The sequence below is a fragment of the Scomber japonicus genome, chromosome 13 (genome assembly GCF_027409825.1).
Source record: "Scomber japonicus isolate fScoJap1 chromosome 13, fScoJap1.pri, whole genome shotgun sequence".
NCBI classification, from domain to species: domain Eukaryota; kingdom Metazoa; phylum Chordata; class Actinopteri; order Scombriformes; family Scombridae; genus Scomber; species Scomber japonicus.
This window is the reverse complement of record NC_070590.1, coordinates 8984371-9055696: the sequence shown is the minus strand read 5'-3', so window position 1 is coordinate 9055696 and position 71326 is coordinate 8984371. Positions and strand designations below refer to the sequence as shown.

At 38.1% G+C, this 71326-nt stretch overlaps 5 protein-coding genes across 7 annotated transcripts; 4 read left to right on the top strand and 1 right to left on the bottom strand.

Annotated features, from left to right (window-relative positions):
• Positions 1-4112: 4112 nt before the first annotated feature.
• Positions 4113-7996, top strand: LOC128371804 (dual specificity protein kinase CLK4-like). The gene is made up of 10 exons (XM_053332179.1): positions 4113-4332; positions 5638-5704; positions 5936-6049; positions 6272-6438; positions 6723-6817; positions 6987-7116; positions 7214-7296; positions 7480-7559; positions 7642-7732; positions 7817-7996. The coding sequence occupies exons 1-10, from the start codon at positions 4113-4115 to the stop codon at positions 7970-7972; spliced, it is 1203 nt and encodes a 400-aa protein (XP_053188154.1). The 3' UTR covers positions 7973-7996.
• A 6559-nt stretch (positions 7997-14555) lies between these two features.
• On the bottom strand, positions 14556-17167 carry LOC128371610 (glucose-dependent insulinotropic receptor). The gene is made up of 2 exons (XM_053331966.1): positions 16609-17167; positions 14556-15247 (listed from the first exon to the last, which is right to left on the bottom strand). Exons 1-2 carry the CDS (start codon positions 17165-17167, stop codon positions 14556-14558), a joined length of 1251 nt encoding a protein of 416 aa, XP_053187941.1.
• Positions 17168-26139: 8972 nt separating this feature from the next.
• Positions 26140-39459, top strand: slc25a14 (solute carrier family 25 member 14). 2 transcript variants are annotated; one of them, XM_053331981.1, is made up of 9 exons: positions 26140-26247; positions 26863-26967; positions 28255-28393; positions 29984-30078; positions 36382-36467; positions 36705-36800; positions 37449-37573; positions 37839-38052; positions 38635-39459. In XM_053331981.1, exons 2-9 carry the CDS (start codon positions 26904-26906, stop codon positions 38674-38676), a joined length of 861 nt encoding a protein of 286 aa, XP_053187956.1. In that variant the 5' UTR covers positions 26140-26247; positions 26863-26903; the 3' UTR covers positions 38677-39459. The 2 variants fall into 2 exon arrangements, with proteins under 2 accessions (XP_053187956.1, XP_053187955.1); XM_053331980.1 differs by lacking the exon at positions 26140-26247 and having other exon boundaries at positions 26844-26967.
• Positions 39460-48029: 8570 nt separating this feature from the next.
• Positions 48030-51413, top strand: btg4 (B-cell translocation gene 4). Its single transcript, XM_053331590.1, has 4 exons — positions 48030-48202; positions 49066-49203; positions 50773-51088; positions 51192-51413. The coding sequence occupies exons 1-4, from the start codon at positions 48030-48032 to the stop codon at positions 51405-51407; spliced, it is 843 nt and encodes a 280-aa protein (XP_053187565.1). The 3' UTR covers positions 51408-51413.
• A 4896-nt stretch (positions 51414-56309) lies between these two features.
• Positions 56310-63501, top strand: LOC128371306 (heterogeneous nuclear ribonucleoprotein A/B-like). Of its 2 annotated transcripts, XR_008322804.1 has the most exons (10): positions 56310-56385; positions 57772-58007; positions 58378-58546; positions 59253-59411; positions 60103-60234; positions 60344-60446; positions 60771-60917; positions 62235-62315; positions 62436-62534; positions 62825-63501. XR_008322804.1 is itself a non-coding variant. In XM_053331589.1 (9 exons), the coding sequence occupies exons 2-8, from the start codon at positions 57796-57798 to the stop codon at positions 62303-62305; spliced, it is 993 nt and encodes a 330-aa protein (XP_053187564.1). In that variant the 5' UTR covers positions 56310-56385; positions 57772-57795; the 3' UTR covers positions 62306-62315; positions 62436-62802. The 2 variants fall into 2 exon arrangements, 1 of the variants encoding a protein (XP_053187564.1); XM_053331589.1 differs by lacking the exon at positions 62825-63501 and having other exon boundaries at positions 62436-62802.
• The last annotated feature ends 7825 nt before the right edge of the window (positions 63502-71326 follow it).

The window sequence follows — 71326 nt, the reverse complement described above, 5'->3', positions numbered from 1 at the left end:
TTAGTGCCATAGACAAAGTTGGAAAGTCAGAAAGTATTGAGAGATGGACTGAAATATTGTTGACCTTGATCTTTTCATGGGATTTGCTGACAGCAAGAAGAGCACATGGCAGCCTTCACCTTTAATATAAGATAAGGTAGATCACAATGTAAAGTATGCAGTTCAAGCCCTGTATTTTTAACCTATGAACTATGTAAGCCAAGTACAATAAACCACAAATTGTGAGTCATTTTGCTAAATTTTGTTTTATCCCTGCCATTTCCCAATAGCCTTGAACTTAGTGAACCAAGTAGCAGCTAACACAGCTTGACTCTGTAGCCAAAATAGACACACCTTATAGTGCCACTGACTGCTGCTAAACTGACTCCCATTTAACTTCTTTGTCAATCATTTATGGTCTCTATGTCTAAAGTCAAGCCCTCTAATAAGGGTGCTGGTGGTCATTTTTGAAATTATTGCTCCATTAATGTAATTTGATTTGATGTTTGCTATATGGTAGATGATTGGCAGCTGTAATTGACAGTTAACTCACCTGCTGCTCTCATCAGTCAAAATATTATTGCAATGTTTCGGCCATTCATTGTTACTTGCCCTGTTACCACAATTTATCTAAAGTAGCTAACTTTACCCCAAGTGTAAGTTGCAGCTTGGTATTCCAAGTAAACTAGCGTTAGCTTCCGACAGATTTAAGCTCCTACGCCAGATGTTGGTCTTGTCTAATTGGCAAAAAAGCTCACATAAAGGGAATATCCCTGTGCTGCTGCTAGGCTGTTCAATAAGCCTGAGTCACACAAGCCTTTGACAACATGCTTTAAGCATATTTCAACTAAAAATATAAGAAAAAAAGGTACATACTGTAACCTTAATGCAGTTATTCTCAGAGTATTTATTTACACTTGATGAAAGAGCTGCATGCTAACCATTAAATGACACCAATAAATCAATATCAAATCAACAAAGTCAAAATCAAGCAACATGTACCTTTCTAAAACCTCATACATTCACTTCTACACAATATGTTCTATTGATATTATCATTGTGATATCTCTAATCTAGTTTCTATTCTATTTTACGCTGACAAATCACGTGACTGCTCTATTAACCTAATTTCCCCACTGGGACCATTACAGTTTCATGTTATCTTCTCACCTCTCTGGAAGCTGCTTTGCTCGATGGGGGGTCGTAACTAAGCCTTCACCAAAAGGCCAGGGAAAGCCCTGGAGATAGGGGCGCCAATAGTTTGTAGGTTGGAGGGGTCTTACACTATGTATAGCTTTGAAAACAGAGAAGAGAGCATCGGAGTGGAGGAGACAGGGAAACCTTTGCCCCAAGGGCCATGGAGAGAGGCTTTGAATGCCAGGCAGAGCTCAGTGACGACTTAAGAGCTGTGAAGTCCGCTTCTTCTGTTTACAGGGAAACGTGACATTTCAGTGGAATTTATCTTGGCCTAGATTAAATATTGTAGCTTTATAAAATGTGTCTGGACAGAAGAGAATAGAAACGTAACAGATGGTGTTGAAGACTTTTTGACTCTCTTAGGAACCCAATCTTTAAGGTGCAGCAACAGATCTTGTAAGTTATGATGCTCCTACCTAATTGTTTTTCAACTACTTCATTTGTGCTAGTATGGAACAATGTGATATTAATTCAGAATACACTTACAAGTGTTAACAACAATAATATTCAGTCATCATTTGTCGTCTTTGTCCGGAGTGAACTATCTACTGAATGGATTCTCATAATCAATAAATAATTATTTGTTGATTTATTGACTTTTCTGCTAACACTAACAGCAGGTCAAAATGTACACATATAAAATGCTTTATAACTAGATGAACAACTTACAATTATTAACACTAGCATGATGTGTACAGTTTTTATACTGCTGCTCTGTCAACATGCCAAAGGTTAGCATTCAGTCATTAGCTACGAACATGCTACGGTTGCATACAGCAACAACAAATTAATAAATAATGATTCTTTTTTTCTTTTCTGGGCAGTTATTTGAAACGTACACATTTATCATCAGCAAACAAATATCCTTACAGTACAACTGACTGAAACATACAAACAACCTGCATATGTAAAATCACAAAAGATCTCCCACAGTATTATTTACATAAATACATACATGTATACAAATATGTAAATATATGCATGCATACACACAGCCTCAGTCACCTACAAAGAAATGTCAACAAAGATAAACAAACTTAGCCTTAACAACACCACATATTCAATTGAATTCTATTCGGTTCAATTTAATGCTATCTACATTAGTATTAGCATGTCAACATGCTTACTGTTACATGCTAAATTTAAACACGCTAATATTACCATAGCTCATCTGTACCTATCTTAATGTTAAAGTCTACAAAGATGGTTAAGTAGTCAAGTCCTCTAACACAGAACTGTAAAATATAAACCAATCAGATCTTTTCCTCTGGCATCAGAGGAAAGACTGAATTGTTTTGCTCTTCTACTCATAAAAACATCACATGAACCTCATCTGCGTGTTTCTCCTTCTTACCCAACCCGCAGTCACTAGATCTACCAGAGGCTCTACAGGGTCCAGTGTGGGAAACAGCACCATGGGCAGAACAGACGACAACTTTGGTTCCTGGATAGGTACTTCCACATAAATGTTGACCATATATGTCACGTTTGTCCTGTGAAGTCCAGCTCACATTGAAGTCAGTAGGTGGACACAAAGGTACAAGATGCTAGCCCTATTCTGGTCTCATCATCTGCGTGGGAGTCAGTCCTGGATGGTTCCCATAGAAAAGCTCAAGGAAGCGGCCACCCATGAGTCTTAGCAGAGGTTGGAAAGTAAACCCGCCGAACATTTGCTAAACCAACTAGTCTTCTTCATCCTTGAAATCTTTTGTCTTCTAAAACATAAAAATACTTCCCATAAGGTATAAATATCACCTTTGTTGCATATTATAGTTTTTTATTTTATTTTTCCAAGAGAACAAACTTTAAGAATGAGGAGTGAGTGGTTGGTTTTTCAAATGTACATCTAGTTAACCAAGCCACCTCTGTTAACCAGCAGCTCACAGTGGCTTTTCTATACTAAAGCATTCTTGTCTGTCTTCCAAGAAATGGGCAAAAAAAAGTCCTGAATGAGGTTAACAAGATGCATGAAGAGAGAAAGATTCCCCTCCAGAAGTAAAAAAAGTCATTTGAAAATAACCTCCTTTTTCTCTGCCTTAATTGTTCCCTATCTGCTAATTACTTCACTAATTCAAGAATGAAAGTTAAAAGGAGTTATGGAAACAGTGTGTATATTATTTTACTGCCAAAAAATTGGACCTAATTGATGCCCAATCAGTTCAGTTGAATAAAAGTGTTTAATTTTAACTCTTACTGAAGTGAATAAAGAAAATCTTCAGAAAAGTACAATATCTGACAATGTATTTGAAAATTCACACACATCATGTTTTTCTTTATTGTGCAAAACATTTTCTTGATGTTCTAAGTAGGATTATATCAGTGTGTTTTTCATAGTTTGTTGGGTGTGTATGGTTTCAGTAGTTTTTACTGTAACTGCAGCAAGACATCATTGCTTTGTTTCTCTATCTGCTGTTAGACGGTGATGATGATCTGCACAGAAAGACTGAAAGCTGCAACCAGTGCAACCACCACACCTTTCCAGAGATTGGTAACTCGGTAAGATAGCCTTCTTCCTGTAAATATTCTTCTCGCCTCCATTTCTCTGATTCTGTCTGGCTGTAAGATCAGACAGACAGTTTTAGTTTTCTACATCTTGGGTTGGACCTTTTAAATTTATATATTAAGGTGTGTATTTATTTTGAATGTCTCACAGTAGTCTAAAATTGCAAGTTGAAGGAAGAAGTAATTTAAAACCTACACAATAACCCTTCAATACATGTAGAATCTTTAACATGTCTTCGAAATGCCATGCTTTTTTTTAAATAGACATATTTATTATTCCATCGAATCTCAAACCACACACTGTTTTTTTCATTAGCTGCTAGACCCATGAGTCTCAAATTGTTGCTCTGTCTTTCTCTTGTATTTTCTTGTCCATATGTCGGATTGTCGACCTGTGCGTCTCTTTGGGCTACATACCACCAACGCGAACACGCATGACTCCTTCATCGCTTCATCTTCCATTTGTCATATATCTTCAGCTTTCAACCAATTCTGATGACAGCTCGCTCCAGCTTGAAAATGCTTGCAATGGTGACAGTGCTGTCAATGAGGATGATAATGGAGTACAGGAGAGTCACAGGGGAAAGAGCTGTGAGGATGATGATGAAGACGGCCACCTGGTCGATCACATTGGCCTTTTGATGAAAGAAAGATGTATGTGACTTCTATCTTTAGTGTCTTTGCTATCCTTGTCATAGCTTTGATGTTTCTTACATCTTGAAGGGCACTGTACTTTCACACTACCAGCAAATCTAGAAATTGTTTTCTTTTCAAAAATTTTAATTAAAAAAAAAAAGGTTTTTAGTTTTTTTGAAGTGAGCATTGGGAAAATATCAAAACATTAATTATTGTGCATTTGTAACATCTACAGCTTTTCTTCAGTGTACATAGTGGCAGGCCAGAGCAATAAAGGGATACCAAATGACCAGAGGAATAAATGCATTAAATAGAGAAGAAATCACAATAATGAAAAACAAAATGTAATCAATAAAAAATGTGTTATTATTATTAAACAGTTTTAAGGCACAGTAGATATACAATACAATATATTGACATAGTTTTATAAATGAGGCTAGATGCAACAAGGTTAATATTATATGAGTTGCTGAGGTGTTGAGGGTGTGGAAGGATAAACATTTATTTATACAGTTTCAGTCAAATTTCAGAGACTATTTTCTGTCACCAATGTCATTTCATTTCCTTTGTCGGTGCAGGAAAGATGGTTAGAGGTGAATTTGGGAGTGATGTTGCATGAATCACCACTTATCTCAAATGTATGTGAGATTTCTACAGTAAATAACTTCTCATGCAAACTGTCAGCTAGCTCCAGTTGATGTGAGGTTGCTGGTGGTGTGAACACATAGCTTGTTGTTACCCCAGATCCTATTACAGTGTGAGCCACAGCACCTCCAGATGTGGTCTGAATGTGAGGGTCTTCACAAATCTGTCCCCGTATTGCTATACCTTCACTATCAACCGTGCCGTGTCAGACCCACATCTTCCCTCTTACTAATACTGCCCAGCCTCAAAAAGACAAAAACTAAAACTGCATTTCATCAAAAGCTGCAGACTCTTTTTTTCATTTCTGTGACACAGTGGGGACCCAGGGAAGTTCAATTTTTCTGCATCATTTAGCAACGGACTGTCTGTCAACACCATTAAACCACCAACTGTTCAATGCATAATGGATCGTAATATAGAAAAAAATAAACCTACTGTGACTGCATTTCCAAGCAACATATGAAGACATCTTTGAAATGTGGCAGGCTTTGTCAGCTTGTTATCGGTCTTGAAATCAACACTTTGAAGGCTGTACTATATTTTCAAGTACTTCCTGTTTATTTTTTGGCCTATTTTTGCAAAAATCTCTTATTTTTTTACATTGAAAATTGTATTAGCCTCTTAAGACATTGCCATTTACATTACTGTCACTAATTAATTTATGTCTGTCCTTGCCAGATGAGGTGGTATCTATACTGGGAGTAGGAGCTTTTGGAAAGGTGGTGGAGTGTATTGATAGAGAAAAGTAAGCATGTGTGCCTTCTAAAAGTTGAATGGTTTTACTGCTTTAATTTAATCTTCTTCAAACCAGTTTCCATTCATCATCATAACACCCTGAGTTATTAGCCAACAGAAACAAAGCACCAACACTTTAATCATCATGTAAATTAAATGCACAAGAATTCATCTTTGAGGCATTAATCCAGGAATTTTGTCTTATGTCTTATCTGTGTGTAATTGTCTGTATGTTCAACAGAGATGAGCATGTGGCTGTGAAGATTGTAAGGAATATTGACTGTTTCCGTGAAGTAGCAAAGTCAGAGATCGCAGTGCTGGAGGAGATCAACAGTCTGGATGACGAGAACAATTTGTGAGTATAGCTGCATCAGAGCAGCAAGAGTAAATGCTGGAGGGCTAATTCATCCTCTAAAAGCATTAAATGTCACCTTTCATGCCTTTAATTAATCCATGTGCTGTAGGTAAGAAAAGCTAAGTCATACATAAACATTTTTCCTCATCTTAATTCTGCTGGGTCTTCTGTTATTTAGATGTCATGCCTCATGTTTATGGATCATTTATACTCTCTTGCCAGCGCCTGCGTCAGAATGCTAGACTGGTTTGACCACGAAGGTCACATCTGCATCGTGTTTGAGCTGCTGGGTCTCAGCACCTTTGAGTTCCTCCAACAGAACAACTTCCTGCCGTTCAGTGTGGAACAGATCCGACACATGGCCTTCCAGATCTTCAGAGCTGTCTGCTGTGAGTCAGGTGTCTGCTGCACCACCACGGGCAAAAAGATCTGAAATATTCCACATTTTACACCAGATATATTCAAATGAAAGCAAGAAGACAATTGTTTGAATTGAAGATATAGTCCTTAAGATTTAAGTGCTGTGATTTGGTGACACCAGTTACATCTTCAGAAGTACATAGGGGCAATTGGTGTATCTGTTTACATTGCAGCCAAACAAGACTGAGACTACATGGAGCAACTTGTCATTACACTTCTGGTGCACTGATTGCGTTTTTGTGTTTTTCTACAGTTCTGCATCGTAACAAGCTGACCCACACAGACCTGAAACCAGAAAACATCCTCTTTGTCTGCTCCGACTGCAACCTGGAATTCAATGACAAGATGGTAAAAACAGACTTGAGAAATATTACTTACAGAGTCATAATTATTGATTTTTGTTCTAGAGGTTTGTACTGACTCAAAATATCAACTAAAAAGTGAAAATGTTACACTATAATTTCAAGGTTTTGCAAATAGTAAAGGATGTTTAGTAATGTGTATATGTGTGTGTCAGAATTGTAAGGAGAAGAAGCTGAGGAGTCTGGATGTTAAGGTGGTGGATTTTGGCACTGCCACATTTGACCACGAACACCATGAATCTCTGGTGTCGACACGCCACTATCGAGCTCCAGAAATAATACTGGGTAAACAAGCAGTCATGCACACACACATATAACTATTAAATTGAACCAGTTGACTATGACATTAATACATGTTTGTATTTTTATATTGTGCGATCAGATCTGGGCTGGAACCAGTCATGTGATGTTTGGAGCCTGGCCTGCGTTCTCATGGAGTATTACCTCGGACAGACACTCTTTCCGGTACACACACATGCACACGCACATCCACAGTCCATGGTTCTTAATATTAATCGTCACAAGTCCAGAGATGAGAGATAACTATATTTGATCTTGGTTCTTATTTTTGTAGGTGTACAAGAGCAAAACAACTCATATAAACACATATGAACAGCCCTGCCGTCCTTGTCTGTCTGTTGTTTTTAGACTCACGACAGTAAAGAACATCTAGCCATGATGGAGAAAATCCTGGGGCCGATTCCCCCTCACCTGCTGAAACAAACCAGGTGAGAACAAGACCATAACTACTACTACTACTACAACTAACCATTGTTTAACTCAAATGTATGTACATTTTTGTGTGTGTAGAAAGCAGCACTACGTGCACAACGAGTGTCTGAATTGGGATGAACAGAGCTCCTCTGCTGAGTACATCAGGGAACACTGTAAACCTCTGAAGGTACTAAGCACTCAGATCAGCTAGCTGCAGTCCTGTGGTAGAAGTGCGGCCAGCAGGAAGTAACAGTAACTGTGTGTCTCTCAGCAGTACATGCAGAGGGAGAGTGAGGAAGAGAGGCAGCTGTTTGACCTGCTCAGCTGCATGTTGGAGTATGATGCCTGCAGACGTATCACCCTGGAGGAGGCGCTGTTTCACCCATTCTTCATCCCGCTGAGGAGACAGAACCAGCAGTTCTGCTAGCATACAGACACACATACACACACACACACACACACGCACACACAACACACACACACACACACACACGCACAAACAAACAAACAAACAAACAAACATCTACCTCAGCCTGTAGTTTCAGTGTTATCATGTATTAACTTTTTATAGTTCTGGGTGAATAATTTTCAGTTTGATTTACAGTGAAAACAGTTTTGGAGAGTATTCCTGTATATTTGAAACACATTTTTTTGCCATCTCGTCATGATCCAAGAATCCACATATCATTGTAAAAAGTTGAGTTTAAGTTAGAACAATTGTGTGTTTCCCTGCATTGATTGTTAATTGATTTGTTAATACATTGTTTGTGTTTTGGTGTGTCTCAATTCTGTTTTATTATAAGTCAATGAATATTTTACTTCTGCTTACACACCATCAGAGGTGAGTTGCAGAAAATTGTACATAATAAAGGTATTTTCACATAAATACAAATAAATATTTGAATGTCAGCTGAACGCCTAGAAAATGCAAAAAGGTTCTTCACAACCTAGTTTAGTAATTTTGTCCATAATCTCTATTGCTCATGATAACATTATATTGACCAAAGCCTTTATTTAGATCTGGCAACATAACAACATTGTTTTAACAGTCAAACACAGGCAAGCATGGCCAGTCAGATGATCAGCCACATTTGTCACATACAAGGTCACATTTTAAATTATGGGTACAGGGAGGGGGGCCCACATGCACTTTGCCAAGACAGGTTTGAAAGGGCAAAGGCAGGAAGATAAGTCAGACACATTTGACAATGGAAATCCTTCCTATGACTAGTAACCAGACTGCTGCCTACTGTAGAGCTAATGGTGTGATGAGAAGAAACAGTACAGGGAAAATCAGGATCAGGTCAAACTCTGAGAGAGTGAAGATGGAGTATCACAGGTCCCACAAAGAATATGAGATGTGCACTTTCTTAGTGGTTTTTAAGCTCTCATTAACTTCCCCTCGAAGGAGTTCCAATCACCACAGTCTTACCATCTGAAATTACAAGTGGACATGATGTATGGTGCTACATGCTATTCAATTTAGAGAGGGAGTGAAGGAGGCAAGAAGAAGACTGCGTAATATAAAGAGGTCACACAAGTGAGCAGCAAAGTAACAAAAAGTACAGCGCCTATAAAAGTGTCCATGTGTTTCTAGATGGACTTGAGATGGTTTTTCTTTTGTTTCTATAGCAACACTTGTATTGATATTCAAAACAAGATTCATATTTGCAGTATTGATATTTTAAGGACAGGTCCAGCCTCACTATCTGACTTCTTTTTAGTGATGTCAATTTGTTCTAGATCTCAGCATTTACTCTGGTGGATTATAATAGTATTATTATTGATAGAAATGGTGACTACAAAACTACAAAATTAAGTCCAAGGTTGTATGTTGTCCCAAACTAAACTAGTAAATTAGCCCTCTTACAATCTCAGCTGATTAGACTTTATGTAGACACTGCAGTCTGTCACACAACAGTAAATGTTAGCTATCTAACCCAACCTAGAAATCATCCACATCAACTGCTATAACTGCTTTGTTGATACACACAACTGACACGTAAAGTGAATGATACTTATCAAGATTTAAGCAGGCGAGGAAGTTTCCATGACTGAATAGATATCCAACTATAAAATATAATGTTTCCCAGATAGCAGACAAGCCTGCAGTTTATCTGAGGGGCTGCAATTACACATCAATTTAAAGCTACTAAATCACATGGACGTAATAAAGCAGTATAAAACAAAACAGCTCTGAGGCACGCAATATATGTATAATGTCATGGGTTCCTGTCTGTCTCATGACCTTTGCTGCATGTTATCTGTGATCTGTCCTGGCTGATTTATTTGGCATCACACATCATCACAAATCTAAAAAACAGGGCATTTTAGAGAAAAGTTGGGATTCAAATGCTGGGTGAAAAAATATAACTCTAAACATGGACACTGATATGTCTGTCATTTGGTCTCTGTGAGGTTGTGGTCTCATTAAGGGATTAGATACAGAACCATTCAGCTCCTCAAAGCTGAAAATCCTTCATATTTTAAGTAAGACACAGCGCTTTAGCTGAGCTGCTCTCAGACTGTATAACTTATTCTATTTTTTATTCATACATTTTAATGTTTACATTTCACATTGTATTAGTTATTCTTCTCGTATTTCTGTTGTTTTCTTTTTTACCCGGTTGCTCTCGGTGTTGAATGTTTTGTATTTTAGGACTGCCTTTTCCTCAAGTGTTTCCTTTATTAAAGGTTGAATATGTAGAATATTTATTAAAAGCTATATTTTTTTTTAAATAATACAGCCACGGGGCATTTTGAGGGGTACAGAATGAAAGTATTGCTTTTCCATTAAAAAAAATTTGTCTGAATTAATATTTTTTAAAAATTTTGACGGGTTCGACAATGACGTTCTGTGTACACTGTACCAGCCAATTAGCGGCCGGAATTGCGGGTTGCCAGGGTTATCTGTTGTTCCAGCGCAGCTACTGTAGGCTGGCACTGGGTGAAATGGAGTTGTAAACAAGCAGAGCCGTGTTGGACTTACTAAAACCAGCGTTTTTTGCTCTCAAGTACAACTTTTCATCACAAAACTTCGAAGGTAAGACAGAATATCTGTTAGTCGCTGTAAATAAGTGGTTGTTTACCTTTGTATTCTTTGGCTGCTGGTTCACTGAGTTTTTAGCGCAATAATAGTGGTATTGTTGAACTCGCCAGGGTCTTAGCTTTCATATGAGATGCTATTTGTTTGTGTACCATGAAGTATCAAAACGGTAGAAATGGAAATGTGGAGAGTGGGTTGACTTTCTGACGCTATTCGGATTTTGATATTTGATCATTAACCTCTTAACGCACGCTGTTCCGTTCACGGGACGGGACAGATGTTAGGAAGTAGCCACACGTTCTTCTGAATGTTTTAAACACCAACCCTTAAACATATATGTTCATGCCGTACATAGTTGGAAAGCTTAGATTGACCTGATTCATTCAAGACCACTCACGACTTATATGGTTGCTCACAGCCGTAATAGTATTAGCGATTAGCTCGGCTAGCCCCTGAGCTAAGTAAGAAAAGCTATAATGCCTACATACCTTCAAAGTCTTCCCTTTATCCACAACGTTCATCTTATGACTCAGGACTTTCTGTACAGCTCGCCAAGTATCCATTCTGCTGAAATATGAAATCCGTTTCCTTCTAACCGGAATACTTTCCTCAATATGTCAACATGTATTTAGTCCAACACGTAATGTAATAACACAAATAACAAACCATATACGGTCCGTTTACGTCATTTCCTGACCTGCGCGTCCATCTCAGAGTACACGTGACTAGATGTTTACGACCGTGAGCCTCTTCTGCTTCTGACGACACCACACACAAGCCAATCAGTGCTTAGGATTAGGCAGTACATGCAGAGACATTGCTGCTACTCCCACAATGTAATGTACCTCGGTGGTTTCAAGCAGAGACATTATAATAAGAGGAGACATATCACTCCCATTGAAATGCATAGGGAAACTACGTAACGCCAAGATGGCCGGTGTTTGCACATGTCCCGCCTCTTCTGGTGCCGTTGCTCCAATCATTTTGCTGGTCCTACGCGGTCACGTTTTTGCGACACTTGGAAGTCATTTTCAACAGCGACATTTTAAAACACATGATCAGCAGTTTATACTACTTTGTGTACATATATTTTGTAATGCTTTATCCAAAATTGTGGCATGATGTGGTAAAGTTGACTGTGAGCAAACTCCTGTCTCTGCTGTGAGCGTAAGATGACGTCTTGATGTCAGTGCCTGTCGTAAATGAAGACTGTCGTGAAGTATTGCGCATGCGCAGTCCAAGATGCCTGTAAGGAAAAAGGCTTTTAAAACGTTAATTTGATACCAAACCATCAAACCCTTTCAGTGATTATAGTTTGATTTTCATCGTGATTTCAAAACATATGTTTTTTATGTCCCTTAGACCTCGGAAAATGGAGATACAGCTCTCTCCCTATTCATTTAGATAGCCGGTTGGTCTTCCTATGGCCAAATAGCTGCCCGGAGGCGTGGCCAATTTTGCCGCCGAGTGAGTTGACTTGCCTTAGAAGGACTTTGTTTCAAGTCAGTTACAGCGAGGGTATGTTCGCTTCCTGTTTTCAAAATAAAAGCACCAACTCTATCGTTATGGTTTTCTTAATAATAAAAGGCAACGGGTGTTTTATTTTGTGAAAATGACCGGAAGTGCGTTACTCGCTACGGCTAACTTGAGCGGCTCCGAATTCGCAGGAACAAAACTTTAAGCAGATGTTATTTGGACAAATTAGCGTCACATTGTGGATCTAAAGGGCTACTTTCTCGCCTAAAAAGGTTAGACATGTGGATAAAGTGGTATATTTACAGAGTTAGAGCTAAAATAAAATCCGGCACCGGACCTGGCAACCCAACTGCTGGAATTACTTTTTGGTTGTTGCGACTACGATCTCGAGACATTAGATGGCGTTGTTCTGCTCATTCTACATATTCTACCTTTAATGCACACATCAAAACAAATTAGTGGCTGCCATCAATTCAACTATTTAACCTTGAAACCGCATTCTTGAGTTTCTACCATAGTTTTCTTGACACAATTACACCTGAGTGATCATGCACCAATTTACATCTTGTTGTGTGATTTCAAAAATTATATACATGTGACAAAACCCTTGAGTGGCTGTTGCAGTTATGAACTATGGCAGGGTCAAATGAAGAAGTAGTGTGCTACTGTTAGCATTGCAAGGTCGTTGTTTGAAGTCAGCATTTTCTTTAACTCCAACATCAACAAAATGTTGTATTTTATTGTTGGAGTTAATGGTTTCTTATTTCTTGTGAGTCAAAATGTGTTTCTTTACCATGATATTGTAACCATGATGTCATAGGTCCCCTAACTTAATTGATTTTTTCACGCTTTTTCCTTTGTTTGACAGTACACAGACAGGAAATGTAGGGTTATATGAAGTGCTGGGAGTTGAGTTGTGGATATTGCAGTATGGTTAGCCATTACGCCACCAGTGCACCCCCACCAGTGCACCCCCACCAGTGTGACTTAAGTAATCAGATGAAGGGTTCTTGTAAGTCATGCACAGCAGTACTAATGACACAGAGATTGTTGTTTGGCTACATATAAACAATTTCTTTCTTTTCTTTTTTTTTTTTTTGTCTCTCATGTTGTTCTTGTTTACATTACATCATGACAGCCGCTGATGTGGGTTTTTCCCTCAGGCTAAACACAGGGAGGGTCTTTTGTAAATCTCTGTGGAATGGTAGACAGTGTGTATAAAGTGCTCAAAAAGTCAGTGACAATCCCTCATGCACTTTCTGATTCCACACTGGGAGAGGCCTGAACCCTTGCGGGCTGTCGAAGTCTTGAACTTGGACCGTTGAACTCTTTGCCTCCTGCTGCTACTGACCTCTGACTTCTCTGGTCTCACAGGGATTTACAATGGAGCACTTGACTTTTCATGTTTTTCATCCTGTCAGACTTCTTTTTAGCAATATTTTCACATTCCAGTGATTTGGTGCAAAACATACTATCATTCTTAATAGTGATTACATGTTCACTGTGACAACAGGCTGATGTTTAGCTAATTTGCAATAAACACAAAGTACATCACGATCACTAAGTCATTATGTTGGGTATAAATTTGAGTATCAGGTTTCATTTCTCCACAGTCCATCTAATATGTGTTGAGACATTTTACTCAAAACCACAAATGTCATAATGGTGGCACTATAGGAAATGACAGTGAATCACCAAGTCAGCAGAATTCATTCTTATTTTAATATATCTAGTTGTTGAGATATTTCTGTCTAGAGGTGTGAGATGTGATGTGCTGCTAGCAATAAGACACAATAAACCACAAACTCATGACATTTTATCAATATGTCTAGTACCAAAATATTTTTTTTGATGCATTACTACTGATCAAACAATAAGCCAAAACATTTTGAATTTAAAACTTTATTAGCAGCTCAACCTGGATCAGGCTTAAAGAAATCAAATTAAATCAGGCTGAGGTCTATGCAGTAATGTAGAGGATAAAATGATTCTGCTGCACGTGTGATGAAGTGAGAAAAGAACATAATTATCTATCTAGGATTTATAGCCAGGGTACTGTTGTAATTTTATTGTTGATAGTAACACTAGTTACATTTTAACGGTAATATTTCTATTTTAGGTCCAGACCTTTATTCTTTAGGCCTCTCTGGAGCCTTAAATTAATGCCCTTTTCTCCAAAAATATCTTAAATACAAGTTCCAGGACAGTCAGGTTTACCATGGGCTGATGTAAATCACACTCTACTTTCAACTCCAGTATGTAAAAATAAATATGTAAAGAGGTTGTCAAATACATGAATCACTTTAAAGTCAAGTTAAAGCTAATTCACACAGGTCTAACTTAGAATCAGTTCTTATGAGGAACATGTTTCAGCTTGTCAGAAAGACACATGGTCAGTTTTTTGGTTATTACTCTGCAGCCACAGTACCAAAATATCTACAATATTACATTGATAATACACTTGGTCTATTCATGTATATGGTTTCTTTTATAAGTTGGTCGTGACAGACAGTGGCTGAGTGTGAGCCTCTTCATTACTGGTAATTGGTGGCAACAGTGAGGGATTAATGGCATCTCCACCCGAAACACCAGCTTGAGTCTGCAGATGTGGCTGCGGGTTACATACTTCTGTTACACCTAATGGTCTAGGAGCCAACAATCTTGCTGTAAAGCAGGAAAACATGGCTACTAACTGCAGCCGTACTTCTCTCTGCCAGAAGGCGTACACCAGAGGGTTTATCAGTGAGTTGGACAGTCCTAGCAGCCACAGATGATTCTCCAACACCTCAGTGAGTTTGCAGCTTTTACACAGAAGTTGCACAATGCACACCACAAAGAAAGGACACCAGAGGATCAAGAAGCAACCCACAAGCACGGCCACTGTCCTCAGGGCCTTGACATGGCTCCAGTAACGGCTCCTCAGCTGCTGATGCTGATGCTGATGCTGGTATTGTTCTTGGCTAGTGTTGCCAGCCGTCCTGGAGCCTGCTTGCCTAATTTGGCAGATCTGCTTCTGGTGGCTGCAGGCAATCTTTAGGATGTTCAGGTAGATGTAAACAAACACAGAGAGGACAGGGAAAAAGCACACGCTGAATAAGACGATGATCCCTCCAGGATGAATGACGGAGAAGAAGGCACATATGCCACGGTAGCCCACTGTCTGCAGCTGGCGCACCATGACTGAGGAACAGAGGACATTGGTTATTTCCCATATGACAATACTGCTACATACACTCAGACAAGAAGAGTCCTCAGTCCATTAAAAGGGACTTAAAATGCATTTCCAGGTTTGCAATTTTATTCTAGCGCTCTACTGTAATATATTTGCATGATTTATAATTTCAAATCCTTATTTGTCTTATATACTGGTCCTTTGTGCAGCACCTCAGTTCAGCCTCTGTCTGAGACAGGACGCTTTAGGTCCTGTCTCTTTAAGGCCCCTGTCCCAGTGAGCAAGCCTGTCCTTAGAAGAAAAGAAATTCAAATCAGCAAAAACCTATTGTTACACTACACCATCTAATGGCTGTAGTAATTATGGCCCAGGAAAGTGACTGTAAGTATAAGGTGCAAGAGTGTAAGGTGACCTGATAGGTTGGATGAAAGGCTGTAGATAGATTGGGAGCAGGAGAACACTGTTTGTTTCCTATTCCTATCCACAAGTATCTACAGTATAAGTCATGTTTCAAGTGATCTATTTTAAACCAAAACATGATATTTCCCTGAGCCTAAGCTTGATGATGATTGACCAGATGTTAACCACAGCGTTAAATTTACATACATTTAAAACATGATTATTTTGTAGGAGCTGCCAACTGTCAACTTCTGAAATACATCTATACACATTTAAGACAATCTGATCCAAAATATTCCAGTGAACGTGAACAACACATAGAACAACCTTTGCAAGAGACTCTACAGAACAGATAGCCATTTATGGGCTGCGGAAATAAGTCATTAAGAATAGGACGTAGGCTAGAGGGAAGTGGATCTGATCGCTGTAAAATAAATGGAACTAGGTCTTGGTCATGGTCACTTTCACCAATTCTTGCTTTCCATATGGGCCTTGAAGCTGAACCCGAACCCAACAGGTCCTATCTTCAACATCACAGTACAATTGGAACTACTTAATTTGGTTTCCAGCCTATTATCAGGACATGCTGAGACAATATAGCATTTTAAAACACAGTCTCATCTCTCATATCAATGGTACCACTGCACAGGGAATGGAGATGGGAAAAAAACACTGGGTTATCTGTCAAAAAGTGTTTTTGTTGTTGTTGTAGTAACGCAATGAGATTTCATGTGGCAAAGCCATGCAGACACATACCTATTCCTGGTAAACAACATTATAAAATGATAAAATAATTACCATCAGGAAAATCTTGAGTGATAAACCTTCAAACGCAAGGATGTATTACTCAAACTAGACTTCCTCTGCCTTTTCTCTTTAGTACTTTCAGCAACACAGCTGTTATAATTTTTTACAAAATCTTGTGCTTTTTCCCTCCAGCTTAATCACTGAAACACATGAACTGTCTTACCTGGCAAGAACCCCATAATGAGGGAGCAGATCCACAGAGCCACAAGGGATCCGAGTGCTGTCCCCTTTCCAGACAGCTGGGAGTACCGCAGGGGCATCTTAATGGCAGCATAGCGGTCAAGTGAGATTAGAAACATGGACAAGATGGATGCTGTGCAGGGTGATGTCACAAAGGACATTCGCATCAAACAGCGGATCTTTCCCTGAGCAGGAGATGTAGCATTAGGAGGATGATAATCAATGAGGTGAGAAATATTATTGCTGTTGCCATTGAAGTCCTCTGTGGCTAGGCCGGTGATGGCCACACCAACAAGGGTGTCGGCCAGTGCCAAGTTGAGGACAAATAACCAGCTCTGGTTGCATTTCTTGAGGAGTAGCTTAAGTAGAGCAGCTGCCACCAGCAGGTTGGTGGAGATGATGAGGCAGGAGGCGATGCTCAGGATCACACCCATCACCCGAGCTTTCACCTCACTTTGAGTTGTCGACACATTTGAGTTCAGGCTGTCCGGAGTCATGATAACAGGGGGCTCCGTGTTTGTATGTACAGTCAAATATGACATGTTGGTCACAAAAAATCCAAGTAAAATTCACAAAGCTTTTGTGTGGCTGGCGTGGGCAGACCTTTCTGCAATCACAATCTATGTTTTATCCATTACAGCCATTGTCCATCATAACAAAAAATATGACAATTGCAGTTAATCCCCACGAGGAAAAATAGAAACGTGCACAGATGAAACTTTAACAAAGGTAAACCTGTGAAAAATATAAAAATGAAAGTATTTATTGAAATGCTCCAATAGGTAAACATGTGACTGCCCAAAAGTAGTAAAAATGTCAAGTGTCATACTGTTCTGATTACCAAAAGATGAAGAATCTTATCAGCCAACATTGTCCATGCAGTCATTCTTTCTTATGTTAGTCCAGTTTCTCGTAATGGTTCCACGCCGACTGATGTCAAAGTTTCAGAACATTAATCTATTTCTAAAACATCTATTCAATCTTGCAGCTGCCATCAGTGTCCTTCAAAGTCACTCAGCAAATGCAGAAAGACAGAAAAACTCACAGCATTATCAGCATGTCTTACTTCTCCCCTCCCCTCTGTCATCCAGCTTCTCTTCTCTTATCCACACACACAGACATACACCCACACACGCACATGCAGACACGAAGCTACAAACACATTCATACACTTCCGCTGCTGCTGTTGTTGCCTCGCTTGGATTAGCACTCGTCCCATCTGTCTACCTGCTGGCTCTCATCCGAACATTAAGACCTTTTTTAATTTTTTATAAGAATTTTACTGTATTTCCAATTCTTAATTATGTGCTTAAAGATTCAGTCTTTGTTTGAGTTAGGGAAATATGGAATACCAAATTAATTTTCGTTTTTCATGTTAACATGTTCCAGTTGTACAGCAGAGGTGTAAATAATACAGTTTATGATGGCTGACTTCCATTTTAATTGCTTCAGTTTCAGGGTCCTGGGATTGTGAAAGCTGGCTCACTGTCACACTGTCATGGCTTACAAGGACACTTTACCTGAGCACAGACAACGTTAATGTTACTGTATGTACAGCAATACAACATGTTCCAACTTTTCCTGTATGTTAATCATTTAAAAAGCAGTTTTTAAACATTTCTGGTGTTTCCATTCAGTTGTTCGATTGAGCAAATTAAGTTTGTTTGATTGAGCAAATTTCAAAAATCATGGAAACCTGGAAACATGCAAATAATTTACATCCCCCCATAATTTATATTCATATTTGAAATGTAAAGTAAGAATACTAACTACATTTATATATTAGGGCATACATAGATATGCATGTTTTGGAAAGAAACAGCAAATTATCTTTTCATCTTTATTTAAATTGAAATCACAGACCATGAGGTGAATAAGCTTTATATAGTATTAAATAATAAAAACACTTTTCAGATTATGTAAAAAGACAAAACATATAAAATTAATGGATTGCACATTTGTAGACTTACCAATTGTTTGGTCGTTTTATTGATTCATTCATCAATTTAAAAAAATAAAATCTATTTTAGTTATTACTCCACACAAGGCAGGACAAAAACAGTATGTCATTCAATGTAAGAGCATCCAATCATCATGTGCATTCAAGCAAGCTGTGTGCTCTGCAGGTTGAGTCTTTGCTGTAGATGAGTGTCCAGCAGTGCATGAAGAGTGGATTATGGAGCATTGTTTAGAAATGTCCAGGCGCTCCCAGACTTTTATATGTTCAGAATCAACATGTTGTCCTTTTTCCTGAGGAGCCCTTGTAGACCTCTTGACCCCATTCTGCAAACTCTTTGATTCCCGTATGTACTGGACTGTTCTTCAGTTGTACAGTTTTTTAAATACAGTTTAAGAAAAACGGTTAATTCAGCTGCTTGTAAAACACAAGCAGCTAAAATTGTGTGTGTCTGTGTGTGTGGCTGTGTGTGTGTGTGTGTGTGCTGTACAGAGCTGAATGGGCTCTAAGTAAACTATAACCCTGCTGGCTGGAGTCCTATTCTGCCCCCAGAGTTCCCAGGAGAGACATCTGGCCTGATGGGGCCATTTTCCACTAGGATTCACACACACAAATAGATCTGGCTAATGATGCTTTCTCACTGCACACACTCAAAACATCATCTGGCATCTCACCAGCTTCTCAAACTATACCAAGTAGATGATTAGCCTTGATAGCATGTATGGCAATGACCTTTTAGCTTCTTGCATTGGAGAGAATATTGTGCAGTTTCTTTGTTAATCACATCTCAAGAAAACAGCGTCTTACACTTGCTTCCAAAAGTCATTGTATTTCCAGGTAAAACAGGATGTTGGGTCTGAAAGGAGCAAAATGCGTTAGACTGAAATATCTCAAAAACTACTGGATAGATTTCCATCAGATTTGGGACAGATATTTGTGGGGCCCAGAGGATGGAACCTAATAACTATGGGGATTCTCTGACCTTTTATGTAGCACCACCAGCAGTTGACACTTATTCAGTTAAGTAGCTTTCACACTGACTGGCACAAAATTCATTCATAGTTCCCATACGATAGATCTAATGACTTGGGTGATCTTCACAACTACTGAATAGATTTTCAGTTGTTAATTGTCAATCAACACCCACACTGCACACATCAAAGCTACTATAAGTCTTCAAATATTATTAATAGAGTGATAATTTCCAAAAAGACCACCAGCACACTAATTAGAGAGTCTGCATTTAGAAATTGAGACCAAAATAACTTGCTGAAAAAAATACTGACTTAGAATTTCAAGAGAGAAGTGGATGCTTTCTGAATGAGAGTCAATTGGAGCCAGGTTATTTATTTTTCTTTTCTTTTTTTCTCTTTTTTTTGGATCCAGCATCTAGTGGCTGTTGATGGCATTGCACTGTAAGGTAGGGTGCTTCCACAATGGCTTCAGCATCAAGCTGTGGTTAAGGCATTAATAAGACACTAAACTAAGATGGTGAACCTGGTAGACATTACCTGCAAACTATACCCCAATGTTAACATTACTAGCATGTTGCTTTGAACATTTAGCTCAAAGCATTATTGTTCCTAAGTAGGCCTGCAGCCTAGCAGAGCAGCTTATGGCTGTAATGTTAGACTGAATATGTACACTGCAAAACATAATGTGCCATTAAATCAGTATTTTAGTCTATAAGCCGCTAAGTCAAGAGTTAAATATGACTGGACTTTAGAAAAAAAATCCCTGAAAAAAAAGAGGTAAAAATCGAAATGTATTAGCTAAAATGTGTTTTTACACCTTCCTCCACACACAGACACACACAGACACACAGACACACACACACACACACACACACACACACACACACACACACACACACACACACACACACACACACACACTCAAACCTCAACACTACAGTCCCAGCCGGCCCAGAACAGTTTCATCACATTTGATATGAGTCCACAGCAACCTGAGAGGAAAGATCCTCTTTTTATTACCTCTGAATGCCCCCTCCCCTCCCGACAAACCAAAATAGCTCCAACAGACACACAATGAAGGAATGTTATTCACCACTGCTAGACCTTTCAGGACTTTTCAAAACAAAGTGTGGGTCAGCAGTAATTGTGCCCAGTGCCCAGCAGCACCCAGGGAGCCCAGATCCTGTTTACACCTCTGCCAACGCCATCCTCCAACCCCTGTGACGGCTTCTTGTAACTCCACCAGGGCCTAGAATCTGTTTTGAAAGAGCTGCTGGGGTTTTTTTTTAACAAAAGTGAGAAGGTTTCAAGACTGGAATCTGTCTCTGGAACCTCTGGAGATTAAAGCTGAGCAGGATTTTTAAGGTGATGATGATACGTGAGTGATGTTTTCAGGGTAATGTGTGGTGTTCAATAGTAGCTGCTGTTTCCCATTGTTGTAACATACCACTGTGGTCTGCAGCACAGTTTGACTTGTGTCAGAGGTCTTGGGGGTGTCCCCATTTAGTGACACATGATGCAACATTTCATATCTAATTTTGAAGCCTCTTTGCTCCAATGTATTTGTCACACAGATGACAACTGTAAAAACCTAAAATGTCCCATAAACTTGTAAGTCTGGTTATGAGATCACAGTTAGATTTAAGATAAATGGATAACTTCAACAGAATTTCAGACTGTTTTTCTTGTAGGTATTTTCAGGTACATACAGTACAGCTTTCTAGGTAGATAAGATTTGTTATAAATAGACTGCTTCTTATTCTTGTGTTTAAAACTTTTCTGAGGAAGACAAAAACATTTACAGGTAATCTTCCCTTATTCTAAATTTGGCCTTTGCTGTACCCAAATCATTTAAAAAGGCAAACAGAGTCAACAAAATGTTACAAACTCATCGTTTTTAAAGAAGAGATGTTCCAGTATCAACTAAATGTATTAGCACTTCAGAAACGTTGACTTTCAACCGAAATCATGAAGTAAAATGCCCAAATGCCAGGTGTGCCAGTTCAACAGTATTATCAGTGTCTTTGTGTCAGCCACAATCTACACTGAACAAAAAGCAATAAATGTTCTTAACTAGAGATTTGTGTTTGTACCACTGTACGTGTCCTGCTCATGTATGGTCTGTTGTAGAGATGTAAAACTTGTGATTGTGTTTCTTTCAGACTAAAGATGTCTTTAAAGAGACGGCTGGTGTCCATGTTGTTATGCTGTGTTTACTGCGTGGCTTCGATCTTCTGCCTTCACCCAAACCGCAACAACTGCTTTTCTGTCGGAGCTCGGTGAGTCCCTAGACACCTGTCATATTTTTCTTTATGAAAATGAAATGGGAGTTTTTGTACAATTAATATATAGCAATCAATCAATTGAACAACACAGAAGCATGGATGTTAGTGCACTGTTACTCCAAATTCAACATTTCTTGCCCTGTTTGACTGTGTTTGTACATGTTGCTGCTCTTGTTCAGTAATAACCCAATTATGTGATCAGTTAGTTAATAATGATTATGGTTTTATTAAGCATTATAGTTAAGAGTGGAGCAAAAAAGATCTTTTTAGTCTTAAATTTAAAGACATTAATGGGTATATGGGTATATTTTTGAATTAGGGTCCAAATGTTCTACTTGACTGGCAACCCAAGTTAAGTTAATATTGATTTTGCCCCTACAGTTTATGTGTGCAACAAATCAATAGCCTGTGTTCCTAATCAAAAGCAGTTTCAGAGAGACTAACAAAACAAAGTAATTGACCATTTTCACCCCACTCCTGAAACCTTATGAAAGTTGTCATCTACTCAGAATACTAAATAATGCTTTGAAATGCCATTGCCAACATGTGGTCTTTTACTTGAGGCCATAGACAACAATGCAATGATCATTTTAGGCACAGAAGTAATGATTTGTGCATGCTGGTTCAGGCTGATATGGTTGTTCTTCTGACTCTTTCAGTATTCTTCATTTTACATCTGTTTTTTTCTTTCTCTTAAGTCACCCTTTTCCTCATTCCCACTTTGCTCTCTACATTTCTCTCTCTATACACTTCTCACTGTTCATCCCCCTACTCCCATTTGTTCTCCCTTCCCGCAGGAATCTGGTGTCTGTCATTCAGCAGCTTTACCAGCGTGTCATTCGGCTGCTGCGCACCACTCTGTGACCCTGTGTTTGAACCAATAACCATGTACCTGCGCTGCCCCCGTGCCTGCTGTGACTGCTATATAGCATGCCATCCAGCAGTGCGTTACCAGCTAAAAGATGTCACTCCATTTTTGGATTGTGGAGTTTCCATCAGCTCAGTATTATCTGGATTGAGCTCCACCAACCCCCTGCTGTGTTCACTACTGCAATTCTCTGACTTTTTTTTTTTTTTACTGACTCATGTAGATCAACATTGTTAGTATTTGCTGTGCAAGATGTGAGTGAGGTGGAGTGGACATCAGCAGTCCAATGTTTTTCCTGCAAGCTTGACCTCTCATCTGTTTTTTTTGCTACAACAACAGAGGCATGATGCTTCCAGAAATATGCTTGTAACCAGGAGGTTGCTGGTTAACATTCCTGAACTGGCTAGGAGAAGAATAAATCCTCACCTCTCCAGTAACAACTACCACAGAGTTATTGTTGAGGAGCTGCTTTGTGGCTGGTAGACACTGTGGTGTGAGTGCTGTTTGGAGCAGAGTGGAGCTTTAAAACATGCATTTTAAAGGTCTTCCCAGGTCCAAAATTTGTGGAAACACCCAACCAAACATGTTTAATTAAGCAAGCAAAAGAGCAGACTCCATTTGTAAGGGACCTGAGGACAGTCAGAACAGGTCTGATAATGACCTGAGTATAACAAGACCTGATCAGACAGAGCCAAAAAGAGATAGAACAGCAGCAGCATGACACCAATTAAGAAATAGCCAAAGAGCAACAATGCATGGCATTTTTACTGACACTATCAGACATATTGACACAAGATCTGACCTGTTAAATTCAAAAAGACCGCTAACCATACTCAATTAGATTGACGGCCCACATTGGTTAATAGAAGCCAAGAGCACCCATGAAGACCTCGACTCTACTTAAGTTTACAAACACCATGACAACATTTGGCTTGCACTTTGCAAATACCTGGCACAGTTGTACATGACTCAACATGCATCTTTATTTCTTTGTGATGGTGACAGAGCAACAAACATGTACATTTACCATGACAGGGAAGGAGGAAACATGAGTACTGGGCAAGAAAGCTTCACTTGTGTGTGTAAAATTACAGCTCACAGTTGCATTGTATTATGGATTTCTGGTGTCATATTTCTGAAGGCAACAGTTTGTAAATTCAAATTTGCAAAGCTTAATGCATTCTTGATTGTGTGTCTATGTATGATTGTACTAGGATTAAAAGGTAGGGAGTTGCCTAAATTCCACTATTGCAGCATCATGCTACAGGAGAAAAAAACAGATGATTGGCTTTTGAAAGCTGCAGCCTAAATGTGTTGTGTAAGTCAGTGAGGTTATAATGCAAAGGGAATCATACGGAGACTTCATCAGCTAATATAGATTTTAGGCAATAGCTGCCTAACTCTTAGCTTTACTGCTGTGTAACTGTGTGTGTAACAAGTCCTCACTAATAAACTAAGTCAACACATCTGAAAGTTTTACAGATCATATGGGGACACATCAGCAGCATTTATTTTAAATTTAAGCAACTAAAACTACTTGGTTAAGGAGTTGGTTGATATTTTATCACATAATTTCAGTCAGTGACAAGCATATAATGTTGTTTCGGTTTTATTTATCCAGGTTTTAAGATATTTCTGAGATTTGTGCTAAAGTCAATTTAATTTTGTTTGTGTGGTTTCATTGAAACTTTACATTTAAATAATTAAGCAGCAATTTCAATGAAAAGTGTTCAATTTGAGTTCACAGTGATGTTGCCTGTCAGGAAAACAAAAATGGTTTGTTTTAAGCCATTTGGTGGAAAAATATTTGTTGATGTTTTGTTGTTTGACAGTCTCCCATCTGTTGCCTTAGTGTCAAAAAAGATGAGCGATGCAGGAAAAATCTGCATTTTTAGGTTGGAGGTCACCTGAAAGCTGAAAAGCTGCTGGTTTCAATTAGAATTTGTTAAATTGAGAAAGGGGTGATAAGTCAGTAAAGACTGATTCAGACAGAGAAAGATATAAGGAAAGTATAACAGACTATGAAAAGTACTACAGTGTATCTAAATGGAAAATACAATAGCTACCTTTTGGTTCAGAGATGAGAATGTGAATGTGTAACCATACACAGAGGAATAACTTCCCCTCTCAGGAGAGTATGATTTTTTTTAAAAAGTGTTTGCTTAAATAAATTCAATTTAGAAAAAACATCCTGGGACTATTGAGGTGATAAGATTGACAAATAGAAGTCCTATTTCACACTGCAATTAGCACCTACTTAACATGAGTATTGAATTATATTGTAAACAGATTCACTTCAATAAAACAAATCACTTTTTAACTTCTTGTGTTATTTTTCATGTTTACACTATATCTATCTTCACTCCCTGCTCTTCACCTTTGCAAGAGTAGGCTTGTGTGATCTGTTGGTTAAAACAAATACTGGTGATGGTGGGACTAAGTAGACCATGAATTTGTTGATACATTTAATTTTTATCATTATGATACAACACACGGGGTATAAGTACTACTAGCAGAAATATATGGTATTTTAGTAGGCAACATAATACTGTGTTTGCTTTTCTTGATAATATACAGAATGCCTCACTGTACTGGTCAAAGTTCAAAATGCACAGTTTCAATTTTAGGTACAGTTAAAACTAATGCAGTTTACTGCTACACCCTGGCAATAAATTATGTTTTCATGAAGGTTATAGCCCCACATTGATATAGATAGGCTGGACAAAATGTTATTTACACCGCTCGATATAACACAATACTATTTAACAGCAGCAAAAACTGCAGCCTAAAAATCATCATAAAGTTTAGTCAGCACCTCCATAAAACTAAACTGAACATTATACCTTTGTGAAGACAGCAGCATTTGTCGCAGGGCAGCTGGATTTAGACTGCATTAGTTTCAGCTATGTGTACCTAATGAACTGGCAACTGAGTGTGCAAATAAATGCTGGAGTGAAACATGTTTTCAAACCAGACTTTCCCCGATATGTCCAACACAAAATAGCAAGCTAAACATTTATGGGAAACATGGGGAAATTGTAGGCCTACTTTATTTACAACACATCATTCTAAAAATATATTTGTAATATTCTCCCAAATTTGTTGATGAAACTCAGTGAGCTAAATATTTCTGAAGTACAGTAGAGTCCATAAGTCAGAAAATAATCTTAACATTATGTACACAAGTAATATTGGTGTTGTTGAGTTTATCCCCCCTCTGTGATTGCTTAATTTTGGGTTCTTTTCCATTTTAAATACATTTGATTGAATTGTTTTATTACTGTTTTTATATCTCACAAGAAGACACGTGACTTTACACTGAAAAACACAGTTCGTCAACAAAGGAATTTTATTTTGAAAGTATTAGCGGAAATCCAGTTCGTATCATTTCTAATAGGCTTGACATTAGCTAAAAAGGGAAGCTAACGGCGGGCGAGAACTTTTCTGCTTGCATTTTATTAAAGTCGAGCGACGTACAAGTGTGAAGTCATGGACAATCAAGTCAAATAGCTGGTGGAGGATTTTATCGACACAACAGGTACGTGAACTTTTGGCAACATTTAACCGAAACTAGTTGCTAAACTGTAACCTCGCTAACGAGCTGGCTAGTCATTTCTAGAAGTGATAGCTGACTAGCCTTTAGCATAGCACAAGCCATCTGTCCCAGTTAACGGGGACGGCCATCTGTGTGTTAAACTAGATTAAAATGCATGTCTTTGTGATTTTTACTGTATCTGTATCTCACTGTATCTTACAAAGTATGATTTTTTATGTCGTAATTTAAAAAGCATCTCGGACAAGTGCAGCTTTTACGAAAATTAATGAACTTCTTTTAATTCTCGTGACACTGTTGCTGTCAACTCGGCTGTCACTCATGGTTTGCCCTTCCCGGCACATGAGCCAATCGAATCGCCAAATTATTTGATTGACGTGACTCTCGCCCAATAGCAACCACGCAACGAATATGATGGCTCTCTCTGTGGTGTTGGACACTGCGGGCGTCTCTTTCCGGCGCAGTAGGCTGGGATGCTGATGCTGAGGACCGTCGCTGATCAGTAGCATCATTGCATCTCAATGTTTCTCGACATGTTGTATTGTCTGAGGTTGCAGCACTGTGTTGACCTCTGTCTGTGCGGCCTTCTGTTGTTTTTAGCGGGGCTGCAGCAGGTGGAAGCAGCAGCGGCCGACGCCGAGATGACCAACTTGAACTGGAAGCCGTTCATCTATGGAGGGATGGCCTCGATTGTCGCAGAATTTGGTACGTGGTGCACCACAACATGCGATCATCATCGTCGTCATGAATACTGTTAGCTTTTGACTGATATAACATGACAATGCACGTTTATATAGAAGCAGCTTTTTACATTTCGCAGAATATGCAGCTTTAGAGGAAATTTGCTTTATCGTCTGCTGAGATATGGCAGCACTGGCTCTAAAAGGGAAATTATGCATCCAGCTGAAATATGAGAGCTCTTTGGTGCAAATTGTCCTGCCACTGTAGACTTACACACAATTCACAAAATTGGAGCTTAGTCAGATTTTTGGCACACATCCTCACAGTTTAGTTTGTAATTTGTATAATACACAATAATCTGCTAGTTTTCATTGCGTGCAATAACCTGGCGGTTAGTCACAGTTTGTACCCTACATGGTGTTATTACATTAGAGCAGGGGTGTCAAACAAACAGCCCGCGGGCCAGAACCGGCCCACCAAGGGGTCCAGTCTGGCCCATTGGATAACTTTGCAGGAAATTGCAGGAAAGTAATACTCATTTTTCTGCTGCTTCAGAGGATTTTTCCACCCTGACCAGAAAAAAATGTGTTGATTGTGGTCATATTTAAACTTTTCATATATTGAACAATGTACAAAGTGTTGAGACCTAATATTGTTGAAATTGCACTAATGTTTCTTAAGACATCTCAGGCTCTTCATCTGTTTTGTAAATAGATGGTTTTAATATAGTCAAGTTATAATACATGTATACATATTATATATTACTTGTAGATTATTATGCAATAGTTTTACTCGTCTGGCCTACTTGAGATCACATTAGGCTGTATGCAGCCCTTGAACTAAAATGAATTTGACACCCCCATTTATTATTGATGCATTAAGTTATATCCACGATTTAAATATATATGTGTATGTATTAAGCCTTTTCCCACATTGTGGCTCTTGTTTGCCTCATAAACAGTGTGGGCCAAAATGAATTGCTGGTGTTTTTGATATTACGTTAATATGTTTTGTAAAAGGTGAGGAAGGAAATACAACAAGCAAACAAGTTAAAATATTGAAAGTATGACTTGAATATGATAATAAAAAATGAGAGACAAAAAATTCTTGGACTACCTGACAGTTTGAATATATCTGTATTCTGTAAGCTTTTTGCTGGAAATTAATATTACTGGCCTTAGCATACTTGCAAAATATCCTCCTCTATACCCCAATCCTTGTCAGCTCCAACATTTTAAAACTGTTGCCTTAATTTTATTCTTCTTCTCCTCAATTTTGTTGTTATTATGGAAGTATATTTTCGATCCTCAGGGACATTCCCCATCGACCTGACTAAGACGCGCCTACAGGTCCAGGGTCAGTCCCAGTATACAGAGGTGCGCTACAAAGGCATGTTCCATGCTCTCTTCAGGATTGGCAAGGAGGAGGGCGTCCGAGCGCTCTACTCTGGGTATGGAACTGGCTTTTTATTTTAGGCGCTGGACACACAACATTATGTTCTATGTATATCCACAATTTGGACACCACAACAGATTTTTCAGGATGTTACCAAGTGTATGTTAGTTTGGAGCAGCCACAGTAGAAAGATGTTCTTGTGACTTTTGGTGTCCATATTCACAACCATTTTGATGTTCTTCACCTAAAAGACTAACAATAACTCTATCCCATTAGGAAAATGTTTTTGACCCTGTTACCATTACACTTTATTTAAATGGTAATCCCATCATGCCACTTTATAATCATTTTAATGATTCACTGAAAATATACAAATAATGATATATGTGGTGCTTTTTTGTGTGTGGCAGTCATTTTGAGTTTTCTATCAATTTAAAGCTAAGTGAAGGTGAATTATGTACTGAAACATTACTGTTCTGGTATATCCACATAAAAAGATATCCCGATCAGCCACAACATTAAAACCTCCCACCTAATAGTGTGTAGGTTCCCTTTGTGTCACTAAAACAGCTCTGACCCACCAAGGCATGTTCTCCAAAAGACCTCTGAAGGTCTCCTGTGGTGTCTGGCACCAAGATGCTAGCAGCAGATCCTTTAAGTCCTGTAAACTGCGAGCTGGGATTTCATGGATCGGAATAACCCCTCCCTCTGTTTAATACACATCTGTTTAAGAATACCTTAACTACAGGGAATGGGATGAGTGGGAGGCGCTTGGATTCCTCAGAATTTAAGCAGAATGACCGGCTGTTAGTCCCAGATGTCTTTGCCGTACTTTTCCTTGGGAAGAGCTTTCAGTTCAACTCAATGTACTGTTCAGAAAATCTAGTTTCTTTTCATTGCAACACACTTGCGTTCCACGCTGATGAAATCAGCTTGTGCTCAATACAATATGCAGTAATATGCTTTGCACACAGAGCTGTTGCACTTGGTGGGTGGTTGAACTGTGATGTAGATGAAGCCAGCTGAAGTTTTGAAAGAAGCCCAGTGAGACAGGAAATATATTCCATTTTTAAATGGGTGAGAGGGAGGTTCTTTGATTTTTAGGCAGTGGGAGTGATTCAAGTGTTGAACAGTTGCTTATTAAGATTCATCTCTGCTTTTGGGTAAATATACAGTAGAACCGGTTTTCCCACTATTCAATAAAACTGATTTTGACTGACTCATTTTGTTATTTTGCATCATAAGCGAGAGAAAGTAAATGATAAGGACTTCCTCTACCTTCAGGGTACTTTTGCCTAACACAGTTAAAGGAGCAGTGTATAAGATTTAAAGGCATCTAATGGTGAGGTTGCAGTTTGAGAACACATGGATACACCTTGCTTCCCCTTTCAAGCACATCTGACAACCTACGGTGGCTGTGAAACTCATAAAAAAGGTGAAAGGCCCTCTCTAGTGCTGGTATTTGGTTAGTCCATTCGCCGTACTGTAGAAACATTGCAGTGCATCATTGTGGCCTCCGTGTAGATGTAAATGGATCATTTTCACCAATTTTACACCAATTCCCCAAGATGCTACTAAATCTGACACACTGATCCTTTAACTCCCAGCGTGCAGGATAATAAACATATTTCATCTCTCCTTCCAGGATTTCTCCTGCCCTGTTGAGACAAGCCTCTTATGGGACAATCAAGATAGGAACCTACAATTCTCTAAAAAGGCTGTTTGTCAGTCACCCAGAAGGTGGGTGTCACTATTTCTGCTTCTGAGATCCTGTCTTCTACCTCTATCTCTACTAATCTGTCTTTTACAGTCTTTCATCATCAGGGTCTTAACTTAAAGCCTGCATACATGGGGGGGAGTCTAGCCTCACAGTTCCCTGGATTCAGTCTGACAGTGTCACAGAAAGCCAGCTGAAATCTCTAAAGCATTTCAACTACAAGATTAATTAGGTAGTCTGGAAAATAAAATAAAAATCTCTCACAATTCATTGGGCTCTGCAGCTGGAAGCCAGGACAAAGAACAATGGGAAATGGTGTGAATGACACTGACATCATGCAGACTGTATATTAAATTTAGATATTTGCATTGAAGCTCAGACTGCCTGAAGGCTGATGCAATCTCTTGCAAAGTACATTCGGTGTTTAAGCACTGATGATGACGCTAACTCAGCCAAAGATGTAGTCAACCCTCTAGGACTACAGTGAGAAAATACCTTTACCTTAAACAACCTCAACAGCCACAGTAAAGTGTTTTTCAGTATGAGCACCAAAGTTATTTTATCAAGTTAACATTTGAGCCACTTAACTGATACCCCTATCCAGAACGAAGTGTAATGAGAGATATGTTTTACACATAATAATAGTTCAGTGTTGAAAGCTCAGAGCCTTTGTGTGGTGACACACACGGAGAGAGTGACTGACTTGATAACCTGGCAAAGAAATTAATAAAATCCAAATGTACCCTGGAAATTATGTGCAAATATATGAGTTTGGAGCTACAGGTTGACACTCAACAGGCCGTGGGCATGACCCAAGCCCAAGTCATATATTTTACTTTTGAATGTGTTTCTGTTTCAAGTGTTTTAATTGGGTACAACTTTTTTTAATTTATGCTCTAAATTTGTCATATAAAAGGTAATCATTTAGGACAACAAACCAACCTGAATTCTTACATTTACTGCTTTTACCTTGTAGTGAGGAAACATGTATAAAATGAAATTCAGGTATTTTCAGGTAAAATGCTTGTAGCTTTGAGTCAAATGCAGTGGATGAAAGTGCCATTACACACAGGGATATAGCTTACTACACAATTTGTAAATGTTGAAAATTTAAAGACAACCTTCTCCTCCTCCTTCTACTTGTTCATCTTCTTCTTCTCCTCCGCCCCGTCCGTCTTCTTCTCTTTCTTCTCCTTCTTCTCCTGCTCCTCTTCCTTCTCCTTCCTCTTATTATTATTCTCCTTCTTCTCTTCCTCCTTCTACTCATTCTTCTCCTCGTACTCCTTCTTCTCCTCCTGCTCCTCCTCCTTCACCTTCTTCTTCCTCTTTTTCTCATTCTTCTCCTCCTCCTACTTGTTGTTCTTCTCCTTCTTTTCGCTCTTCTTTTTCTCATTCTCATTTTCCTCCTCCTCATTCTCCTCATTCTTCTTCTTCTCCTGCTCCTATTTCTTCTTCACCGTTTTTTCTTTCTTCCTCTCTCTCTTTGTCTTCTCCTGCTCTCCCTTCTTCCTCTTCCTCCTCCTCCTACTCATTCTTCTTCTTCTTCTATTTCATTCTGGCATTCTCTCAATCCTTTTCCTCCTATTAGGACTGTAATCTTCATTGGTGCCTTAAACAGCACAAACCTCTTATAGGCCTTCTCTCCTCTTTATTTATGCTGGGACACTTTGCTTGTATGTCTGGGGTTTCAGTGTCACTGAGTGGGTTGGTGGTGGTTGTGTGTCTGGTCGCAGGAGTCAAATATTCTCGTTATGTTTCATAAATGGCCTCAAGTATGAAGTGGTTGTTGGGCTCGACTGCAATTGTGGTCAATTCAGAAATGTAGAAAAGAGAATTTGCCTCTAGGAATTAATAAAGCATAGTCACTCAAACTAATTGCACTTGACTTCATGAAACATTATCAGAATTGGTAAATAATGTGATATCAATTCATAAACACAGACATGCACAGCGGTTTACCATGGTGGTATTGGTGTTGTGACATTTCTGCGTATCAGCAAAATCTTTGATAATTAAATAATGCGTGCAATTTCTTGAATGTGATGATTTAATGCTTTTCTCTGTCGTATATGATAGTAAACTGAATATATTTTTGCTTGGAGAGAATAAGACATTTAAAAACTTTTGACTCTAACATTAATCACTAATGAAAAGATTAGTTTGTTGAAGCCCCACAATGGTTATATTTCTTTACACAGCAGTAATACTTATTGTATATGCACCTTTGGCTATATGGGTGTACACTTTCACCAAAAAGGATTGGATGTGTCGGGACAACCTGTGTTGACCCGCCTGGAAACAGAGTGAGTGTGTTAATCTGCCGGCACTAATTTGCAAGCTAAATAAGAGGCAAAGAGCTTCCAGGAAAGACGAAAGGAAGGACGGAAAGGACAGAAAGGCAGGGAAGAGTGAAAGAGTTTGGTGTGTTTTTCCCCCTCATATCTGACATAGGCAAGATATTTTCTTAACAAACTTTACATTTATAAATACTTTTTATTTCATTTCAGATGAAAACAGTCAGAACAATTAATCTACAGTGAGATGCCACAAATCAATCAATACTTAAATGTATTATTTATTATTTATTTATTATTTTATAGCTTAATTGAAATGGATGCAAAAGTATGCTTGGTAGAGAATGATTGATTTGTGGAGAAAATTAATTGTCAACTACTTCCTACTATCCATTTATACTTTATACATTTCCTGGTTTAAGCTTCTCAAATATGAGGATTTTCTGCTTTACTTTGCCATATATTATTGCAAATCTAATATCTTTGGACTAAACAACACCATGGACACTTAACAACAACAACAACAAAAATAATCAGTTGTGAAAATAATCAATAGTTTAATGGCAATGTAAGCTTGTGAAGTACGTGTTTGTTGCAATCCTAAATTAGAGAAGTTAATTGTTGATCATTATCATGTGGTGTTTTGTTTCCTTGAATAACTAGTAGGTATGTAATGGCAATATGTGAAGATTTGTTAGTTTCTGTGTTATAAATCGCACAACCCTTGTGTATATACAACATGCACCTCAGGGCCAAAACTGTCAGGTTGAAGAAGAAGAAAAACCTCACATATAACACATCTGAAGAAGGAAAAACATAGTAAACAGGCTAAAAAGGTAAAGTGGCCAGAAATAAACTGGCCCTGCATTAGAGACGGAAATCCAAAAAACCTGAATGTGGTGTGTCTTTGTTGTCAGGAGCTCAGAGAGAGCCACTTCAGTTATCAGCCAAATGGATTTACACTGCATTTATCAGAGATTGACTGGCGCCAGCAACTTTCTGTAGCTCACCGGAAGTTAGTCTCTCTCTTCCTCTATTCCCTCTCTGTCTGCTTCTTTATTTGACATTCTTCTTTTCCCTTTGACTGGTTCCTTCTTTTTATCTGGCGCTACCTTTCACTTCTTTACCTCTGCTCAATATTTAATGGCCAATTAGTGTACATAGAAGGTAGAAAACCTAACTGAGTGATTGGTGGGATTAAAAGACTGAAGTTGTAATTTTTTCTTCTGTCATTTATACAGACTACTCTTACAGAAAAAGTTTTTTTTTTTTTTTTGTTCAATATTTTGGGAAATATGCTTGATATGGGACTATTGATAAAAATCTAATTTCAGCATGTTAAATACAGAGCTGGAGCCAGTATGCGATAAGCCTAGCTTAGCATAAAGATTAGAGGCATGGGGAAAAACATAGCCTGGCTGTGTCCAAAGCGAAAATACTCCTACCAACACTTTTAAGGTTGTCTTAATTATATATGTCGTGTTTATTTAACCTTCACACGCTTGAAGTGATAAAATCAACATCTACAGCAAGTTTCCAGATAAAACAGTGAGAGCAGGATATGCTTTTGGTTTCTGTTTTAGGTAAAATGTTAAGCTTCACTCTGATGACAGGATTTAGGGATGCTGTACATAGTCACTACAGCTTGGTGTTGTTTGCCAATATATAGTTACAGCAGACTACTCCACCTAAAACCACTAATTGTTGTTGTCTGTATGGTTTCAACAAACTACATACAACACAGTAACCGAGCTTGTTATAGTCATGCACATATCCCAAACATTTGCTTGTTTCAGCCTATGAAATAAACATACGCTTTGGTAAACAGAATATGTCTTCTTAATTTCTGACATTCTATAGACAAAATTAACTAATCAGGTAATTGGCTAAACTAATCAGCAGATTAATCATTAATGAAAAAGGTTGTTAGAATTGAAATAGGTCTTGTGGATAGGAGGCACATATGTATGTCTCAAAATGTTGCTGTGCTCCTTTAGACAATGCTACAACCGTATCTCACTATCATACAATTTACACATTTTGGTAATAGACAAAAAGAAATGATTACAACTCCATCATATGCAGAAAATTTGGTGCTAAAATAATATACCGGTAATAGAAAATATGAGTATGTAGTTGAAGTCTGTTTTATATATTTATATATATATATATATATATTTTTAACACTGTAAAATATGTATTAATATCTCCATTTACATTTACGAGCTTTTTTAAATTTGTCAGCACCAATGAACCGGGGGAAATACGTTGTGCATTCATTGTACTTTCTTAATTATAATAAATGTCAGCGTGAGGAGAAAATGGAGGGTTGAAGGGTTGGAGGCTAAAGAGGGGATGTTTTTGTTAGAGGCCTGACTTTACTTTTTCAATGTGTTTTTCTTTTTTCTTTTTTGCCAAAATACAAACACTTTTTTTCTGTTTATTGTTTATCTTTCTATTCTGCATGCCCTCTGCCACAATGGTGCCACTGTGTTTTGAATGCTTGTTTTGATGCAGGCTTGGGTTTGCCCTGTGGTTGTGGTGGGATTCGAATGCCCGTTCTCCTGCCCAAAAAATGAGCGGCGCGAGGACGGCCACACTAACTGTTGGTCAGATTGATCAAGGATCACTGTAACTATTGTTCTAAACTCAATCCATTTTTTTTCCTCCTCCTTTTTCTTACTCCACTGTAGACACCACACTGGGTTACTACTAATGAGATCCATTACTTGCTAACACTGACAAATTACAAGGCTAATTGCTAACAATGGTGCTGTACCGAGCGTGCAGTCCCTCCAACAGCAATTTCAAATAAATCTCTGTTTGTTTTGATCTGCTTGGAGTGCCAGACAGGTGGGGTTTGACTCATGATGAGAAAAAGACGAGTGCAAGAAAATTTTGACTATTTGTAGCTTTGTGATCAACATCTTACATTGATTTAAGTTTACCCCGTTCCTACACTTTCCAAGTAAGTTAAAGCAAATATGACTCAAATTAGACATAATGATTTATTTGTGAGTCCTAATCCACAATAATCTTTTCTTTTCTTAAAATCTGATTCAGAATCTGAATACTTGCATTGTCGATACCTTTTTTGTCTTTTCTGACTTTCTCTCAGCGTTGTACGACATAGGTCATCACAATCTCAATTTTGTAGGTTTTGCTAGGTACAAAGAGCACGGGGGAAAAAAAGAAAAATTCACAAGTTTGTATCTCTTAATGTGTTATTTTCAATACACTCTAGTTCACATCTGGTTTGGAACAGAGCACACTGTTTTTTCTTTTTTTTTAAGTGATCACTGTATTTGTTCTAAATTACAGTATATCTATGACCAAAGTGAAACTAAAGGCAGACGTCTATTAAAAAACATAAGAAAGGGTTTTTAAAGTTTCTTACCTGTGTATAGTTACAAGTACAGAACGTAATAGAAATAAATGAGACAAAACAACCCCAAATTAACCAGTAGTTCCTGTTACTCTTTGTTGCAGTGATTCCTGGATCAGGATGCTTTATTTAATATGACACTAATTAACAAACTCACACAGGGACTCCAGTGTGTAAGGATTTTGACTACAAATACAAAAAAAGTCATGAATCTGCTTTTAACTTCAGAAGAAGCATTTGTCTATAAAGCCTACTGTAGCTATTCATAGAAAAATATACGCTGAGGTGTAGCTTTCTTTACTATTTTTAGTCATTGGTAATAAGATAAGACAGTTTTTATCACATTTTATGAAATAGCTCACAGCCCTTCAAAAAAAATCAGGTCTGTTGCCTTTTATCAATTACTCTATTAAATAATTACACAAATGTTTTTTTTTCCTAAACAAGATCAACTAGTGTATTGAAATGACATAATTTCAAAGAATTGGAGAACATGCATGATTAACATTATGATCAATGGGAATAACAAACCGTCCCTGTAGACATCTATTCATAGTTAAGTATAGGCTAGTCTTTATGGCTTTACATTTGTGTGTTTCTGTTTGCTTTGTAAATTAAAGCATGTTTTGTCTCTTATCTGATGACAGATGAAACCATGGTCATCAACGTCTTCTGTGGTGTGGTGTCTGGAGTCCTGTCGTCCTCACTGGCCAATCCCACTGACGTCCTCAAGGTGATTCTTAATGCTTTTATATGTTTGCCAATATATCTAAGCAGCGCCTAGTTAGTACTTACTGCGGTCAGGGTTGTCTTTCTTGAACAAAGAGTAATTTTAAAACATGCACTAAAAGTTTATATTCTGTTCTGATTTTAACAATTATTTGGTAATTGAATTATATTTCTAAAGGCTTTAGATTAGATGATATGTTTTATTTGACCAATTTTTTGTTTTTGTGTCTCTTTGTTTCAGATCAGAATGCAGGCGCAGGGTAGTCTGCTCCAAGGCAGCATGATGTCCAACTTCATCAACATCTACCAGACAGAGGGCACCAGAGGGCTGTGGAGAGTGAGTGCTGGATTACTGTGTTTAGGGATGCGTGTGTTTGTATGTGCAAAGTATGTATTAAGATGTTAAAAGTTCCTTTAATAGCTGCGTACTACAGCCAGCGTTACCGATAAATCAGCAAAACCAAACCGAGCAAATCTTCAAGGAATACTCCCGACATGTTGAGTACATACTCTTGTTTGATGCCTTTCCAAGAGTTAGGACATGTTTAGTCTAGCTTAGCACAACGTCTAGAATCAGGGGGAAACAGCTAGCCCTTCTAAAAAGGCACTTTTTATCTAGTATAGGGCTGCAACTGAGGATCATTTGTATGGTTACGGATGATTTTCTCTCCATAGATCTTGTCTATAAAAAAATCATAAAATATTTCTAAAAACCTTTTATAGTTCCCCACAACCTATTGGGATGCCTTTTTAAATGTCTTGTTTTGTCTGACTAACAGTACAAAACCCCAAAATATTCAGTTTGCCATCATGTTCAGAAAACCATAATATCATCACATTTGAAAAGCTGATCTGACAGCTTTGTAGGGCATTTTTTCTTAAAAAAATAAACAAAACTATTCTTTTGTAAAAATAGCTGCCGACCAACAGACTGTGGTTGAGGTGTTAGTGTAAGACTTATTTTCCTTGTCCTCTTCTTCCTCAGGGTGTCATCCCCACAGCACAGCGAGCAGCCATTGTCGTCGGGGTGGAACTTCCTGTCTATGACATAACGAAGAAGCACCTCCTTCGCTCTGGCTACATGGGAGACACCATTCTGACACATTTCATGTAAGTTTATTTATTCTTACACTCTTTTGAAGTCAGGGGTGGTCATCCTTTATGCTCACAGTTCTTAAACCACTTTCATGTCTCTACTTTAGAAATAAGTTTCTGGTTTGTAAAATCGTATACTCATATTACAAGTGTTTTGAGGTGGAGTGTCTTGAGTGAGTTTTCCTTCAAATTCAAAAGGCTCACATTTGAACCTGTAGTGAAACTCTTCAGTTTTGGGCTTGTCTGTTAATCTTTTTCCATGTTGGATTTTTTTGTGCAGTTCAAGTTTCACATGTGGCTTGGCGGGGGCGCTGGCCTCCAACCCTGTAGATGTTGTTCGAACCCGCATGATGAACCAGCGAGTTCTGTCAGGAGGCCCCATGTACAAAGGAACACTGGACGGCGTGATGCAGACGTGGAAGAACGAGGGCTTCTTTGCTCTCTATAAGGGGTTCTGGCCTAACTGGCTGCGACTGGGGCCTTGGAACATCATTGTATCCTTTAATATGCAAACAGCTCCTTCACAGGTGAGGAAAAACATGGAAATCTGATTCCTGATAATTTCTAGTTCTTGGAAAGATTCAGGAATTCTAGAAATAAACTTGAATAGGATTGTACATGTCTGATCCAGATAGTGATGTCCCTTCTATAATGCTATTCATGATACATGGAAGTCTAATCATAGTAAGAAACAGAACACTCAATAAAAAGTGACTCAATAAAAACATTAAAAAATGACTCAATAAAAACAGGAACTGAGGAAAAGCTATGATAACTTGCAGTGAGGAAACACCAGAGGTAGGATAAAAAATGTCAAAATGAAGAATACCCAAATCAAATAAAAAGTAATAAAAGATTAATAAAATATAATAAATATGTACGTATGTTGGTGATGGGCCTAAATTAGTTTGAAAGGATTGGTATATCTGATATCTGCAAGAAAATCCAATATCCCTGCATCCCTGCTGTGCACACATTTATATTATGTCTGGTTGATCAAAGTAGGAAAGGTATGCAATTTGGTCCACTGAACGGCCTTTTGTGAAATGAGATATTTTCCTTAATACCATTCTCAGTTCTTTATCACCTTCGAGCAGCTGAAGAATCTCCCGTTTTAACACGAACAGGAAGTGGGACTGCACTGATCTGCCAGACTGTGTCGGACATAAGCGGGGTGTGAAGCACGGCAGCATCTGGAGTTTTGGCACCAGTATACCCACACTCCCTTCTAAATCCATACGACGATACAATGCAGTATCAGTAACCTGCCCGTGCTTATCCAAACCTTATCTTGACTTCTCTTTTTCTTTTTCTTTTTCTTTTTTTTGCAAAATGTTTTATTTACTGTCACTGATTCTGTTGAGTAGTCTCACCCTCAACCATATCTGACACTCCCCAGGCAGCTAAATATTAAGTTGTAGCAGAAGACTGAAAGTTTGGAGGTCTAGGTTTATATCTTTGAGGAGGTGTGACAGTGGGTTTTCCACTGTGAATTTGGCGAGTGAAATCTGAACTTAAAAGATAAACAGAGAAGAGAAAAGACTTCTGATTGTATTCTCGGGATTCCTACACAGATATGGAAAAACATGGGGAAATTATTTATTAATAGGGCTAGCAATTACAATATGGAAACAATATAGGGAAAAGCTTTTAGTTCAGTTCAGACATGCCTGGCCTACGTAGCTCGCAGAGTTTTGACAAAGATGACGAATTTTGCATTTGTGTGGGAACCCTGTCTTTTAAGCACGTAGACGTTGCATGAATTATGTTGGGATAGCTATAACTGTGGTTTTAACTGTTAAATGTTGAGGAATGACATGGAAGAGTGCTGCAAATGATAAATAGACTAGAGAATAGAGAATGTGTAGAGATAGGCTGCTTTAAGACAGATTCAGTGACAAATCAGGCTCAACAGCACTCCAGATGAAATACTGAAAATGATATTCAGCAATATGTTGTGATATTTGGTTTAGTAAGGTATGAAATTTTACAAAATGTTTTCTTTTCTATTTTATTCATCGGCTGTGATCTTAAAGAGCCACTGAAGTTTTACTTGAAACAATCAGAAATCCAAACCAAAACCTCTGACAAGGGAGCGGAGACACAACTAAAACTTGAAACTTTCAATCCAGATCAGTAAATCCTTACAAAGTTGTCTTTTGGTTTATTTTTCCGTTTTGTTTGCCTCCAGTCTGCTGCAGCATTAGGAAGTAAAGAGGGTTATTAATAACCCACAAGACAACGATCAGCACATTATGTAAATTGCTGTACAGACTCATTCACACATAGAAGTGGATGTATTTTATCGTAGGCATGTCCAGGTGTACATAGGATGCCTCGTTGTGCTATTTTTAATGTTGTGCACCTCTTTTGAGGTCAAGTCATGGCATGAATAGGAAACAGGCAGAAAGAGGAAAAGTGGGCAAATGTGCCAAAATGTGTTTTTACCTAACTTGGTTTTGTTTGCAGCTTCTTTTAGACAGTGTAAATATGAATTTACAGAGGGACATCTTTGCTAGAAAGTATTTGAAAGTGAGTGTTGTTAGAATAGGCTACTGAGAACAGCAAATCGATATTTTTGAATCAGAACCCTACCCGTGCTAAAAAAAAAAGAAAAAGAAGAAAAAAACGACCAAATGCATTTGTTATCTTTTTGGGGATCTGTAGATCTGTTGACATTAATTCAACAAATTTTTGGAATTACTTACCAATTATTTATTTTCCCTTGTTTGAGTTGCACAGTACAGGAGTACCGCTTCTAGGACAGGTGACCTGCATCACCAAAAATATTTTCTTTGTTTGTTTGTTTATATCAAATATTTTAAATATTAAGTTAAATTGTTTTACAGTTTTTTTTTATCTTACCTTTTATTCCCAACACATTTTTTTAGACAGTTGGCCAAATGTTTTCCATCCTTGTTCAGATGGATGTCCCAAAATTATCTTGCAGCTAAAAAGAGAAGTGTCTCTTTTCTTTTTTAACGATGCAAATGTGCTGGATTCTGTAACTGATACCCATTAAAATATTTTCTAATGTATAGCTTGAACAGTACCGGCACCTGCACTTCTACATATATACTGTTGTAGGCAGCTTTGCTGTTAAATTAGCTGTTTCTGTTCTTCGATTCATCTTGGCTTATCTTTATGGTCATATTTCGTCCATACTTGTGTAGTATAGAATCCCCAGCTACTTGTTACATTCCCCGATAGTGCATTCATATACACGTAGGCATGTTTTTATGATGAGTCATGCTTTTGATTAAAAACACACACATATGGTGTCCTTTCACCCTGAAATGAATCAGTGCTCATCGGAGCTGCAGTATTTTATTTAATTGATCCTACCTGCAGAAATCCAAAATTAAACTGATAGTGTGCCGCAATGTAAATGCTATTTCTTGTATCATAGTTGAAGAAGTCACAAATAGTGAGTAAATATGGGTATTTCCTTTTTTTTTTTCTTCGTTGTGGGACAGTCTAGATCATCTACACCACACTTAGACAAATTGAGCAATCTTTGCATTTTTAAGTGTACTTCATTTTAATATTTTAGTGTGTATGTGCGACTCAAAGCACAGTCAGACAGTGTGCAATTAGAGTCAAGCTGGTTTTCGAGGTCACTTCAATTTTTGAATGTGTGTCGAACTCCTGTTGTTGGAAAATGTGTGTGTGGCGTTCCAGGTGTGTTTGTGCATTTTTTAACGAGCCTTGTGTAAAGATATTTTAACACAGCCCAGCAGTCCTCGGAGAGATGCACTGTTACAGCCTTATATTAATTATTCGTGATAATGTTGCTTTTTTGCGTACACCAGTGCCTCATTACTATACCGAGTGTGAGGTTTCATTTTGGTTTTTTTTCCTTAGTTACAGTCTTTATATTGTGCTTTCAGTTCTAAATATTGAAGTTCATATTTAAAAACAACAGTGTCAGTACATTTCAGTGCATTTGTGAGGAGATCTGTTTTGTTACCTCAGCAATTATGCCTTTCTGAGCCATTTAAATCATCTGCTGTCGGTGATGCATATTACTAAGGTAGCATCACAATTCATATTTAAAACATTCACCTTCCTCTAAATTGTGTGCCGCAAGAGTTTAAACTTGTCAAGTGACCACAGATTGTCAGCAAATAGTCTGCTGAGTCTCAAGTGAATGAATCACAATCTGAGTGTAGGGGTTCATTTTAAGGAATACGGCTTGGGCTCGGTCAGAGGTCAGAGGTCAGAGCTCAGATCAAGCTAATGGCCCTGTGAGGTTGTTTTCATAACTAAAAATACATCTGAAAACCATTCACCATTCACACAGGTGACAAAAAAGCAGATGGTAGCTCAGTACCAGATTATGTCAATAATTATAATATTAAGTATGTTGTTATAACAACCAAAACAAATGGAACAAAGAGAGATTTAACTGGTTTGGTGTTGGTTTCAGTTCTGAAATGATTAAGACAGATTCACTAATACCATTCTCTCGTTCCAGCTTCACACTTATCTGTGATTTAAATCAAATTCAATTCAATATCTGAATTTGTATTGTTATGTGTGTTTGACAAAACAATTGTCATTTGGCTCTCCGTTTTCTGAAATATTAAGATCAAAGAAATTGAATTAATGAAATGTAATGAAAATAATCATTGGTGCAGCATGAATGGCAATGATTTAGAAAAGTGTCCGTGTGGATGGAAGCATGTTTTTTATTCAGATGTATCCACATTAGGATGGACATTACTGGACGTGTAGTTTTTGTTGGTACTATGTTGATATGTTACAGTAGAATGAAAACTTGGAACAGTTTTGTAAGGAATAAAAAAATGAGATACACAAATTTTAAAACTGTCCATCAAGCTGGCTGTTAAACCTGCAGTGTGGAACTTTTACATATTAATCATCCCTTACATTCAAGCTCTACTAAACAAATTCATAGATTGCTGATTAAGCCTATTGCCACCAGATAAATCTCTCTAAAGAGTTTTTACTCTGGTCTTGATTTTGACATTCCCACGCTAGCTGGATGAGTGCGTACTGAGCAGACTCTATGGGCAAAGCATGCACACTAGAGACTACCGCCACGCCAGCTCTCTGCTAACTTGACTGGGGATAAAATAATTTAATTGTCAAGCTCTTCTACATTTTCCAAATGTTTTTGAACCAATTGGATCAAATTCTGATAATGAAATTAGTCATTTCGCTAAATAATTTATCCACCATTTTACAGCTGCAACAGTAGCAACAGAATAATTTAAGCTACAGCAGACCCTAAATTACTTTATAAGTGTGTCAACAACTGTTTTTGTAATCACTCTTACCACCAGAAGGGAGAGACAAAAGTCCCACACTCCAGCTTTAAAGGTTTTTTTTTTTTTTTTTTTTTATGCTACCCAACCAACTCTCTTTGTGCACTCGCTTGCACACTGTAGTGAATGTTATCGCTGCTGTGATACTCGGCCTGGTAAATAATAAAGCTGAGCTTCAAATATTTGAATTATACAACAAAGATAAGGCAGGAAGCTCAGCACTGTAAGTGGCAGAAGCATCACCCAAACTACTTAACTCATGGTGTTTTTAGTAATTGTGGTAAATCAAACCCTTTAAAGTGCTGTTGAAAATGAGCTGACTGAATTTGGGAAATGTTCTCGTTATCCATGCTCATAAGTCATGTTCTTTTTAAAGGAAACATTGTTCTTAGCTGGTCCTCTGTACAGATATGTCAAATCACACCAGTTTCACAACATAGCGGGTTGTATCCCATTTTTGTTCAATGTTACATGAGCGGTCCAGCCTTGAAAAACGTCCAAAACAATTCTGTTTCTGTCTGTCTGATTGTCTCATAGATCAACTTTGATTTGTTTGACTTTGATTGTGATTGTGTTGTAAAATTCATCATGCTGGAAAAAATGATTTTAGAACTATGTTTGAGATTTGTTAAATGTTTTAAGCTTATGCAGATATTTAATCTATTTTCTAATTATTTGAAAGAGTTTTGCTTTTTATGTTGATCTGTTTTGACTTTAGAATGATTCCTCTACAGTATTTGACTGATCAGTGAACCACAATGCGCTTTTGGCTGATGCTGCTTTTCATTCTGCTTGAATTTTGTTTTGGGAAAAAAAAAAAAGAACGCTCCTGCTACAGAGTCAGCTACATTTAAACTCTTCTCTTATTTGCCTGATAATTAATTCCCTTCACCAGCATTTTATTTTCATGGTGAACAACTTGAGCTCCCTTAATAAAACACACAGCCATGTGTGAACAGCAAGCAGCAGAAAACAATCTGAACTAAAGGGAAATGTTTATGAAAAAAATGTTTGTTTATGTTGCTACTGTTTCTGAAATAACAGTAACCAAGATTATTCTCAATGGCATAGTTGAAAATTTTGGGAGGGGGGGAGACAACAACTTTGTGGTAGCAGTTTTTTTGGCGAACAACAGCCGGGTGTGGTGACTTGTCATCACGCTGCTCAAAATTACGAGGTGCACAGTTATCCCAAATTCTAGTATTTAGAATTCTGCTTTTGAGTGGATTAAACAATTAAGATTAAGAATGTGTTAATTTTTCAGGTTTAGCATGCTTGCAAGTATATCTTTAAACGTTGGACAGAACCAGGCTAGCTGTTTCCCCCTACTTTTAGTTATGCTAAACTAAGCTGGTGGGAGGTTTATACTTAATGCAGAGACATGAAAGTGAAATCTAACTTCTCATCTAATTTAATAATTCCACTATTTGATGTAACTATCTTATCATGTAATACACTTTATATAAAAGCTTGTTTTAATGAAACATGCAATCATTGTGTTGATATAGAGGCACAGATGCAATTCCTGCGTCTTTATTCACTCCACAAATAAATATATTGTTTGTGATTGTGTAGCACTTGACAACTCGTTTTTGATAGAAAGAGCATAACATAGTTCCCTCCTGACAACCCCAGAGCCGCTGCAAAATATTGTATTTTTTTATCAGTGTGCCATGTTGTTGTTTTTTTCTTTAAGTTACCTCTTAAAACCTTTCCATCAGTGAATTTCTCAAAATAATGTAGTTTTAATTTCAGATGTCCTTTGATTGCTTTCCCTCAAAAGGAGTTAAAAATGTGTCTGCTTTTTCAAAATCCAAACTCAATTTCCCTTCAGACACACAGTTTTAAAAAAAAATGTATCCAAGCTAAAGAACCCTTTGTCATGTTAAGAAAAATTAAAACACTGTTACGTTGATTAACTTAAGAAGATATAGGTGTTTAGTTAAGTATAATCGCGGTCATTCATCCTGAACAAACAGCCTGAAAACCTGCAGGGAACTTATTGAGACATTTTTTTATTGGCTTAATTTTTAATATAATAATAATAATAATAAAGACAAAATGTACAACGCACCCTCTTCTAAACTAATGTAGGTTGTTAAAAAAGAGAGTTTTTGTGTCCCACTTCTATTTAAATGCTGTGTCAGAGGCATTAGTCAAAATGTTTCAGATTGTAAAATACTTTGGAAATTGTTATTAATTGACAAATCTGCTTTCTGACAGAAGAAGAAAATCTATGAATATTTTTGTAAATTTTCTCTTCAGTTCCACAGATAATTTGCACTTTGGTGTCTGTTCAGCTTGTATCATTGCTGTCTATAACCTTTTTTTTGCTTGTTCACTCAATTCATTTCTATGGAAGTTTCAAGTGGAGGGTTGTTTTTGTTGTTTTGTTTTTTTTGACAGAATGGGTTTGGATTTATATACTGTAAATTCAGTGTACACTCAAATAAAATATATCCCGTGATTGTTTCTGTATCCATTTATTTCTTATTGTTTGCTAAATTAAATTGTTGGCTTTATTTTACAGGTTCCTAATTCATCTCATTCTGATTCCCTGAAAATGTGCAGGTATTTAATGATTCATTACAGAGAAAGGGTGATGCAATTTGGTACAAATTATTAAAAGTTAGGAAAAAAGTGTTAAATTGATCTAGTTGGTATATCCAAGTCTACCCAGTCAGTATGTTTGACTGGGTGCACTCTGGGAACTCTGACTATATTTAACATAGATGTCTGACATCTGAATAGTATATAAAAAAGCCTTTAATAAGTAGCAGCCCATCTGTGGGTCAGTCATTAAAAACACATGCTATGCAGTCAAATGTTCAAACTAACAGAACTTTGTTTACTTTTTTTTTTTTTCTTTTTAATTTGAGGTCAATTGATAAATATGGATGAGGCATCTCATGAAAAAGTGAAGCCAAAATATATTCTTTCCTGGAGCTGCATTCTTGCTTTTGTGATGTATTTCTTTTTACCATTATTATTATTATTATTATTATTATTACTATTATTGTTATTATTATCATTACTATCAATCATTATTATTATTAATCTTTTCATCTTATATATGTCACATTCATAATGTCCTCATATGTAAAACTGTAGAGTGTATGCATGACGCAGTGTTTGCCTGACTGTGTATTCCATAGTTTATTTTTTCAATTAAAATAAAGTGCCAGCTATGACACCGCTCTCAAACCTCCATCCGCCTAATAGTGATTTGAGAGCAGCTGTCACAGATATCAATTTAGGACCTATGTTGCAGTAGTCACTAGGGGGTTATCCAGATGTTTTGGCTTCTTACTTTTGGGGAGCTGCCATGACATCCATCTCTATATACAGTCAAGGGTGAGTGGAATATTCACTCAGTGTAAACATCTCATAGTTTCAATGACGAGCTAGGTCGAGATGACAGAATACATATAAATTCAGAGTACTGTGATATTAACAACCTTAAAGCTACTAAAAGTTATCACCTGTAAGCTGGATTTCAGTGGTTTAAGGATTCAAATCTAGCAGCAGTTTAAAGTGTCTACTAATTCATTCACATGTTTTGGGAATATGGTGGGAAACTAGAGCACCGGGAGAATATCTCAAAGTGTTTCTTCTTTCCATCAGTCTTCTTCTTTGGGCAGTGAATTGGACATGCAGGTGGTGAAGTGCTTTACAATAGCTTTTCCCATAGATAAGAACCTTGCAATAGGACGTTTTTCTTTTTCATCAAAGTGAGAACAGTCAGGTGACATCTCAGGGCTGTGATAAAAAATGTGTCATTGACTGGATCCTGTGATGTAAGAGCTTACAGAAGCAAATTTGCAGACCTGAAAGAGGTCATGGCAATGTGATTGGCATGGGCATGGATTTCTCTCAATGCCTTATCTTTCAGATTCTGGATGACCCTATTAAAATCTGTCAGGTGCAGTGATGTCCAAGCCTTCTTTGTAGTATGCATTAGCAACTCTGAAAGCACCAAGATGAGCAGCTTGTACTTTGTGTCATCATATGTCACTGGCTGAAGACTGCATGTTTCAGAAGGAACAGCTGGTGCAGCTGTGGAGTCACTGAGCTTCTCTTCAAACAGTGAGACCAGACTTTCTGCTAGTCCACTGTTGGTAGTTTCAGCTTATTTCTGGTTGGACGAGTCCTCAGATTGGTCCTGTGTATCGGTTTTGGGCAGAACTGTCGGTGTACCAGTTATCTGAGTCCTCATTCCAGGATTCTACATGCAGGTCATCAATTTGTTGCACACGTCTGGGTATCTGTGTCATTATATCTATGACTGTTTTGCTCAGAGTAACAAAAGTGATTTCACAGTTCCCCTGCTCTATGACCCTATGCAGTGGCTTTGGCGTCATGCCATTTAATTGTGAAAAACGTATAATGTGTGTCAGTGAATTTTATATGCTTAAACTATATACATATATATACATTTTTTTTGTACACAGTTCTCTCCTGAAAAAGAGATCCTGATAATAAAACAAAAACATTTCCTTCTCAGTGACTTTAGAGAAAAACTTAGTCTCTGTATCATTACCCCCCTAATTCATTCACTAATTAAATGACACAGAAAGTAGGACAGAAACCAAACCAAAAGTTATTTTATTTTGTAGTAAGCTTATATTTTGACAGAGGATTTAACCTTCCCATATTGGAACACACACACACACACACACACACACACACACACACACACACACACACACACACACACAGAGCGAAAGAGAGAGAGAGAGAAAGTCATTAAGTCAACCAACTTCAGGTGTGTTAGCTTGTCACACAGCTGAAGTGTGGTTTTATCAAACCACATGAGAGACTGTGGAGGGACTGACTGTTTTAATATCTGATGTATGTGAGGTTTCCACCACTGAAGGAGCTGCTGCTTCATATACAGATTTAGATATATATATAGATATAAATGTTTTCTTATTTATTGGTGTAGCAGTGTTATAAATCAAAACTGAGTTCTCTCTGGAGCTCCAACAGCAAATATGTTTGCTTGAGTTGTCTGACTTCCAGTTTGCCTTGTTAGTTTTATTTGTTACTTTTCTAAAACAGTAGGATCATCCTACACATGTTTTATTCACTGAAGAGGTTTTTAACCGTGCAGGTTTAAGGTTGCTGGCTTTGGTCAAGTTCATTGAGCCAGCTGCTTACAAAGTGTGTGTACTGTAGCCATGAAGGAGGAGATTGCTGCTGCTGTGTTTTTTGTGGCTAGGCTGGTGAAGAGATACGGCTGTCTGGATAATGACAGCAGGGAGCATTTTGCTGCTGCTCTCACATCTGTTTTGTTTGAGAAGTACAAGAACCACTGGCACCCGAACACACCCACCAAGGGACAGGCCTACAGGTTGGTTTATTGAGCTAATGAAAATTTAAAGACAACCTGTTTAACTTAAATTAGTCTTCCTCATTTTGGCATCATTTTTTGTCATCAGAGTTTTAGAAGAAGTTATATTTGCATCTGTGAAATACAACCCATTGCATTGTGGGATTTATACAAGCTCCCAGGATTTGGCATTTTGCCAAACTGATGCTCTTGAGCCTAAAACACTCATTTCTATGGACTTTGTGAAAGACATCTGTAAATTAGCGGATATCTTTTCCTCAGCATCACAAACCTGCAAAATGACTCCTTTTTACAGTCAGAATTTGATCTGTTTGGACTGATCACATTTCAACAGTCCAGCACAATTAAATTGTTTTATCCTTATTCAAGTTAGCTGGAGGGCTACATCAGAAGTAGCCGGCTTGGTGAGCTGAAGTTGCTAGTGTGCTTGCTCTATCAGCCCAATGATGCGGAAGAGAAAGAGCAGTGAACGGGACTCAGCCTGTATCCAGTTCTCTTTCCATGGATTTAAAGCAGAAAGTGGCAATCAGTTACTTTTTGTTGTTCCATTGAAGGGAAGTTTTGAGGGCTCTATTACATAAATGTAGACACTCAGAAATCACAGCTGTGATCTCACATTAATGTAATGATAACCCTAAAACAGAATTTGATTATGGAGAATCCATCTTTTTGTGATTGCATTCAATGTTTCTTCTTCCTCTGGAAAATAAAACACAGCATACATTCAGATCTCAACAGTATTTTTATCTGATGGCTAATATTCGCAAACTTTGGGTAAATTTAGGTGTGGACATTATTCGGATTCAGGCTTGTTAGTTTCAGTATATTTTTATTTTTTAATTTTTTAATTGCTGTGATTTCAGGTGTCTACGTATGAACCGTGTGCGTCTGCAGGACCCAGTGTTGCAGCAGGCCTGTGAGCGGAGCAGGGTGCAGTACGACGACTTGGGGTTGCCTCAGGAGCTGACGGTGTGGGTGGACCCCGGAGAGGTGTCTTGCAGGTCAGCTTAGCTCAACAATATCAGACTTCATACAGGAATGTGAGTTCAGAGGCACAGTTTGTTATGAGCATCCACCTAAAAACTGCAGCTTCTGGTCCTGGACTGGACTACTGCTTTGTTTCAAGTTTCTGTTTGTGCACAATTTTTTTAAGTGATCAATTTAGGATTGGTAAAACCACAACTCATCTGGCAGAAATGAAATGTTTTTATTCACCTGAAAATAAGAATAACTGCGTTCCTTGCTCGCCATGTTGCATTGTTTCTACAGTAGCCATTGTTAGTTCTCCTCCCACAAACCCAAGGATGCTTTACAATGGATAAAACAAACAAAACTAACCAATTAAAAAAAAAAAAAAAAAAAAAAAAAAAAGAAATACTGAGCAGAGGAAGTGAAGTGTTCATTGAAGAGAGAGGTCTTGAAAATGGAGACGGAGGGGCAATCACAGAGGGATTGTGGGAGAGCATTCCAGAGCTTGGGGGCCGTGGCGTGGAAGGACCAGCCTCCCAAGGTGGACTGTGAGGAGGTTGCAGGTGGAGGTTCTGAGGGACCGAGGGGGAGAGTATTTTTTCCACCATAAGGCTAAATATAGCACTTACACATAAAAATATCCCTAAATATATTACCAAATAATGCCATCAAAACTTACTGCACTTTGTGCAGTCCACAGGCTCAAGTCTGGCTTCAAGTTGTGTGCTCTGGGCTCAAAAGTGTGGTCCAGAATTGTAGAAATCATCTGTGCATGTGATGGAGGAATGCACAGTGCATGTAGGGGGCGTGGTCTCAGTAGCCCTGCAGTAAACAGTGTGCTATGTGAGCATGTGATAGCAGATATTCAACTGTACTGCATGATATCTGGTTGTTTTAGTCAGGATTATGCTAAAATATTTTACACAACTATATTTAAGTTCCCTAATAAGAACATTCCCATGGAAAGTTTCCAATTTTGAAAATTCCCAGAATTTTGCAACCCTTAAACATGATTAATGAATGAACCAGGGTCTGAGCCATCGCAGTTTGAGATGAATGGGCAGAGGCATGCAATGTTGCACATGCTTGAAAGGAGAGGGTTAGGGGTATTCAGTTGGCTGCCATCTGCAACCTCGCTGCTAGATGCTACTTAATTACACACAGGCCCTTTTTTTTTTTTTTTTTTCATAGTGCTGATAAGTGTTTTATTCAATTTTGGAGATAACTAAGCTACTCTTTTCCCCCGCCTAAGTCTTATTGCTAAGCTTATCACCTGCTTGCAACAGCTTCATTGAGTGTGCATACATTAGAATGGTATCATTCTTATCAAACTCTCTGTAAGAGAGCAAATGAGTATTTCTGAATATAAACTTGTAGTCTAAACCTCAACCAACATTATCAGACCAGTGCAGCTCCCTTTGGAGCAACTATTACTCCCCAAGACCAAGCAGCCTTTGATGTGAAAAATCAGTGCAGATCCTTTAGGCCATTTTTCAGATATGGATTAGGATTTGCTGTCTTCAACTTTTGAAGATAATGAGACATAGATTGCATACATGCTATTTTTATTAACTAGTATTGTTTTGTTTGCCTCCTTGCAGATACGGTGAACACAGCACACCATTCTGCGTCTCGGTGGTGGACAGCTGTCGGCGTGGAGATGGGGATTTTTCCCGTCGCATCCATGATGCCGTAGAGCGGGCTAGCCTTGATGTTCAATCAGGAAGCTCTTCAGATGAGGAGGAGAGTGTGGTCAACAGCACGAGCACGAGCACGAGCATGAGCATGAGCAGCAGTAGCAGTAGCAGTAGCAGTTGCAGTAGCAGTCTCTCTGCTCTCTGCCCTGCTCCAGTCCCAACCAGCAACCCTGAACCCAAAACCATCCCAACTGTCAGCAACCCCAACAGTGTCTACCGGGTAGGTTGGAAAGGGGATTGGTAATTCTTTAAATTTTGACTGTGTTGCTCAAAGTCTATTCTGTCACTGTCCTCTAACCCTCGACGACTCCTCTCATTCTCAGTTCAGTGAGTTTGCTCCATGCGCCCCTCAGACCTGGCTAACTTACCCCAAGAGGAAGCCTTTTGCTGGGGATGCACTCCCACCTCATGCTCCTCCACCTGCAGGTCTGACCTCGCAGTTCTCCAGCCAGAAAAGCTTCAAGTCCTATCGAGCCACCTTCACATTCACCGGGCCTCGTGTGGACAAGTACCACTGGGTCAGCAAATCCCGATCCTAGAGCCAGCTGAGCCTTCAACCTAGAACCAGGATTGGATTAGGACCAGAGACTGCAGCCATGAAAAAAAGTTTCAGGACAGTTTATGTATCTTTAAAGGTTAGGATTTATTATTTGTACATGGTTTAAAGTAATGATTTAAAGTATTGCTGTTAAGTATGTTTTTAAATTTGGAAATATTCAAATATTTTAAATCAGTCTTTGTAAATGTGTTTTTAAACTAAAATTAAAGTAGCTTTGAATAAAGTAACATTGAACTGTCATTGAAAAATAAATGCATCTATGTCAACTGCGTGTCTTCATAACACATCCTCAGGGGCCTGAATTAGTAGGTTAGCCAGATATCTTTGGACTCACTTACTCACTAACTGGGGTGAATCACCATGGTAACCTACGCAGATTGCAGTGTAGTCCTCAACTTTGTTAATGAGGTTCACCAGCTTATCTTTAATGCTTTTAACAAGTTGGGAACTTAGAGGCAAACTCATTTTTGTTGGATGTATATTGGTGACTTTTTTGAATGCTAATTTTAAGATATTACAGCTCAAAGGACATTTTGAGGCTTTTGGTTTTCCAGGTTTTGCCAACACTGGTGGTTGCTGTTCTCTCTGCTTCAGCTCTAAGTGGGCACCAACAGTACCAGTCAAACCTTTGGACACACTTTGGCAAAGTGTGCATTTGCCTAAATTTGGGTCCAATGTTATTCACTGACTTATGACTTTTTACATAGAAAAGTATTGAGCAATTTATAGTGTGTTAGAAGGCAAAACATATGCATATCAGGCATGCGATTTGACGAAAAAGCAGGAAAACCTTTTGTAAATACCATTTCCAGAAATCTAATAGGGCCCATCCAGAATCTGTCCTTAAGCAGTGTTGTTCTGCTATAGCATATGGATGGAAGAATATGACCCATAACAATTTATTTGGGGGAAAAAAAGCATATATTGCAAGTTTCATAATGTTGAAGCAATTTAGTGACAGATTTGGACAGTCTCCTGTAACCAGGTCCATTTAAAGCAATTCTTGACCTAGTTATTAGTAGATTTTATTGCAGGGCTATTCAGTGGTAGTCTGGCCATGAGTCTGTGAATGCTAGAAATCAACAATAATAGAGTATTTTCATTATCTTGAATGTAAGAATAGTATTAGTGCTCAGTAACTCCCCCCTCCCACCACCACCCTTAACTTGTGAGGCATCTTGTCAGGCTTTATCCAATCAGTATTTTTTTTTTGAAAGTTCCTGCCCTTTTCCAAACAGTTGCCAAGGACAACATCTGTTTTCTGATATTTTAAACATTTAATATTCGTAAGAGTTTTCCAACATTTTAAAGCCCCTCTTGTACAGAAAATGGTGTCAGACTTAATAATGGAGTAGTCACAAAATGGCAAAATTACTTTTGATTACTTATTCAGGATTTCATTTCATGCTCTGCTTTTTTTTTTTTTTTTTGGCCAATGAAATCAGACATTCCTCATGTACTCTAAATGTAGCTCTGTCTGATAGCTGATGTGCCTGTGGCTGTGTGCGGTGGTGGTTGTACTGGTAGTGTAGTTAGTGATTGGTGTGTAGAACAATCAGCTAACAACACTGCCTACACAGCAACCCCAATCACCATCGGCAATGAGAAACATTATTTACCATGACTTTTGCATGAAGATTTTAAATTGAGGTAACACTGAGACAATCTGGAGAGGTGTTGTGTAAAATATCACTTCTAGGAAACATAATAAAAGGATGTATGCAGGTGTTCACTGGAACCTGATTGTAATGCAATGAGAATAAAACACAAATAACTTAAGACATTGTTACAGTTGTGAAAAACATACATACAATATCAATATGACATTTTTTCTATGAGGACAAAAGTTATGAAAACTATAAGTTAAAAATAAGAACAATAAAAACAACAAAATAACTAAATAACCAAACCCTCAAGAGCTCAGACTGGACATCAGCAGGATTGAACAGAATAAGCATTTAGTTGTCAGAGAATATGTTGAGTGAGTAAAAAAAACAAACTCTGATCAATATTTGTTTAGTTTCTTCACATTCATGTTGCTTTACACTGGAAATATGCCTTGTGTCTTTTAACTGGTTAAAATGGCTAGTAAACACTGGTTGGCAAAAATTAATCGGATGATATTAGTCAAAAATAATAGGAAACAATCAAATGACTGAGTTTACCACTTACTGTGGAGGCCATGCTCCAATCAATTGATTTTAGATTATTATTCCTGTTTTTTACTTCTTCATTTTGATCTTTGTGAAGCTAAATTCACATTGAATGGGAAGCAAGGAGGCAAAAATCTGATTGGCTGTTAATGACTGGTTTGTCATCCCAACATTGGGTGAGTTTCAAGGCTGCTTGATGAGCATGTTGCACACGATGTGACCACAAGCTGAAACCTCTGTCCACAGCAGTATGATTGGATAAACACAACTTGAAAAAAGTAAACAACAGCAATGTTGAAAGGGAAATATTGGTGCTGTACTGTATAAAATGTGTGGATGTCTGGATGAGTGAGTGCCGTTTTCCTACCTGCGGTCGCTGCAGTTCTCTCCGCTCTGTTTACAAGTGACCACTGCTGGAGAAACACAACCGTCTCCACAGCTACACTTTACTCTGTGAGTGTGTTTGTGTGTGTGTGTGTGTGTGTGTGTGTGTCCATGCCGCAGGTCATGCCTCGACTTGTCCCTGGCAGGCAGGTATAGTTGATGTTGCCGGGGTGAAGCAGTCAGGGGCAGCAGTAAACACTCCCCCTGAGGACCAGGATTTCACATGTTTCCATTACATTTACAAATGTTACATTTCTTGGTGCATCTTCATCCCTGTGTCAAACCATAAAACCCAGATCTTTAATGCATTTGCACTGAAGTTTTTGATATATCCATGAAGTCACATAATAACAGAGACCAAAAAAACAGTCAAAATCAATTGTGCAGGCTGAGATGTCCTGACTTTTAGTAAATTTAGCTCCAATATTATCTTCTTAACTTTAGAAAGATATTTTCAGAGGCACAGAAAACATACCTGTTTTCTTTCTGAGTGAATAAACTGATCTTTATGTCAATAGTCAGTGGAAGGCTCCTTTAAGATGTCTTAAGATGTCCCTGATCCTGAAAAAATTAGAAAAAATTACTATACCAGTACTAATCCAAGTACCCTTAAAGTGATACTGATGCCAACTGAGTACTTTATTCGATATCCATCATGAGAATAGAAGCATGAAATTGCATAAAATGCCACTCCTTCACATGGCAGTGGGCCAATCACGTCGCATTAAATCAAAGCATGCTTGAGTTGATCGGCTGAGCAAGTCCATACAAATAGTCATATTTTCTAGCTTTGGGTGCAAAAAGGGTTGATTGCAGGTATCGTTTGATAGAACACGTTTTGACACTACTTGGTATCGATTTGTTTCAGTCGGTATCTTAAAGGTATATAGTACTGATACCCAGCCCTAGTCCTGAGAGAAACTAAACTTTAGATATGCATTTTGAATGGTTGAAGTAACAAACTTGACATTTAAAGCTTTAAAGTTGAGCATTTTAAGCCCACAGCCACAATTTATTTCTCTTATGTCTTTTTACAATGTACAACGCTTTTTGTTCTCGTTAGTCTTGTAAAAAGACACAAAGTTTGTTTTATTACTTAAAACAGGTGGCAAAGAAAGGTACAAAAATAGTAGCTGTGATTTATGGTGTGCACACAGATGGGACAAGTGTTGACCAACTTGACCAACCACAGTTACAGTCTCACTTTGGACATTTTTAAGAGTCCAGCAGAGTGTCAAGTAACAGTGTTTCTGAAACCATCCAAGAGCATTAACAGTCTCTTTTCCTTAACCTCATTACTCTGCACGGAGACCACTTTCCACTAGTCGTTCCTCTCTACCTTTCTTGTGTTTTTTGTCATTGTTAGGTAGACCTATGTCCTTTGTATATCTGCACAGATCTTTTCATGAATAAAGCACTGTAGAAGTGTCAGACTGTGTGTTGTCTTCTTCACATGTGAGACAGGTATTTGCTGGTGTTTAGTTTACAACCCTTCACACGCTCTATACAGACAAACACACAGGCAGTTATTTAGACTGAAAAACATTTTTTTAGACAAAATATTTATTTTAGACAACATTTGACCTTCTGCTTTGTTTCTGTAACAGCTGGAGTGTTTTCTGCACATTCACCAGAAACTTTGGGAGGTTTCTTTTCTGGTAGTTCATGCAGATAGTCACTGTGGTTCAGAGTTGCAGCTGTTTTATTTGCTCCAAAATACTGGTACAGTGCATTGGTAGAGGTTAAGTTAAATATTTTTCTCTGTGTGCATTGGACAAACTGACCAATTCAAATCGCATGTCAGGTACATCAATTGTCACAAGAAATGCCTTTTGTATAGAATTAGGCTATAGTTTATCACAACTGCAAACAATCGTAAAAATTAACACCATTATCACACAGCCTAATCTCTCTCTCTCTTTGTGTGTGTGTGTTCCCGCGGGGCTGCTCTGTTATCTCCACCGATATAGAAACTGCGCAGAGAAATGAAACCCCTAAACTGTTTCAGTTTTGAAGCTGCTTGAGAGGATTTTTTTATTTTCTCATCCACCAAGCAAAATGCAAACATAAACTGATGTAGTAGTCGTTGTAGTAGCATGAAAACACCGAGCACACACTTTCGTATTGATTAGAATGTCAATCTGTATCAAACAACAGTCCAAAGAATAGCGAGGGGACAGGAAACAGGAAGTACATTTGTTCTGCCGTCTGTTTTTTTGTCGTCACTGCGTAAAATTAGCCAATAGCGTGTCTCCTTTAATAACTCAAATGATTTTATATCCAATCACAGGCTTCGTCATTACGACGTCAGCTAGCCCTTGGTCACATCCGGTCGTATATATGTTGCCACGAGTTAGCGGCGAATTTGGAGAGTGTCCATTTTGAGCAGCGAGTCGGCGTCTCCGGTATTTTCCTATTAAAGTAAGCACACTTCATTGTTTTTATTTATGTGTATAAATGCATGCGAGCACGTTGGCCTTTGCATAGCGTCTTGCATCGTTATGCTTTTCCCCATCGACCTGATTTTTTCATATAATGTCGTTTCATTAGCTGTAAATCCATCCTGCTGCCTTGTTAGCCACGGCGGTGCTAATAAACCTTAACGTGGTAATTACGCGGAGTGAGCGGTCCATTCACCGTTTGTAGCATGAATTAAAGTCGTGCACGCTTTGAAGGGGTTCACTGATATTTTATTTATTGCACCCGCTATTAGTATGTTGTTGTTTTTATTGAGGTCCAAGCTGACTAGCTGCTAGCCCGGCCTGCTCTCTGCCCCGAGCGGTAACGGAGCAAAGCGCGGTCCACTTGAATGCTCAACATGGAGATTCAATGAGGTTTATTACTGCTTTTTGTTCGCCAACGGCGCGTTTATGGTCCAGTACATACTTGGCTGTGCTTCCTATTCACTGCCGGGTGCAATGCCTATGTATCTATTCTTATGCAAACAAAACAAAGATTATTAGTCTTTAAATTAAACTCATTTTTAATTAAGTAAGCATGAGTTGAGCGTTTTGTTAGCATTTGTGTAGCCTCTTTTGTAATGTAGCTCTTGCACGGATTAACGTTTACGTCTTTATGCATGTAAGATATAAAGTTTTGCATCTTTAGAAATGCAAAATCGGACCTTTTTGAACTCTCTCATCTCCCGCTGCATGTTTAAGACGCACTACACAAGGCCGGATTATGCTGCGTGATGAGCGGAATGAATGAGCATACTTTATCCTTTAAGATGTACGATGATCCACTTTCCGGTCCACGGAGTTTCTTTTTCGTAATTTCATCACTATAGGGTTTCTACTGTTATTCATATTTTCTTTATTAGTAATTTGTTCTAAAACGCCAAATTTGTTATGAAATCTTAATCCCTGTTTCACAAAGCAGTGTTTGGGGCCTAAATGTCTAATAAACAAATATTTTTTATTTATCACAGAGGACTGAAGAAAGCAGAACATTCACTTTTAAGACTATGACATGATAACATAGTACCCCTCCCCCCTGGAAAATGACTTAAAATTAATATCAAACAGTTGGCAATGTTTGATGCAGCAACTTTATAAATTTGCTCATTTAAAGCCCTATCATCTCTCCTGAATAGTTTATCTTGTGGTCATGTCTTCTAGATGGACCTCTTGTCAAGGTCAAGTTATGTCACTTTATTATTGTAATTGCATGTGTTGCCTTGACTGACTCAGTCATCACAAATTGTCATACTAAAAACTTGTGTCCAGGTAGTATTCTGCAACAGGCTTGTTACTGGTTAGTTTCTGTTTCTCTCAGTCCTTAAGAGTTTTTCTTGTTGTGTTCCAGTCTCTCAGAGAACCCACCGTTAGAATGGCAGACGCTGAAAATCTGCTCATGGAGACATCAGAGCAGAACGGTAACGAGGGAGAGGAAGACCAGAACGGAGCCGAGCAGGAGCTCATGGGCGGAGATGATTGCCAGGATGTTCAGGACGGTCAGGAATGCCAGGATGGCCAGGACGGCCAGGACAACGGCACAGATGGAGGCAAGATTGACGCCAGCAAAGGAGAGGAAGATGCTGGGTGAGTCAGTTCCTCTGAGATCATTCATACTTGGCACATATGAACCCTTTTGGTTTTTGCTGAAGTTGTACCAAAATGTATAACATCATGACACACAAACTAGGGCTTCACCAGTGACTTGATAACACTAAATTCCGGGACTGTATAACCTTGATAACAGGATAATGCATTGTAATACTAGTTGTCAGTCCTGAGTGGATCTTATTAATGATCCTCCTAAGTTATTGCCTTTAAACTTCAGATAATGATACTCCCAGGTGTATTAAAGAATATATGATGAGCTATGTGATCTGCATCAGCTAAGGCTGCCTGTGCAATTACCGGAGTAAAAGAGTAAGAAATGACCAGGACTGTGTTACTCTGTTTGCAGTAAAATGTTCGTTGGCGGCCTCAGCTGGGACACAAGTAAAAAAGACCTGAAGGATTACTTCAGTAAGTTCGGCGAGGTGTCAGACTGCACCATCAAGATGGACTCCAACACTGGCCGATCCCGAGGCTTCGGCTTTGTCCTATTCAAAGACTCTGCCAGCGTGGACAAGGTGGGTCTACTCTCCATTACCTGAAAGCTGCATCATCAACTTACATTATTCAATATACAGAGCTGCAGCTGATTAGTCGAACATCAAAAACAAGAAATGACAACCTGTCTCCATAAACAATCCAAAAAATATCTGGTTCCAGCTTTTTGTAAGTGAATATAATTTTAACATTTTAAAGAACAATCAATTAATTGACAATGAAGGTAATTTTTGGTGGTAGTAGTCCTAAACTCAAGTAAATCAACATTCACATGCAGACTAAAGATTAAGGCACTATTGTTATGATGGTGGATTTATGTTCCAGTTTAATTTGATTTTGGTAATTTTATTTGGTATTCATAAACAATATTGGAGTGAATGAGTGCCGGGGATTGTTTACACATAGACAGTGGGCTTTTGTTAGCATAATGTGTTGCTAGCAGATACATCTGAGTAGCACATTGTGACTAATGTCTAATTCAATTTTAATGAGGCATGCAGTGGACCTCAGACAAAGCGGCCATGTGTTGGCTCTTTTTGTGTTGCTTGAAATAAAAATGATGCACTTTAAAAGGTGTGGCTGAATGGTTCCACGCTATTCTTATAATGCCACTTCTGTGGACAGTTACTTCAGGTCACAGGGAGCGAGGTGTTCCCGGGTTCTCAATCATGGTGGGTCTAAAGCGGTGTGCGTAGCTCTCATGCCAACTTTTGATTGTGTCTGCAGGTGCTGGAGCAGAAGGAACACAGACTGGACGGACGTCAGATTGACCCCAAGAGGGCGATGGCCATGAAGAAGGAGCCTGTCAAAAAGATCTTTGTTGGCGGTTTGAACCCAGAAGCAACTGAGGAAACCATCAGGGAATATTTCGGGGCCTTTGGAGAGGTCAGTTGGATGGGGCCACTTAAAATACCTGCAGTTTATCATAACGGGCTGCACCGATATAATATATTTTGTAGCTTCGAGTCAGTGGTCAGGTGCTCCTCATTTCATTGTTGCTGCCTTTTGATTAGCCTTGCTCCTACATATAATTATACATCTCTAACAATATAGTAAGGATGGTAGCAATACAGTTTAATTACAATCTAATGGAGCTTGTCATTTTGAGCTCTTTTTTTTTTTTAAATCACATGCTATCTACTACAGAAATCTAAAGGGATGATGCATTATTCAATTTGAATGTTGTGGCTGCCACACAGCAATGTTTAATTGGTCTGATCCTTGAAGTGGTCACAGGCGCCTTTTCCTAATTGAGGGACTGGCTATTGAGTGATTGATGGTCTGAATCCAAGTTGAAGGTTTTCTTAGGACATGTGGCCTGTGGAAAATGATTATTCTTACACTTGTTGAATAGTAAGGACATGATACATGAAGCAATCTTTTAGGAAATGTAGAAAAAAATCTGTTAGTGATAGTGAGCGAAGAAAACTAGTAACAGGAAACTACTGGCTACAGTTGGACTAATTTTGGGCCGTGGTGTCACAAAGTTACCAGGAAAAAACATCTACAAAATGAAAAATGTGGAAGTGGATCATTTTTGATAACGTTTTAAGCAGTACACTCTTCTTTCTTCCAGATTGAAACCATTGAACTTCCCATTGACCCCAAATCAAAGAAAAGGAGGGGTTTCATCTTTATCACATACAAAGATGAAGCCAGCGTCAAGAAGTGTCTGGAGAAGAAATACCACAACATCGAGGGCGGCAGGGTATGCACTAGAACGCTTAGAAATTTGCTGAATCTGCCGGTAATTGAAGACTTTCAGTGCCATTTTCCATCCACTTGTTTGAAATTGTATTTTTGCATCTTCTCCGCAGTGTGAGCTGAAGATCGCTCAGCCAAAAGAGGTGTACCAGCAGCAGCAGTATGGAGCAGGACGAGGTGGTGGTTATGGTGGCCGGGGAGGGAGAGGCCGTGGAGGTGAGAAAGATTTTTAGCACTTTCTGGCTCTGATCTTGTATAGGATGTGTGTGGGGTGCAATGCATTAAACACATTTTACTGTCTGCACAGCAAAATGGAATTAAGGTATTTGGTTAAAAACAGAGCCTTTTTTTGTCTCTTCTACATGTTGAAATAGAAGTGTAATCAAATAATAGATTTAATGTAATTTTAAAAAATGGGCCTGACCTGCAATGCTCTCACAATTGCATTCAAAATGGGATTCAGCTTCATTTGTTTTGAGTTTCCAGAAAAGTTGTGCGTTCAAGACTGGTTTTCATGTGAGCTTTCACTTTGTGTCCCAGGTCAGAGCCAGGGCTGGAACCAGGGCTATGGAAACTACTGGAACCAGGGATACGGTAATCAAGGCTATGGCTATGGTGGATACAGCGGCTATGGCAACTATGACTACTCTTCTGGTTACTACGGATACGGTCCTGGATATGATTACAGTAAGTTAACACAAATGTCATATACAGTTTGTCATGGTTTACACCAGTCTCTTTTTATTTATTTTTAATATGTATAGATAAGGTATGAATGAACACTTCTACTTTTGGTTAAATGCTAACTTACCACCTTTACATGAGTGTGTGTGTGTGTGTGTGTGTGTGTGTGTGTGTGTGTGTGTGTTATAAATAAGGAGCTATAGTAGCTCCAAAGGCAAACTAATATAAACAAAGTTGTAACGCTTAGTAAAGTAATGAAAAATCTGCCGGCAGCTATTTAAATTAAGTTAAAATGTATTTGGTAATGAAAGTATAGTTAGTTGCAATATGGTAAAAATACTATTTTGCAGTGTTCAAGATTTAAAAAAACATTGTTTATTACATAATAGACATTTTTCTTGGGTTAGGGGCTCACAAACAACATAAAAACACGTACATGTAACACGGAAAGACACATAGAATTACGTTAAAACACAAACTATCTATTTGGACTTAAAATGGATATTGCAGTAAAATCAAACTAGTTTCATAGCTGAAAAGCAAACAGTTGATGTGTAGAAGCGTTGATAGTTTGCCCAACACTGCACAGCAGAGCGGACATTACGCAAACTAGCACCATGATAGAAGTTAGGTTGGCTGCGAACTGGTAGCACTAACGGCTAAACATTGAAGATTAACTGCAGCCCAGCTGTCAGATTAACATTATGTGCAGGTCATTAAAACTGCTGTAGATTTCACCACCAAACTGAAGATGCAATACAAGACTCGCTGTTATCCACTAGCAGACTGTGCTCCGTTACAGAGCTGTACTGATTCAATGTGCACTGTAGAACTATCCTAATCTCTGTAAAAGCAGATCATGAAGACATTTTAATCTTTCACACTCTAATATCGTCATATTGCACACCCCAGTTGCAGGCCTAAACTTAACATTTAAAACTGCAAGAGATAGTTGCACCATGTAACACTCAATAAACAGTGAAATACAGCATGACACACATTTTACTGCATTGTATTTGATATGTGCATATTGTATATGTATTTGTTATCTGTCAATGTTGGTAATCTTCAGTAGTGCTTTGGCAATATAGAATACTGATCTGTAATGTAAATAAAGACAATTTGTATGCAGCATCCTGTAATTGTGTAACTGTACAGAGACTTATATCTGCCATTCAATGACTGTACTGGTCATCTGCACTATAGTTGGAGACACTGCCCCTCCCTCCCACCAAATAGTGTCATCTGTTTCTGTTAGGGTTATGATACATCTTGAAACCTGTCTGTGTTTCTGACCGGTCTGTCCTCTCTGCCCCACAGACCAGGGCAGTGCCAGCTATGGGAAAACCCCGAGACGGGGGGCACACCAGACCGGCTACAAGCCATACTGATGATCACATGGTGGGTACGCCCTGCATAACACCTGCTATCCTTTTGATACTGTCACTGTACCATAAGTGAGATGAATTAAGTGTTGCTGAATAAAATGTAACTGAGTTTTTTTGTGTCACCTTCTCTCAGGACTCGCGATCCAGTGAGACCGACAGCCGGACGGATACACTGATCCTGACTCAACCTCTTTTATGACAGAAGACCATTTGTACAGAAAACAACAGAAATGTAACTTTTCCATGTTTTTTTTTTTCTTTTTTTTTTTTTTATCCTTTTCAGTTTTTAGGTTTTACTTTTCCCTTTGGTGTTTTTTTTTTTTTTTCCCTCCACATTTCCACAGAAGGAAGTGTAATTTTTACTGTACTTTTTGGTACCTGTTTTGATTCTAATGTATTGTAAGGGTTGTATTTTACATGTTTGCTGGCTTTACAGGTTAAAAAAATCTTGGCGCTGTAAAGGAGCTTTTTTGACAAATAAAAGCCGTTTTCAGTAATAACTTTTTGTTCTGATGCTTCCAGGCTCTGGGGTGGAAGATTGAAACCAGCTCAACAACTTTTTTAATGGTTTTATTATGATGATTTTTTGGTTTTGATGATCTGTAATAATGAAAAATGTTAGGCAGGTAACTTTAAAGTTATTTAGCTTAACTCAGGAATTGTATTTCACATCCCCGCAGAGGACACATTTGTGTTTTTGTCTTTTTATTTTTCCCTCCATTTTTACATGTAGTGTAGTGTAGTGTAGTGTACCATTAAGGAATTTAAACTCTCAGTCATAATTCCTTAAACCTTGAAGGACTGCCTGAAAGCTTTTGTCTAAGATGTTCTGATTTTACAAAGTAAACACCTCAAAGCATGCACATGTGTTGGATGAAATATATAATATAGCCATGCAGCCACCTAACTACATGTAACTACGGACCTCTTACTATATTCACGCCATTTTTTTTTTTATTTTTAATTTTTTTTTAAACCAACCAAACTGTTAGTTTCTGTGCTGGTTTAGTTTGCTTGTCAAGTTATTCTTAGAATAACTTCTGAAGTTAAATGTCTGCTTAGTTTTTCTGGATGGACTTCAGGCCTTTGGAGTGTCCTCAGCCAGTGTCTCTGGCTGTATATTAGAAATAAACGTTCTTGTTTGTAATTGTTTTTCCTAATGCTTAATGTTACTGTTAATTATGAACTGAGCCCTGAAGAATGAACAATAGCTTTGTTTTTCAAGAGTCCCTGAAAATGACTTCCTGTTCATTATTTCCCTAAATAATCCAACATTTTAAATATTTTGCCGTTAAACTTTGTACGTGGCCAGAAATTTCAAATTTGACCTGAAGATGCCAATTTTGAACAATTATGGATTTGGCTATTTAATATGCTCAGCAGTCATGCTGTTATGATTTGTTGCCTTACAAAGTTAAATGAAAGCATTTTAGTCATACACTTAAGATTAAATAAGGAAAACATAACATGTATGACTCACTTTCCCCTTGGAAGCAAGAAGTTTTGTAGAGATGGAAGAAGTCACCTGGGGAAGGGGGCAGTGTGAAGGTCTGGGGTCACCACAATAAGGCCAACCTGAGCAATATCTAGAGTTTGTTTTCCAGTCAAGCCAGACATTTGATAACTGACCATAGAATAAAATCAATGGAGGAAGTCATTTGCCTCATAAAAATCAGGGGTTCACCTTCTGGGGATCATTCCCATGCACCGCAGATGATATGGAACTCCAACCACTAGTTCATGGATATGGATTTAAGTCAGATGCTACAGATTGCTTTAAAAATAAAGCATAAAGATCAGTATTTCATGTCCAAAAGAGCACAAATTTTCCATTAGAAATAAATATAGGGAATTAATCCACTATGTATCAGAGATTGAAAATGCCAGTTTACCTAATGATTAGCCTGACAATAAATAAGGACATGTCACACAGCAGTTTCTGTAGTGTGGTGGCCTCATGCAAATGCCAGCCAAAGACAGGTGTACCACAGTGACAGCCAATGAAATTGTCACGCTGTCCAAGGTGCTGAACAACTCTAATGCAGCAGTTTTCACCCGAATATGTAAGGCTGATTATCTGGATGCAAGTTTGAATCCCAGTCGAGGCAAACACCTGTCATACATGATCAAAGATAAAAAAGCTAATTTGAATCAATAAACATGACATCTTTGTTGTGCACCTTTTCTTCAGATTATCATTAGACTGTAGTGGTAAAGATGTTTTTGTCATAATTTTATGACATAATTATAATATGTAATTAATTCAAGAACTTAAATGTCGAGTAAGAAAGCTGGTGATTGTTATTTGTCTCTTAGCCATGATTTATGACAGTACAGTGTGGTGATTTCTGGGCAACACAACATTACAGAATAATAGCGGTGTGTGACAGTGAACTCATTTCTCTTTTTATTTCTTCAAAGAGTAAAAATAAGTCAGGGAAATAAAAATTAAAAAAATAATTTAAAGCATTTTTTAATTAACTATGATAAACAAGTTGAAAACAATAAATAAATAAGGGCACACTGTCATGAATGCAAAGCAGCACCTCTGTTCCTATTCGGGTTTATGTGTATGCTTCAGGGCCACTATATCTCTAGATGCTACTAAATCCAATACACTGCACCTTTGATGCTGTCTCATATCAATATTCTAGGGTTTTATCATTTCTCCACATTATCTAGTTATTTGTGAAGACTGGCAGCCATCACTGTGCTGTATGGTAAGCAAAATATAATGACAGTTGCAGCTCCTAAGTAAGTGCCATGTCTGAGGATAGCCACCAGATGGTGCTGTTTATTTTCCTAGATATGTTACAGTAAATGTTCATTATGTTTTCACTTTCATTGCAGTTACATTATTGTTACCACTGTTATTCGATTCATTAGTATTGTTTGAAGTAAGTTGTCAGATTGCCTCTTTTCTTCCTGTTTTTATCTAAGGTATTTAGAGAATATGGTCATTTTATAATACAATGTCTTTACTTTTCAGTGTGGGGTGAAAAACAAATGAGTTTTGTTTCAAATTTTGCCCACAATAAATAATATTGATCCGGTGGCTAATGTTATTACAGGAAGTATGGCCTTGAATAAAACAGATATAATGCCTGGTCTGCCCTCACTTAGTAATTGAATTGGTCTGTATGCGCAATCACATTGTTTTTCACTATTAATGGCATTCATCTTTGTAGTCATGAACCAACAGTTTGTCAAAGGACTGTGATATTGTATTAGTAATGGAGTCGAAAGGAAATGTAGGCCGACATTTTGGTAAGATTAAAGTTGCTCAAAACATGCAGAGATGGTTTTAAAAAGCCAGTTTTTGCATTTAAAGTTACAATTAGGCTATATCACAAAAGGAGTTAGTAATGTGGTAATTTTAGCTGACCCTTTTATCACTGTTTATTACAATGGATGGATGACACAACTTAATTGTTGACATTAAAAAAGACAGTGCTCAGAAAACCCATAGTGAAATTATGTTTTACAACAGACCACCAACTCACAGTTACATTTGTACATAGTCGCATTTTAATGAACATAGCAACACATTACACTAAATATATATACAACGATTAAATCACAACAGTATACATACCATCAATATCTTCTGTTTAATAAGGGAGGTTTTGAAGAAAGTCTGGATTCTGGTGTCTTTATCATAGCCAAGATGAATCATAACAAAATGTTGTAACAATGTTTTTTAATATGCACCTTGTATTTAAGCTATGCTATATCTCAGCAATGACTGGTAGTATCGGAGCCTTAAATCGTCTGGACTGTCTGCATGTGTTACGACAGCCAGATGCCCAGACATACACCACACCTGCCTGGCTGTAGAGATCCTTCTTTCTATCTGCCCGTCTGTGAAAGGAGGGTCTGTTGGCACTTTCAACTGTGTGTTTTGCTTCATCTGTCTTTTTTTCAGAGCCCATCTTGTTGTCCACAGCTGTCTTCCTGCTGTTCACATCAGGAACCCACCCTCTTCTGGGGTTTCTCAGGAAAATCTCAGCACGGGGTGGACCCTGTTTTCCATCTGAACTGGAGAGAGCGGGTTGATGCACTGAGTTGCCAGAAAGGGAGAATTGCCACCCTGTGTTCTTCCTCTCCTCTCCCCATCCTCTGCGGACAAGCCGGGCTGCAATGAGGACAGAGTCCGTGTGGCTGTGCAGCTTCTCCAGGGGGTCAGAGAGTGGAGATCCAGGTGTGGCTGAGGTCTTACCCAGACTAGGAGTCCTGGTCTCTGGTTTACTGCTGTCCTCCATCAATCGCCCTGTTGTTTAAAGTCTCAACTTCAGCTTCTGTATTGCAGGAACACCTGGTTTGAAGTAGAAACTTCAGTTTTTTAGGCAACTGTAAATCAGATTTTTAAAGCATTAGATTCGATCAATTTTTCCCAACCTAAGGATCATTCTCAACCTGTGATGACGGATAACAGCTTGTGGAAATTGTTTCATTTGAGGGGATAACAAGCCAAAAATACTTGAAAAGCATTTTTAAAGTAAAGGAAAATTTGAAGAGGGCAAAAAAGTCATGACACTAGATTTCAATCCAAATCCCACTCTATTATTGTATGCAATTTACCAAATAATTGCTGATGATTTGACACATTGTGACTGGAAAAGTTCCTTACTTAATCCTACATCCTTTCAAACATTGAATGGTTATTATTTAGTTGTTATCTAAATGTGCTGTAATTTCTATTTTATTGCCTACATATTTTATTCAGTTATTTTAACATGTTCAAATAAATAAAGTAACTAACTTTGTCAGCTGTGTGGTGCTGGGCAGATACCATGCAGTGGGTTCATCATTACTTTTATGCTGAAAATAGCCGCTTGCTGATGCTGCTGGAAACTGAGGTTTGCAGTTTGAAAACTCAAAACAAAGAGCATAAAATATATATATATATATATATATATATATATATATATATATATATATATATATATATATATATATATATAATATCCCATAGCGTTGCAGGAAACTGCAGAGGTAGGATCATTTTCTGTGTGTTAATGGTGCTGCAGCTGAGACAACCCCTGTGTGTCCAACACAGTCTCCACTAGGTGGAGGCAAAGATCCAGAGAAATATAAAATTCAAAGCTACAGTTTATGTAAAGGAGCTGATATTTTAATCTGTGTTTAGTCATGTTTAAATGAACTAACCTGTGCCTGCTGAAGCTGTTGTTGAAGAGTTTTGGATAAGACTACAAATCTGTCCTGTCGTGGGCCTGGAGACCCATACAGCAGCCACAGAGCCCAGACTAAGGTGTCCTGGTCAGTTTCACTGTAAGAGTGCAGGATGTCCCAGCTGGAGTAGACTGAAGCCCAGGGCTGCTGGCTGCAGCGGTGCTGGAGGAAGATTATGAGAGAGATTAGTACAACCAAAGAGTACTACCATAAAATCTGTTAAATTACATGGTACAGCGTTAACCCATTTTTAGGCTTTACATATTAGTAAAATATGTTAAAAATACTATTAAAACTGGACGATAAGGAGTGAATTCTGTTCATCAGCTCTGAAGCTTTCAGCACATTGACGTGGTTCCCTGTCTGCATAGACGGACAGTCTCAATTCTTTCATACCTCCCCGAATCCAATAATAACATAACCAACCTATTCCAAAAATGAAGATCAGACTAGTAAACTGTATTCTGCAGCACAAAACAAGAAATTTCAAGCTACTATAGAAATATACATACATGAATGCATGTATCTGCATACATCTTTATATCTAAATACTTTTGAAAATGATGCAACAACTTTGCAAATAGTTGCAGTGTATCTTTATCTATTTCACAAAAATTCAGTAAATACCAGATTTCAATAAGAGGTCCTCATTTCCCTCTTCTCTCCTCTTCCTCTTCTCAGGACTAAATGCTCTCTCGCTCTCTTTCTAATCCCCTCTCTTTTGTTTCTCTCTCTCACACTTACTTACATACTCTCTCTCTGACCCCCTCTCTGCCCCCATATAAATGAGCTGTATCAGTGACCAGTACAAAGTTCAATTCTGAGTATGGGCAACATTTTTGTGGGAATAGGTGGTGAAATTCAAGGAAAAAAAGAGAAAATGCATTGGATAAAATCAACTATATTATGGTAAAAGTAGAAATACTAAGAATTGTTGCTATACATACATACTGATTTGTAGTAAATTAAATTAAACACCATGCAAAATTAAGTTATAGAGTTATTGTTTTCTAATGCTCTTCTCTTTTTATCTGAGGCCATATTAAAACTAATGCAGATACATTTTGTCTACACTGAGACATCTAAACAATTAAAAAAAAGGATCCCAACTATAGGTCCACTCACTAGCGTTTTTGCGGTGCAAGTTCAGTAGCTTTTTTTCATGTCATCCATAGCAATTTTAGGACTTCTCATCCAAGTTAGCTTCAAGTTAAAGCCACATCAATCAGTATCTCTTAATAACAATGGCTAATATTTACTGTGAGAGGGGTCTTATTCTGCTGATTTCCCTCAGCTCTGCACAACATTTTAGCAACTTTGAACTTATTGTTTCGATTGTATGACCCACAACCTGACTGTAAAAAATCAATGTAGGTCCTCTCATTGACCTAATTTCCAGTTAACATTTTCAGTATAATCATTTCCTAATCTTCACTGTGTGCTGTCAGTTGCTTCCACACAAACAAACAAAACAAAGTGTAAACATGATATGGTTTTTACAACCGAATATTTCACATTCAATTTGCAACTTTGCAGATACATTCATTAAAAACATTTGCTCATATGGTTAATGAAGAATCTGGGCAGTTTTACATTTCTCTCAACAACATATTTGCTGTTGCAAATTAAATGAACATGTTTATGAGCTGCTACATGCGTCATTTCAGACTGTAACCTTATTCTCCAAGGTTGCCGCCATGCTGTCTGTTAACTCTCATCTGACATTTGCTCTCTGATCTTCATCTCGTGAGTTCAGCAGGTATATGTGCTGTGGACAGAGCACGAGGACCATTGGCCACGAGAGTTTGAAGTTTGCGTTTGTCTGTTGAGTGACCTCATATTGAACCAGTTCTTGCAACAAAGTGGCAGGATTCAGAAATTCACTGACAAGAACCTTTGTAAGCACAGATTCACTCTTAATTGGCATATAGAAGTGATTTAAGAAGAAATTTTTGCTTTCTTCATCAATAATCTTAGCTTTGATGTTAGCAAGATGTTGTTTGGCATCTAACTTCATGTGCAACTCTTTATTTCTCTCACAGTGTAACTGATTTCGAACAATAGGACTTGAAATTTCACAAATATTTTCACTCAGTGAATAAAGTTTATCCATAAATGAATAACACTTAGACTCACACAGTATAGCAAGTGGAGGCAGTCAGTGAATATGGTAATGATCAAATCTCATGAACACGTGCCTACTGATGTACACATGAACAATCATCAGGCTGAAATGAGCAAATTCATGACAGGTTTAATGGGGTTAAGAGATTTGGAAAACTCAAGTACAAGCAAGCTGCACTGACAAGTTTATGATAACATTATAAAAATGTTCTTGCATGACTTGGGCATTTTGCTTGTTCAACATATCAGATGTGGATCAACTGCTATGTTTAAACTGCTTACTTTTTATATGTCGCACTAAAAATCATAGCTATTCCACATGTTGCTGCTGTTCACATGTTGACCAGCAGCTTTCCCAACCTTCATAGACGTCAATGGATCGAAGTTCACAGACAGGAAAACAAAAGCCAGTAGTGCATCAGGGTCAGTTTGCTCAGTTTGAGCTGGCTCTTGTGACGATCAATCTGGGTCAGAGGTAATGGGAAAACTGCTGAATCCATATTTGTATTCCCAGCCTTTACCCAGCAACACGTGCAGTATCACCAACAGACCCAATATTAATACAGTATCCCTTAATGAATGGATCCTACTAAGAAGTATTTTTCTGTGCATCCAAAGCCTGATAAGTCTTATTTCTCCGCACCACAGAGCTGCATTGTTTTCCAAAAACAATTGAAAACACACAAATGAGCCTCACATGCTTGATTATGAACACACACCACCACCGAAAATAGTTCCCAACAAATGCATTATTTACTTCAGTTTGAGTAATGTTTATTTAACACTACAGTGCCCACTTATTACAGGAATTAACATGTTTTAAAACTAAGATAAATAAACACATTTGTACTTATGAGCTTTGGGCTTCGTGTTACAATTAGAGTACAGAAGTTGGAAAATATTGGGAGATGTGCTGGCTTTGGTTTTATCTCCGGATTTGTTGGTAATAAGAAAAATAAAGTACAGAACAGCGAAGGTATTACATATATATTGCATTCATCCATGGAAGTAATGAATACAAACATCAGTATGTTAATCTTATCTCATAAAATAATGTTTGCAGAACATATGCAGATAATATTCAGAGGTAGCTTGAAATGTGATCTTCACTCTGATGGCTTTTACTAACATTTCTGACATCGAACTCAGTGAGGAGTCGTGATTTGAAAGAGAAAGATAATTTCCCTGATGTATCAGTTGATGTGTCATAAGGAAACATTAATAATTAAATCTGCATCCAGGACCTCGCACCCTTGTGCACGTTGGGCTGTGGCTAAGTGGAAAGGTTTCTGTCAGGGACATTTAGATGTCTTCAGACCCGGGCACACACACACACACACACACACACACACATACACACATACACAGAGATACAGAGAAGTGAGACACACTCTCTCTCTCTCTCCCTCTGTCTGTCTGTGTAGACATTTAGACTGAGCAACTGAAATTAACTGCCAGCACTTTCATGAGTCAAACAGGAGAGAAACTTAGTTCCAGTAGGTCATGCTCTTGTAATTCGTGTTTGATCTGGACTTTGACAGCAATGTCAACAGTCAAGAAACTTGAACTAGAAACAGAAAACTCAGGCACCTTTTCCTTATCCTGAATCAATACAGGTTTTCTCCACTAGATGGCACACTAAAAGCACAAATTAATCTGGATTACTGCTTTACTTAATGATATAATGCAATCCTCTGAAAAGACAAA

Excerpts from the sequence above, each read along its gene's own strand:
- LOC128371804 (XM_053332179.1), top strand. The coding sequence starts at position 4,113 with ATGACTCCTTCATCGCTTCATCTTCCATTTGTCATATATCTTCAGCTT. Across the intron at positions 6,050-6,271 it reads CTGGATGACGAGAACAATTT|CGCCTGCGTCAGAATGCTAG; the intron begins GTGAGTATAGCT and ends CTCTCTTGCCAG. Across the intron at positions 7,297-7,479 it reads TCGGACAGACACTCTTTCCG|ACTCACGACAGTAAAGAACA; the intron begins GTACACACACAT and ends TGTTGTTTTTAG.
- LOC128371610 (XM_053331966.1), bottom strand. The coding sequence starts at position 17,167 with ATGTCATATTTGACTGTACATACAAACACGGAGCCCCCTGTTATCATG. Across the intron at positions 15,248-16,608 it reads CATTATGGGGTTCTTGCCAG|TCATGGTGCGCCAGCTGCAG; the intron begins GTAAGACAGTTC and ends TCTGTTCCTCAG.
- slc25a14 (XM_053331981.1), top strand. The coding sequence starts at position 26,904 with ATGACCAACTTGAACTGGAAGCCGTTCATCTATGGAGGGATGGCCTCG. Across the intron at positions 26,968-28,254 it reads CTCGATTGTCGCAGAATTTG|GGACATTCCCCATCGACCTG; the intron begins GTACGTGGTGCA and ends TTCGATCCTCAG. Across the intron at positions 38,053-38,634 it reads TGGGGCCTTGGAACATCATT|TTCTTTATCACCTTCGAGCA; the intron begins GTATCCTTTAAT and ends TACCATTCTCAG.
- btg4 (XM_053331590.1), top strand. The coding sequence starts at position 48,030 with ATGAAGGAGGAGATTGCTGCTGCTGTGTTTTTTGTGGCTAGGCTGGTG. Across the intron at positions 49,204-50,772 it reads CCCGGAGAGGTGTCTTGCAG|ATACGGTGAACACAGCACAC; the intron begins GTCAGCTTAGCT and ends GCCTCCTTGCAG. Across the intron at positions 51,089-51,191 it reads ACCCCAACAGTGTCTACCGG|TTCAGTGAGTTTGCTCCATG; the intron begins GTAGGTTGGAAA and ends TCTCATTCTCAG.
- LOC128371306 (XM_053331589.1), top strand. The coding sequence starts at position 57,796 with ATGGCAGACGCTGAAAATCTGCTCATGGAGACATCAGAGCAGAACGGT. Across the intron at positions 58,008-58,377 it reads AAAGGAGAGGAAGATGCTGG|TAAAATGTTCGTTGGCGGCC; the intron begins GTGAGTCAGTTC and ends CTCTGTTTGCAG. Across the intron at positions 59,412-60,102 it reads ATTTCGGGGCCTTTGGAGAG|ATTGAAACCATTGAACTTCC; the intron begins GTCAGTTGGATG and ends TCTTTCTTCCAG.